Here is a 72,089-nt window from a genome sequence, read left to right on the forward strand (position 1 = left end):
TACTCTCATGGATGTTAAGTTCATATGAAATTATAGATTCCACTTCAACTATCTATAGATTATTGAGTAAGTGCATCTGCTACTTCGCTCTCATTTCCTTTGATGTACTAGATTAAAAATCAATCTCACTAATTAGGGCTCACTAACTTGCCTATCTCACATTCAACATGAGATAATCAAATAAGTACATTAGCGCTCCATGATTGAACATCAATACAAATTTCCTTCTGAGGAGATAACGCCTCCACATCCTTAGTGCGTGGACTATTGTTTCCAACTCCAAATCATAAGTGACATAATTCCTCTCATGTTCATTCAAATTTCTAGATACATACTATACCACCTGCTCTTCTTACATTAGGACTCCATCAAGCCCCTCCATGTAGGCACTTATGCACAACAAATTTTAATCCTTTTCTTTATAGCTCTATGATTGGGTGCCTAATCTTCAAGAAGTTGTGAATGAACCCCAATAATAACTAGCCAATTGTTGGAAATAATACTGAGAGGGGGGGGTGAATCAGTATTATCAGATTAATCAAACTTTTCAAATGCCCAGAAACATATACGCTACTTCAGTTAAGTGAACCAGCGTGTACACGCTACTGTGACGAAGTAAAACAGCGTATAAGCAGAAAACTCACAATTTAGTTAGCTTATTCTTCAATTAAGTGCATCAGGACATTATTCATCATATTAACAGTAAACATGTGCAGTATAACAGAACAGATAAAAAGCCACACACATGAACACCAAGATATAAGGTGGAAACCCAATGTGGGTGAAAACCACCTGCTGCAAGTTGTCTCTATCTTTCTTTAATATGAAACTTCAGTTTACAATCTTTTGTACTGGTGCAGCCTTATACCAGTACGCAGGCTACAACCTGCAGAAGGCTTCAACCTTCTCTCGTTCTCCAAACTTCCTTGGAAGGGAGCTCCAACCCCCTTTGCTCTTGTACTAGCCAAGATACTAGTACGTAGGTGCTGACCTACAATCTTCCTTCTTCCAGGTATCACTTTTCATACATTTTCAGACTTGGATATTCCTGAAGCACAACATTACAATCTGAAGACCACAATTCATTCAATTTCCACAACAGATCATTGAAGCATAAAACAACCAAACTTTGAATCACTGAACCACTGAACTCTGTCAATCACCAGTTACCAGAACACAGAGCAGACTACAGAACTCTGCAATAACAGTCAGACCCCACTGTAAACCCAAATCAAGCTTCAAAAGATATACGCTACTTTAATGAGCAGAACCCGCGTATACACGCTCTTTTACCGAAGCCAACCTGCGTACAGATCTAAAAATAAACTTTCTCAATTTGCAGCTGTACCAGACATTAGTTAGACCCAGAACGTAACATTGCGACAATATGCAGATCTAGAAATATGCATAATCAACCATATCATGATAGTGCATTTCAAACCATTAGATCCCGATCTATCCTTAGATCTAGTCTTCCATCAACCGATGTGATCTCTCCTTGGCTTAGATCAAGCAACTCAGAACCTGCATATCAGATCTCTTTCTCTCTTAGATATTCAAGCCTTGTCGAAAGATGATCTTTGCCTAATGATCTTCTTCTCCTTATATAGCCTTAGGCCTTTCTCAATACCAAGAGCCAAAACCATAGTAACACAATACCATCAACTTTAAAACTAGGGATCGACACGCCCGTCGAGACATAATGGTCCGAAATCATAGGCACAACTTCCAAGGACTAACCACCATGAACCAAAGGAACCTTTCCACATACACGCGCTTTTTCTGAATCGAACTTGCGTGTACACGCAACTTGGGCTTAACGAAACGACGTGTATGAGCTTCCTTGGCATGCTGTACTGAGATCTGTCTTCTGATTAAGTTGCCATCACCTGTACCAACCTCTGAGCACCTGTACCATCCACTGAGTGAGTTGCCATCAAGGACAACACTTGAATCATAATGCCAACAATCTCCCCCTTTGAACTTGATGGCAACCACCACACCAAGTCACTCTCCCCCTTTGACATCAAGGGCAAAGGGCTATGCTCCCCCTGAGGACATGCTGATACCTCTGCTTGGCTGTGCTGACTCGTGCTCCCCCTGACAGTAGGCCAGATCTGCAAAAGATGTTCTTCAACAAGAACCAAGACTTATACACCATAAGGGACCTTTCTATCATCAAAGGACTCAATACATACAACCATAACATATCAGAAACAACCACTTATATTACAGCATTCATCCCAGGCATAGTGGGGAAACCAACAAAGGCCATTACATGACCTTGACACCATAAAAGAGACAAGAGAGATACATGACATAGAGACAACAGATCTAGACCAAGACTTAGGAAAGACACCAGCAGCATCTGATAAACATCTTGTTAGATCAGCAACTAGAATTTCTTTCTGAGCTCCTTCTCCTGAAACCAACAACCAAAACATCTGAATGCCAACAATGCTTTATGAGACTTTTGAGCTGCTCCCCCTGAACCTGTGCCTGTTGCACTCCCTGAAACTGTGCCTGAATAATTCTGACATTCCTATTGCTGTTCAGAACTTCAGAGTTTTCCCTTGCTGTTCAGAACTTCATATACGCGTTTTATCCTGTATAAAACAGCGTATGTACGCGGATATTCTTTCTGCAACAAGCGTCCAGCATACACGCGACTTACCCAGCATAAATCTGCGTGTATACGCTCATATCCCTTCCGTAACCTGCGTATACCAACTTTTCTGTAGAACAAACAAACTTCAACAACAGGATGAAGCATCAACTACTCCCAGCTTTTGTCTGAGATATTCAAAAGTTTCCCTGGGCAGTGGTTTTGTGAGAATATCAGCAACTTGCTCCTTAGAAGGAACATACTCCAACTTGACCTTCTGCTCAAGCACTTGTTCCCGAAGAAAATGGTACTTGATTGGTATGTGCTTGGTCTTTGAGTGCATGACTGGATTCTTTGAAATGTTGATTGCACTTGTATTATCACATAAGATAGAGACAGGTGGAGTGCAAGTGATTTGAAAGTCCTGCAAGGTTTGCATCATCCAAAGAAGTTGTGTGCAACAAGATGCTGCAGCCACATATTCTGCTTCAGCTGTAGATAAGGCAATCGAACTTTGTTTCTTGCTGAACCAAGATACTAATCTGGAACCCATGAAGAAAGCACCTCCACTTGTGCTTTTCCTATCATCCACACTTCCAGCCCAATCTGCATCTGTGTAAGCATGAAGAGTGAGATCTGTATTTCTAGGATACCATAAGCCATAGTTTTGGGTCCCTTGAAGATATTTGAAGATTCTTTTGACTGCCTGAAGATGGGTTTCCTTTGGGTTGGCTTGAAATCTTCCAACCATTCCTACTGCATGTGTAATATCTGGTCGAGTACCTGCCAAATAAAGCAAACTCCCAATCATGGATCTATAAGTGGGTTGGTGAACTGCTGCTGATTCATCATTTGCACTGAGGCTGCATCCTGTAACCATGGGTGTACATACTGGTTTTGACTCTTCCATGCCATACTTCTTCAAGATCTGCTTGAGGTATTTGGTTTGAGACAAGAAGATACCTCCTTCATTTTGTTGGATTTGCAATCCAAGAAAATATGTCAATTCTCCAAGAAGTGACATTTCGAATTCTTTCTGCATAACCAAGGCAAAGTTTTGACTCATAGTCTCTTCATTGCTGCCAAAAATAATATCATCTACATAAACAACAAGAATTAGCAATTTGTTATTTTCAACTTTTATATAGAGATTGCTATCTGCTGATCCTTTTGAAAAGCCTTGTTGGTGAAGATATTTGTCCAACCGATAGTACCAAGCCCTTGGAGCTTGTTTGAGCCCATAGAGAGCCTTTTTCAATCTGCATACAAGGTTTGGATCATTCCCAAGAATGAACCCATCTGGCTGCTCAATATATACTTCTTCTTCTAAGTCTCCATTCAGGAAGGCTGATTTCACGTCCATTTGAAATACCTTGAAGTTTTGAAAGCTTGAGAGAGCAAGGAACATTCGGATGGCCTCTAGTCTTGCCACAGGAGCAAAGGTCTCTTCAAAATCTATTCCTTCTTGCTGTGCATACCCTTTACAAATAAGTCTGGCCTTGTTTCTAATTACTTCTCCATTTTCATTTAACTTATTCTTGAAGACCCATTTTGTTCCTATTACATTCTTATCTTTTGGTCTAGGAACTAATTCCCAAGTGTTGTTCCTTTCGATTTGCTCAAGTTCTTCATCCATTGCTTTGACCCAACATTCATCTTTGCATGCTTCTTTCACATTTTGTGGTTCAATGGAGGAGAGTAGAGCCAAGTAGCTTGAAGCTTCTGCAAGTGTCCTTCTTGTTTGTACTCCTGCTTCTTTCTGCCCCACAATCTGAGTTTCTGGATGATTCTTTTGGACATATCTGGATGGAGTCTTCTCTTCTATTCTTGTTTGCTCCTCTGGTTCTTCTTGAGATTCTTCTTCTTCTTGAGGTTCTTCTTCTTCATCATTTCGCCTTTGAGAGTAACCTTCATCTTCTTCATGATGAACTTGCCTAGGAATATATCCCTTCTCATCAACCACTATATCAATACTGTCAACAATTCTGCCAAGTCTTTTATTGTAGCACTTGTATGCTTTGCTATGTGGAGAATAACCAAGAAGAATGCCCTCATCTGCTCTAGGTTCAAGTTTGCCAAGTTGCTCATCAGTATTCTTAATATAACATTTGCTCCCAAAGATTTTGAAATGCTTCACGGAAGGAGTTTTACCACTCCAAAGCTCATGAGGTGTTTGAGTGCTATTTACTCGGACATTTGTTTTGTTAAGAATGATAACAGCATCATGTGCAGCTTCACCCCAGAAGGTTGCAGGAGTACCTGATTCATCGAGCATAGCACGAGCCATTTGTTGGATAGTTCTGTTCATTCTTTCCACAACCCCATTTTGCTGAGGAGTTCTAGCTGTAGAGAATTCTCTTCTTATCCCATGTTCATCGCAGAAATCAAAAAATTCATTTGATGTGAACTCCCCACCTCTGTCAGATCTGAGGAACTTGATTTTGTGTCCTGATTCATTTTCAGCCAATGCTTTGAAGGATTTGAATTTTTCGAATGCTTCATCTTTGTGCTTCATAAGCCCTAACCAAACAAACCTTGAGAAATCATCAATGAATAATATCAGATATTCTTCTCCTCGAGGTGTCCTTTTCCTAAATGGACCACATACATCTGTATGGACTAGCTCAAGAGGCAAGCTAGCTGATCCTTCCTTCTCTGGAAAGTTAGTTCTGGTTTGCTTTCCAAACTGACAAGATTTGCATATGGTGTTGTCTGGAATTTTGATATCTGGAAGATCGCGAACTGCCTGATATTTGCATGCTTTCCTTATTTGTGAGAAGCTTAGATGTCCCAACCTTCGATGCCATAACCAGTGCTCTTCATCCTTGCTAAGATAGCATTGTTGTTGTCCTTCTTCAAATATGTACAGATTATTTGGAGTTCTTTTGCCTTTGAGAACTGTTTTACCTGTATCAAGATCACGAACAAGACATCCATTCGATCTGAAAATAACCTCTGTTTTTTTATCACACATCTGGCTGACACTTAGAAGATTGTGCTTCAATCCATCAACATACAAAACATTTCCAGCCTTGACCTTTTCTTTCAAAGGAGCAATACCTTTTCCTTTTATAGTTGCAGGAGTATCATTTCCAAAAGAAACTTTCTTTCCTTTTTCTAAAGTAGAATAAGATTCAAGTTTTTCTTTATCACCTGTCATATGTTTCGAACATCCACTGTCAATGTACCATAGATTTTCCTGTCCTTCTGCATAAAATGCTATCCCACATCTTTCTGTTTGAGGTTCCTTTATTCTCCATGTTTTGGTGCTTGTGGCTTGTTCCTTTTTCTCCTGAAACCTGCTCCTGCATTCAGAGTCTTTATGACCAAAATTATTGCAAATAGAACATTCAACTTCATTTTCAAGCACCGAAAAGTTGTTATAGGTCCTTTTTGTAATCCCTGTCATACTTCTTTGTTTTTGAGCTTCCCTAGTCATGATTGTTTTATATGCAACACATTGAGCTGCTCTGTGACCAAAGTTGTGGCAAGAAAAGCATTGTCCATTGAAGAAGCTTCTGCGGTTATTGAATCTACCAGCCAACTGATTGTAATTTCTATTTTCATCTATTCTTGAGCCAAACTGAGAAGATTTTACCTGTGGTTGGTTGTAGCTTTTGTTCATCCTTAAGGAGGATTGTCCCTGATAGTTTCTGTTTGTAACTCGTCCCTGCTTTACCTGATTATCTTCATTGTTCTTCCGCTCATTTCCTCTTGCTGCATCAAGATAACTTTTTGAGGTGGATGCTTGAGAGGTTTCTCCATTATAGCCCAAACCTGTCTTGTTTAGAGGAGACCGCTGCACACTGATAATCTCATCCAAAGTTTCAGATCCTTTGACAAATTTAAGATTAATAGCTTTTGTTTTCTCAATTTCTTTTCTGAGACCAACAATTTCACCTTCTAGTTTTTCAAGATGTTTTTCCTTTTCATCAATCTGAAATTGCAAAGTATCAATGATCACATTCTTTTCTTCTATGCCTCTCTTGAGTCTAGTGATTTCATTATAGAGATTATCCACATCTATAGCATCCTCATAATCATCATCTTCAAATGCCATTAACAGCTTATATTTATTACCTTGTTCATCTTCATCACTGTTTGATAAGCCATCACTATCTTCATGGGTGTAGTAGCTTTTCTTATTTGCACTTTGTTTCTTGTTCCATCTAGCAGGTTCTTTTCCTTTATCCTTATAAGGACATTTTGCAGCATAATGACCTACTTTCCCACAAGCAAAGCATTTGAAAGGTAGCTTACCTCTGAACCTTCCAGAACCCCTTTGAAGATTTCTGACAAAATTTGATTCTTCTTCCTCTTCTTCTGGAACATGGCTTGCTTCATAGTAATCTTCTTTTCCTGATGCCTTAAAAGCAGCTTCCCTTCTATCAGATGGACCTCCTTTTCTCATTTCATAAGCGGTTAGAATTCCATGTAGCTGAGACATAGTGAGAACATGGAGATTTTCTTTTTCTTCTATTGCAGATACTTTAGATTCAAACTTGGGGGATAAAGATCTTAGAATCTTTTGAACTACTATAGTTTCTCTTATTTCTTCACCCAAATTTTTCATACAATTAACAATCTCATCTACCCGAAGAAAATAATTAGCCACACTTTCATCATTATACATCTTGAGAGTCTTATATTGAATCCTGAGTGTTTGAAGTTTAGCTTGCTTTACCTGTTCATCTCCTTCATAGCTAGTGATCATTTTGTCCCATATTTCTTTTGCTGATTTGAAGTGCATGACCTTCATGAATTCTGTTTGAGATATACTTCCTAATAGAGTACTGACTGCTTTTGCATTTGTTTCATATGCCTTTTTCTCAGCTGGATCTGTAGGAGTAGCTGAAGGAAAAGCATAGCCTGTTTCTACAATGTCCCAAACTTCTGTACCAAGAGATTGAAGATATGCAGTAACTCTTACCTTCCAATAATTGAAATTTGTTCCATCAAAAACCGGTGGCCTGATTGATGCTTCTTTCTCGTAGTTGCTCATAATGAATGATCTTCCTTCAAGTGATCAAGCTTCTCTGAAGGACCTGCTCTGATACCAATTGTTGGAAATAATACTGAGAGGGGGGGTGAATCAGTATTATCAGATTAATCAAACTTTTCAAATGCCCAGAAACATATACGCTACTTCAGTTAAGTGAACCAGCGTGTACACGCTACTGTGACGAAGTAAAACAGCGTATAAGCAGAAAACTCACAATTTAGTTAGCTTATTCTTCAATTAAGTGCATCAGGACATTATTCATCATATTAACAGTAAACATGTGCAGTATAACAGAACAGATAAAAAGCCACACACATGAACACCAAGATATAAGGTGGAAACCCAATGTGGGTGAAAACCACCTGCTGCAAGTTGTCTCTATCTTTCTTTAATATGAAACTTCAGTTTACAATCTTTTGTACTGGTGCAGCCTTATACCAGTACGCAGGCTACAACCTGCAGAAGGCTTCAACCTTCTCTCGTTCTCCAAACTTCCTTGGAAGGGAGCTCCAACCCCCTTTGCTCTTGTACTAGCCAAGATACTAGTACGTAGGTGCTGACCTACAATCTTCCTTCTTCCAGGTATCACTTTTCATACATTTTCAGACTTGGATATTCCTGAAGCACAACATTACAATCTGAAGACCATAATTCATTCAATTTCCACAACAGATCATTGAAGCATAAAACAACCAAACTTTGAATCACTGAACCACTGAACTCTGTCAATCACCAGTTACCAGAACACAGAGCAGACTACAGAACTCTGCAATAACAGTCAGACCCCACTGTAAACCCAAATCAAGCTTCAAAAGATATACGCTACTTTAATGAGCAGAACCCGCGTATACACGCTCTTTTACCGAAGCCAACCTGCGTACAGATCTAAAAATAAACTTTCTCAATTTGCAGCTGTACCAGACATTAGTTAGACCCAGAACGTAACATTGCGACAATATGCAGATCTAGAAATATGCATAATCAACCATATCATGATAGTGCATTTCAAACCATTAGATCCCGATCTATCCTTAGATCTAGTCTTCCATCAACCGATGTGATCTCTCCTTGGCTTAGATCAAGCAACTCAGAACCTGCATATCAGATCTCTTTCTCTCTTAGATATTCAAGCCTTGTCGAAAGATGATCTTTGCCTAATGATCTTCTTCTCCTTATATAGCCTTAGGCCTTTCTCAATACCAAGAGCCAAAACCATAGTAACACAATACCATCAACTTTAAAACTAGGGATCGACACGCCCGTCGAGACATAATGGTCCGAAATCATAGGCACAACTTCCAAGGACTAACCACCATGAACCAAAGGAACCTTTCCACATACACGCGCTTTTTCTGAATCGAACTTGCGTGTACACGCGACTTGGGCTTAACGAAACGGCGTGTATGAGCTTCCTTGGCATGCTGTACTGAGATCTGTCTTCTGATTAAGTTGCCATCACCTGTACCAACCTCTGAGCACCTGTACCATCCACTGAGTGAGTTGCCATCAAGGACAACACTTGAATCATAATGCCAACACCAATCTCGTGAAGGATCTTACTTTTGTCATGTTCTGAGGAGTAGGCCACTCCATAATGGGTTTAATTTTCTCTAAATCTACCACTACTCCCTCTTTGGAAACAATGTGTCCAAAATACTGAATTTGGGACTGGAAGAATTCACACATATTGAGTTTAGAGTAGAGCTTATGGTCTCTTAATAATTTTAGTACTACTACTAAATGTTTTTCATGCTCCTCTAGTCTTTGAATAAACCAAGACGTGTTTGAAAATAACCAATACAAACTTTTCCACATACAAACTTAAAAAAAAAAAAAATAGACATATAAATGTTGCTACTATGTTTGTGAGCCCAAATGGCACATGTACGAATTCATAGTGTTGGTACCTAGTTCTAAATTTCATTTTATGAATTCCTTCATCTTTGATGTGTACCTAATGTACCCAGACCTCAAAACGGTCTTTGATATGACTGAAACTCTCCTCAGTCAATCAATCAAATCATCAATCCTTTGATGAGCATATATGTCCTTAATTATAACTTATTCAATTGCCAATAATAATTACACAGCTTGAGGGTGCCTTCATTCTTCTTCATGAATAAAATAGGTACTCCCCGGAGTTATAAGTTGGGTTAGGTACACCCTTTTTCCAACATTTGTTCCTTTGCATTTGATATAAACATATTTATTTATTTATTTATTTATTTATTTCTTTCCCATGTGGTTAACGGCCCATAATGATTGATGACTATTATTTCCAGAGAACATTTTTATCGTACAAATCTAACCAAAAATATCACTTCTTGTTGGCTCAACCATGATGCTTGACTCTGAGAGCATCGAGATAGCATCGAGATAATTTCCTTTGACCTCTCAATATAAGAGGTTCTTTTAATTATGGGGACTCAATGAACTTAGTTAACCATCAGGACAAATTCATAATGATTTGGATTTAAAAAAAAATAACAAACATATAAAAAACTTAATAAATTTGATTAATAAATGTATAATTAAAAATAAATATATATTTAAATATAGAAATGTGTAATAAATAAATAAATAAATATGTATGATTTATATATTATAAAACACATCTTCTTGACTTACTAAGTGAGAAAAGTATTATTTTCGATCATAGAAAAGAAGTATGAAATAATCTCAACTATTCTATTAGTTTCTTAAAATTCAATAGAGAATAGTTTTCTTAATGGACATTAATCATGATTTAACCATATAGGTTAATAAAATGATTCTTCATAACAATTATATTTCATAATTTTGTATTTAAAATTAATTAAAAGGTACATAAAAATTTAATATTTACAATAAACACCATATATGTGTGTGTGTTTGTGTTTGTGTGTGTGAAAGAGAGAGAGAGATTAAGATTTTAATACAATTAAAAATAAGAATATTTTAAAAGTTTCATATTTATATAAATATTCCCTCGTCAGGGTGCGAGACAACTCATTTTCCATCTCGAGACTCTCGTCATGTGTGAAATGATAGTTGAAAGGGTGAGAAGGTAGCTCGACCCTCTCCCTCGCATGCGTGATGAGGTGAGTTGAGTGGAACACATGGGATGTGTTAATGGTGATGAGATGAGCCCTGAGGTTCTTAATCTCTGAGTGGGTAGGGCTCAACGTCCCATGCATGCATTTGTCTTGTGTTCGAGTTCGACTCTTGGAGGTAAGAATAGGATATTGGAAATCACTCCCTTGTATATAAGAAAGGTTAGGTGGTTCTTCTCCTAGGACACTATTATTCCTCTTTAGTTCATGAATTTTGTAGTTAGGTATGTTCTTCTCCTTTTCCGCCCCCTTCAATCGTGTCCTGCTCAATATTCTAATGTCTCTTGAAATTGTAATAGTAATGTCAGCAATTCGATTCTCATGAGAAATGGTACTCGTTGTTTGGTAAATGGGAAAGTTTTTATGGTTTTGTCATATGTAATATCTATTGTTTCTATGTTGGTCTCCATTTTCTTTGTCATTCTACTGTCTCGAATGGGCATGTATGGTATTTTTCTGGTTTGTAGTCTTTTGTTGGAGGAATACATGTTTGTCAGGGTTTGTTTTATCTTTGAATTGTTGGCCCTAATCATGGGAATGAGCTTAAATTATCTCCATATGATTTATTACATCTATCGTGTGGACCTTACTATTATTGGGCTCGAGGAGCCGACCCGTGGAGCCTTCTTCCTAAAGTGATGGATTAACCTTGGATTTTCTTTGTATATGGACTCAATTGAGCACAGGGTACTGGAACATAGTATTGCATGTCGAAGGTGGATTTCCTATTCAACCCTTAGTTTGTATAAAAGGTTCGAGCCTAAAAAAATTTTCCTCTTTCTTTTATCTCATGTTATTGTGTCAGGTTATCAAAACTTATGTAATCACCCTTCCTGCGAGCAGACAATCTTGTTCTAGACTGTGGCTCGACCTATTCAGTTAACTGTTTGTGACTCTATTATTTTTTTGATAATTCAAATAGCACATCCATCCCTTGGTGCTAGCTCGTCTGGAAATGAGGGCCAGGGTTGTAGTCGACAATTAGGGAACTATGGCAGTAGGGGTTCATCCTCAACCCTCCAACCGAGAAGAAGCGGTCGCAAGACTGATGCTCAAATCATCAGCAGGGTAGTCTAGGATTATAATACAAGCATCCCAACTCAGGTTAAACAAATGATGTCGACATGGGATGAAAAATTAAATCAACAGGTATAAGCAAAAGTTTAGATAGAAGACTGGTGTGTCCTAGTTCCTGACCCGGGACATACACGAGGCCACACTACTTTATGTAAACAAATTGTCAATCTCTAGTGGCTGATGAAAAGTATTATGCCCAGAGCTATCATGATCTCTTGCAGGTTCTAGAAAATTTGATCCAGGTTTTAAGGAAATTCAGAAAGAACTTGAACTTGTCCAATTCCAAATCCAGCAGCAGAATGTTCTTCTTGGCCGCATTGAGCAACACATTCTATGTCTTCCTCAGTCTCAACTATTAGGCTCCAGTGCTAAGGACCCAACTCGTGTGGAGTCCTCTGATGCGCAATAGTTAGTATGGGTATGGTAGCACCTAATTTTGTTTAATTTTCTTGATGTATATGTTGGCTAGTATTCTATATTATAGCTATTTAGATGATAGATGGTTTCCATAAATTCATTCATATAAGGCCTTGTTAGATAGAATTAAATTATTGATATTTTAGATGACATATAATGCGTTTCAATGGCCAATAGATCTAGTTTCCCAGTGGGCAAGTTGAGGCCACTGAATGTCTTTTTATGAATGGTATTTGCTTTTTTAAAGATGAATGAATGAAAAGATCTTGCCAAGCTTACAATTTTTATTTATTTATATAAATATATATAATATTATTAAGAACTAAAATTTCTTGACGTGCAAATATCTTTTCATATTTTCTACTCAAAATGAAATTTATATAATGAGAAATTTACATAATGAGAAATTTAATTAATGAGAAATTTACACAATGAGAAATTTAATTAATAAGAAATTTGATCTCTATCCATACTAGATAAATTTATAATTAAAATTGATTTAATATCTATCTATATATATAATTTGATTTCATAAATAAATTGATATAAATATTTACATTTAAATGGTTTTATGTGCGATTAAGGTATCTACTTGATTATAATAATGGATGTGAATGTTTACATCTAAAGTACCATAATACCCACTAAGGTATCAACTTAAAACTAGGTATTTGTGATGCATACACATAGAAGAACAAGTATTTGCTTGATGTGATACACTTCGATGGTAATTACCATTCGCAATAATTCTGCATAAGGAATCATGATTGTTGCTTTATTATCCACTAAGGTATCATCCTAAAACTAGGTATTTGCTGATGCATACTAAAAGAACACATATTTGCTGGATGTGATACAGCTTTATGGTAATTATGATTACCAATAATGAGGCAGAAGGAATCATGATTGGTGGTTTGAATGTGAATAAAAATCAAAATTCCCATGACTAAAATATATTAAACAAAGTTTAATTTAATTGTCCAAGTTGATATCAATAATTGATCTTATAATATAATAAAAGATATACCATTAAAATTTTGGGGAATACAATTGGGAATCGTTTGTATGAGACAAAACCACAAATAACTTTATGGCATAGAGTATCACTGCAACAATATGATAACATTTCAAAATGACATGATTAATCAAACATAGATTTGGACAAACTCTAATCATATATCCAATATTACAACTTTTTTTACAAGATTGAAAAGGCCCTTACAAATAAAAATATAAAAAGACTGACATATATATTATTGCAGCCACAAACTTTATTGAAACATAGCAGTATTTTGAAATATACAAAGACGAAACTATACGGATGATAATACTGTAAACTCTAAAATATAGTGATTGGCTTCAAGATACTATAAAAAAATAGGATGTAGGGCTTTCAAATTTCATTGTCAGAGGCCTCTGTTGAGCATGCTCTCCACCCTTTTCATCGATATCAATCTCTCCGCCACCAATTTCTGCTTCGTTTTCTCAATGTAATCCTCTGCCTCTTCGTCTACAGCTCCGTCCTCAAATTTCACAGAGCTCTTGACTCTCTCAGCAGCCGCTGGTTTAGACCCCTGACTAACTTTAGCTGCATCACTAACTTTGCCTGAATCTGCTGCTTGGTTTTCCCCAACTTTAGCGGCGGGCTGCATGGTGGTATGGGCTGCAGGACATTTCTTGCCAATATCCTCATGACTAACTTGAGAGCCCCACCCACCACACAGGCGTGAAAGAGATTTACATACGCCAGATCTCTTATGTCGTCGTTCTTCTCGATTGCTGTGTTGCTCAGAAGTCTCGGAGACTCTGCACACAGAAATATACAGGTTTTCTTCCACTGGCGATATGTCTCTGTACATTCATACGGCTATATATAGTGCAGAGATAGGTAGCTTAGATGATAAGCAGTTGAAATTAAATAATAATTAAATTGATTGTGCAGCCAGTTGTACATTTTCATATTCCCCTTCACGTGTGTTTGCGCTCTCTTCATTACGATCATTTTACATGCCATCATCCTAGTTTGAAGAATAAAAAAGCAAATAAAACTAGGGTGAGAGAAAATTAAGTTAAGTAAAGAATATTTGAGAAATTAACCAAAACAAAAACCAAAAGCTTGGGTGTTGAGCAAGGTATCCACATTTTCAGTGAAAAATGAGTCACATAGTTGGAAACACGTGCATGAAGTTCGAAAAACTAATTTAATTGAGAGAATCAAGTTCACTAGTGGTGTCTCTTCTTAGAGTCTTAGAGTTTTCCGAGAGTATAACTTGTATTAAATTCATGGTGGGTTTGTTTGGTTAACTCAAAACATAAATATTCAAAACAAAATGTTAGATATTTTAAATAAAATTTAATATCTTTCTTACTAACCATATTGATTTTTATATTTATCATAATATTTTAATGATAACTTTTTTTTATAAGTTATAAAGTTAAATGTTTATGATAACATTTTTATGATAATATTTTTTATAATTTATAAAGTTAAATGTTTATGATGCATCTTTTATACTTTGTTTTATAATTTCTTTTATTAAATTAATTTTTAAGCATTATTAAATTTCATCAACAATTATAAATATAAAATATATTTATATTATTTTTTTTAACATTAAATTAAATTAAGTTTAATAATAATAATAATTTTTTTTTTATTATTATTATTATTATTAGGTTTGATGGTACATTAATGAAAATATGACCTATTATGTAGTGAAATGTAAAAATATAAGTTTAGTGTTTTAAATATTCATTTTAAAATGAATTTAGATAAACTTGTATATATTTTGTGAAAATTAATATATAATAAAGAAATATATTGTTTTTAATGATATTTTTTTTTTAAATATTAATGTTATTTAATAAATAAATTTATATTGAAGTAGGTGTTTATCATTTTAAATCTAAATTTGAAAAAGTAATATTTTGAATCACTTTGTATATACTGTTATGTTCCTTATAAATAATTTTTTCTGTTTAATTAAAACTAAAAAAAAAATATCTTTTTGAAAATGTAAGATCTATTATGTGAATACATATTTTCATTTTTATTTATGGTGTAGATTTTATGTTATTGATTTTCTTCAAACACTATAATATTACTTTTAAAAGGGAAAAAAAAGATAAAAACTACAAAAATCAAATATATTTGGATAAAAAAGTCAACAAAAAATTCGATTGGCATCAAATTCACCACCCAACATGAAACAAATAATAGATTTCATCTCATCAAATTGAATTTGCAAAAACAACATAATATTCTAATATATTTTTACGTTAAAAAAATATTAAAATTTATATATAATTTTCATTTATTGTTAATTTTTTTAATTATATATATAGATAATGCATGAAGTGAATAATTTTCTTCTACTTTTCCATCTTATTTATTACCCGAGAATAACATAATATTCCACATGAAAAAAACTAAACTAATAATTTTAATATTTGCCGATGCTTTCTCATCACTGAAGATATCTACCTCATCGATTCACATTCGAGTTTTATTTGTATTTGCTTTCTTACCAATTAAGATCTCTATCTCATCGTTTCACATTCAAAATTTTATTTGTATTTCATGTCTTGCTGTATTTTATTTTTTTACATGGATCTATTGTAGAATCATGGCTGCTTGCTTTATGTCATCATCCTATTTACTCGGGACTCATGTATATTTAAATGATTAATTGTCTAGGTGAATATGTAGGCCATTGACCCTAGCCTCGTAATGATTTGAAATGGTTCACAGAATCTGGGTTCTAGCTTTGCAAAAGACATAATTCCGAGTGAACCCTTCTTTGGTCTAATGCAAAGATAAACATGTTCTCCCGCACAAAACACCTCGTTCATTCTCTATTGATCTACATAGATCTTATGTTTATCCTGAGCTATTTTCAATTGCTTCCCGATAGAAATTATTTCTTGTCCCTTTTCTTTTAGCATATTTGGGTTGATATACACTCTACTCACTGGATCATCCTAAGTGATAGGTGTATTGCACTTTTTTCCATAAGGAGCATCAAATGGAATCATTATTAATGACTTATGGTACCCATTGTAGTAGTAAAACTCTAGAAGAGGTATAAAGTGTTCCCACTTCTTTTGTTGATGCATGAGATATGTTGTCAGCATGTCTTCCAACACTTTATTCTTGTATTATGACCATATGTTTGAGGATGTGAGTCTATGTTGAAGGCCAACTCTATCATGAAGCCACCTAATAGAGTCTTCCAAAACATAGAGGTGAACTAAGCATCCCTTTTCAAGATGATATTCTTGGGTACATGCAACCTCACTCTTTAAAAATCAGAGAAATATCACTTTCCTTATCAGTGGAATTAATGACTATCAATTGATATGCCTTCCTCAACTTATATCACACCACCATTATGTCATCACACTTTGAAGATGTTATTTCTAGTCCAATAATGAATTCTATTGATATAACTTCCCACTTACACTCAAGAAGGGGGATTGGTTGAAGCAATCCCATGGGATTTATACACTCTACCTTCGCTTGATGGCATTCCAGACACTTGGAAATCTATTTTGCACATCATTCATCATAACTAGTGAATTAGTACGTCCCTTTCATGGAGGTCATCATTTTTTGGTAACCAGGGTAACCAGTATATGGTATTTTACGAAATTCATCCAAGATTAGCTACTTCAAGTCGCCCATACATGGTATATACCCTTTTCATTTAAATTTCAACAAATCATCATATATAAGTCAATAATTCCTACTCAATATTCCATTTGGGCCCTACTAAATACTCTCAAGGATGTTAACTTGATAAGAAACTATAACTTCCACCTCAACTATTTATAGCCTATTGAGTAAGTGCATCTTGATGTACAACCTCCTGAATACTCTCATGGATGTTAACTTGATAAGAAATTATAACTTCAACCTCAACTATCTATAGCCTATTGAGTAAGTGCATCTACTACTTCAGTCTCATTGCCTTTGATGTACTTGATTTAAATATCAGACTCACTAATTATGGCTAACTAACTTGCCTATCTCATATTCAACATGAGATAATCAAATAAGTACATTAGCCCTCCATGATCGAACATGAATGCAAATTTCCTTTCAAGGAGATAACACCTCCACATCCTTAGTGCATGGACTATTGTTGCCAACTCCAAATCATAAGTGACATAATTCCTCTCATGTTCATTCAACTTTCTAGATACATACTAGACCACCAGTTCTTCTTAGATTAGGACTCCATCAAGCCCCTCCATGTAGGCATTTATGCACAACAAAATTTACTTCTTTTCTTTACAACACTTTAATTGGATGCATAATAATAACTAGCCAATCCTATGAAGGATCTTACTTTTGTCGTATTTTGAGGAGTAGGCCACTCCATAATGGATTTAATTTTCTCTAGATCTACCACTACTCCCTCTTTGGAAACAATGTGCCGAAAATACAGAATTTGGGACTGGAAAAATTCACACTTATTGAGTTTAGCGTAGAGCTTATGCTCTCTTAATAATTTTAGTACTACTAATAAATTTTTTTCATGCTCCTCTAGTCTTGGAATAAACCAAGACGTGTTTGAAAAAGACCAATACAAACATAAAAGAAATCATTAGACATATAAATGTTTCTACTATGTTTGTGAGCCCAAATGGCACAAGTACAAATTTATAGTGCCTATACCGAGTTCTAAATTTTATTTTATGAATTCCTTCATCTTTGATGTGTACCTAATGTACCCAGACTTCAAATCGATCTTTGATAAGAATGAAACGCCCCTCAGCCGATCAAAAAAATCATCAATCCTTCGCTGAGTAGATATGTTCTTAATTATAAACTTATTCATTTGTCAATAATCATTACACAGCCTGAGGGTGCCTTTATTCTTCTTCCTCAATAAAATAGGTACTCCCTAGAGTTACAAGTTGCGTTATATATATCCTTTTTCCAGCATTTGTTCCATTGCATTCGATATATACATATTTACTTTGTTTACTTATTTGTTTCCCATGTGGTTAGCGGTTCATAATGATTGATGATTATTATGTCCAGAGAACATTTTTATCATACAGATCTAGCTAAAAATATAACTTCTTGTTGGCTCAACCAGGATGCCTGACTCAGAGAGCGTCGAGAGAGTTAAACCTTTGACCTCTCAATATAAGAGGTTATTTTAATGATGGGGACTCAATGAACTGAGTTAACCCTCAAGGCTAATTCATAATGATTCAAATTTAAAAAAAATATTAACAAGCATGTAAAAAACTTAATAAATTTGATTAATAAATTTATAATTAAAATTTAATATATATTTAAATATAGAAATGTGAAATAAATAAATAAACATGTCTGAGTTATAAATTATAAAACACGTATTCTTCACTTAATAAGTCAGAAAATTATTGTGATCTAGGAAAGCTACTCTCTTATTTTCGATCATAGAAAAGAAGTATGAACTGATCTCAACTAATCTATTAGTTTCTTAAAGTTCGATAGAGAATAGTTTTCGTAATGGAAATTAATCATGATTTAACCTTATAGATGAATAAAACGATTCATCATAACAATTAAATTTCATAATTTTGTATTTAAAGTTAATTAAAAGGTATATAAAATTTTAATATTTAAATAAACACCATATATATATGTGTGTGTGTGTGAGAGAGAGAGAGAGAGAGAGATCAAGATTTTAATACAATTAAAAATAAGAATATTTTAAAATTTTCATATTTATATAAATATTCCCTGATCGGGGTGCGAGACAACTCATTTTCCATCTTAGGACTCTCACCATGTGTGAAATGATAGTTGAAAGGGTCAGAGGGTAAATCAGCCCTCTCCCTCACATGCATGATTAGGTGAGTGGGGTGGCACACATGGGATGTGTTAATGGTGATGAGACGATCCCCAAGGTTCTTAATCTCCAGGTGGGTAGGGCTCAACATCCCATGGATGAATTTGCCTTGTGTTGGGGTTTGGCTCTTTGAGGTAAGCATAGGATCTTGGCAATCACTCTCTTGTCTGTAAGGAAGCTTTGGTGGTTCTTCTCCCGGGACACGACTAGTCCTCTCTAGTTCATGGCTTTTGTAGTCAGGTATGTTCTTCTCCTTCCCCCCCCCCTCAATCACATCCTACTCAATCTTCTAATGTCTCTCGAAATCGTAATAACAATCTCAGCAATCCAATTATCATGAGAAATGGTACTCATTTTCTGGAAAATGGGAAAGATTTTATGGTTTTGTCATATGTAATGTTTGTTGTTTCTATGCTAGTCTCTATTTCCTTTGGCATTCTACTATCTCGAATGGGCATCTATGGTATTTTTCTGGTTTGTAGTCTTTTGTTGGAGGAATATATGTTCGTCGGTGTTGGTTTTATCTTTGAATTGTTGGCCCTAAGCATGGGAATGAGCTTAAATTATCTCCATCTGATTTATTACGTCTATGGTGTGGACCTCACTGTTATTGGGCTCGAGGAGCCGACATATGGAGCCTTCTTCCTAAAGCGACAGCCTAACCTTGGATTCTCTCTGTCTATTGACTCAATTGAGCATAAGGTACTGGAACACAATATTGCATGTCAAAGGTGGTTGTCCTATTCAACCCTTAGTTTGTATGAAAGGCTCGAGCCTAACAAAGTTTACCTCTTGCTTTTATCTCATGTTATCGTGTCGGGTTATCAAAACTTATGAAATCATCCTTCTCGCGAGCGGACAATCTTGTTCTAGACTGTGGCTCGTCCTATTTGGTTGACAGTTTATGGCTCTATTATTTTGTTGATAATTCAAATGATGTGTCCATCACTTGGTGCTAGCTCATCTAGAAATGTGGGCCAGGGTTGTAATAGACAATTGGGGAACTATGGAAGTAGGGTTGCATCGTCAACCCTGCAAACAAGAAGAAGCGGCCATAAGACTAATGCTCAAATCATTAACAAGGTTGCCTAGGATTATAATACAGCTCAGGTTAAAAAAATGATGTTGACATGGGAAGCATAATTAAATCAACGGGCATAAGTTGAAGTTTAGATAGAATATTGGCGTGCCTTAGTTCCTCACCCATGATATACATGAGGCCACACTACTCAATATAAACAAATTGTCCATCTTTATTGGCTGATGAAAAGTATTATGGCTAGAGCTATCATGACTTCTCTTGCAGGCTCTGACAAATCTGATCCAAGTTTTCAGGAAATTCATAAAGAACTTCAACTTATCCAATTCCAAATTTAGCAACAAAATGTTCTTCTTTGTAAAAGCCCTATCCTAGGGTCTTCTAACAAATCTATTTCTGGTGAATTTAAATGCAATAAAAGACAATAGTTTACTTTCTTACAAGACTTTTAAACAAATAAAATTTTACCATTACGTTCTAATCCTTATAACTTATGTAGAACATTTCATTTTAATAAATTTACTTGAGTAATCTATAGAAGAATACCTATACCAGTGGCTGATGGAGATGCCTTTGAGCTGTTGTTCCTACTAAACACTCCTCTTGACTGACCCAACTGGATTTACCTCCCAGCCGACTAGGAAATAATTCCTAGCCCAGGAAACCTCAACAGGTTCCCTAGCCCTCTGAGCCCAAGTCCAACCAGATGTAGTGTGTGTATCCAAGATGAATAATCCAGACCAAGATGAACAATATTTCCCTCCTCTCAACAACCCAAGAAACCTCCATAGGTTCTTAAGGTCGCCAAAAATCACAACAAATCCTAAAATCACAATCAACCCCAAAATCATAAGTAAGACTCCACCAATTTTCTCCCTTCCCCCTTCCCTTTTTATACCCTCCATCTCTTCTCCATCTCAACCACCTCTCATTAATGTCATTAACTTTTCATCCATCCTTATGGTTGACTTCTCTTCTCCCAAGTAAAGCTAGGAGAACATTTGGAAATGTGACATGAATATAAAATTGGGAAATTAATGGGAGAGGACCATGTCTTCTCCCAAGTAAATCTGAAAGTAAATTTTGGAATGTGAGATGAATATATATATATATATATATATATATATATATATATATATATTGATAATTGAATGGAGAGGACTATATCTCCTCCCAAGTAAATGTGAGGGTACTTTGGGGAATGTGAGATGAAATTAAATGGAGAGGACCATGTCTTCTCCCTAGTAAATGTGAGGGCACGTTGGGGAATGTGAGATGAATATATATATTGACAATGAGTTGGAGAGGACCATGTCTTCTCCCAAGTAAATGTGAGGGTACATTGGGGAATGTGAGATGAATACATATATTATTTGAAATAATGGAAGGAGACCCTATCCTACCTAATATTCAATTTGAAAAGGTAAGTTATGAATTTGAATAATATAAATCATGAATTTTATATTGGACCAATATTTCTCAATATTTTCAAATAATGTAAACATTAATAAAATTTGCAAGATAATATTTAACTGGAGCATTATATACACCCCTCCTTCAGAGAAATTCATCCCAAAGTTAGAATGAAAAGATACAAGGACTTCGAAAGCATAACAAACTAGAGAGTTATAGCAGTAAAATTTGATAAGTTAGACAATGACATTACTTCCCATCAAGAGTCTTCAACTGATTTATATCCTCCTATCCATCCCGACCTACTTTCGTTCCCACCCTATTCGTCCTCTGCTGCTTTATCAGTGGCAATGGCCATACTAACCACTGATAAAATCGATATGGTGGAAGTGTCAAATACATCAACCTAACTTTCCCAGCAGGAAACTGGCAATCGTCATCACACATTTATGGGAGTGTGTCCACCCCTGCCCTCCCACGATTCCAGGTTTCAAAGGATACACGGTGGGAAATACCTCCACCCCTCTTTCACAACTATGGTCAATTCCCTAACACGGACCACACTACAGAGCTAGTTGGGCTTGTCATCGAATAATCCAATCAAGTAATCTTGCCACCTAGCATTTTCATTTTACTCATGTCATAAGAGTGCATATCAAGTAGATACCAAATGTAATAGAACAATGTGCATTATACCTTCCCCACGAGATGTCTCGACCTTCCCTCAATGGAAGAGTAGCTCTGGGCTATCATATAGTTCTTTCCCCCTGCGGGTTAGCTCATTCACGCCTTTATATAACAAAACGACATATAACCATCACATTATTAAGTCTAGTATCCACGTGTCAATTTTGTAGTTCATATTAGAAACAAATCATAATTTCATTATGTTACTTATTGGATAAATCATATCCACTTAAGCCATACATGAAGCAACTATAACTCTGATAAGTCATGCACTAGATAAATCATCACCAAGTACGTCATACATTAGGTCATACATCAAAAAATTTCATCATCAAAATCAAACCTAAGTAGTTTCTTGTGTCCAACCAAATGCATCAATATTACATAATGTTCATAAATAATAACATGGAACTACAAATTAAAACCTTAACATAGGCAGCTATCTACATCAAAATGGGCATCATAAATGCTCATGTGACATCCTTGTGTAACTCCTTGAATCAATTAGAGTTGAAACAGATTTAACTATCTGTCATGGAAAATAGCATTTGAACCTAGATATGCTATAAGGTGGAAGCAAAACCAAAATAATGGCAAGCAACCGATTAGTGCACTATCAATTCCACTAGAAGGTGCTAGTATAAGTTTCATGCATATAGTTTCTTTAAAGCCTTAGTGAATTTGATGGTTTTTCATCTTCCAAACCAATTAGTTAATCATGAAAGTAAAAGACTCAAAACTTCAGAATTGTTTCGAGCATTATTTTCATATTTTATTTTTTTGTAAATTGAGAGAAATGTCCCCTAAATGTCAAAGGTTAAAATTTATTATATATTTAGTCATTGTTTACTAGTACTAAAACAATTTCATGATATATAATGCAGCTCACAATATGACCAGAGAAATGATAAATAATTAAACGAATGGAATGATATGATTTCAATGACTCGGCATACTAAAAAAATAGATAATTTCAATGAAACAGATATTTTTTTAGATACCAAAGCATTAGTGACAAAATATGTGGATTTTTCTTATATATATATATATACCGTGTAAGGGTGAATATATTAAAATGACACTAATTGCAATACATATTAGCAACAAAATATATAATCAATGAGGCTCCAAATGGACTCTAGAGTCAAAAAAATCATTACACAGGCTACTCGCTTGGTATATGGTACATAATATAAATTATTGATCAACACGATACAAATAAGATTCCATTATTTTTTTATAGTGTCATAAACATCGTTATGCCAATTAAGTTGTGCCTCAAGCTCAATAGTTTGCAAATCACAAAGTAGATAACCAATTTCCAAAAAGAAGAATCCAATTCGTTTTTTTTTTTGTGGGCCTGATTGAGAATGATTATATTATATATGATAATTTATAATGATTTTATAATGAGGATGGATGGCATGGTGTCACTTCTGGTTTCGTTTAGTATACCATATTCCATGACCACAGAATGGGAAAATAAGTGTTAAGAATCTAATAGCTGTGATGGAAAAATAGGATGAAAAAGAAATGAAATCAAAACACACTCATGAACATAAGAAACAAGCAACATATCGAGTTATGGATTCTGGTTGTCCATATTTTGTCCAGCAAAAAAGGTTGTAATGGTTTTTTTTTTTTTTTGTGAGAATAAACTGTTTTTTAAGCTATGGAAAGATGAAACCCATCTTTGCTTTATTGTGGCAAAGGTGTGAAACATTGCAAGCCCAATGCCCACACAATGTTATGAACCCGAGCAATTCCACCAAACAAATCAGCTATAAATGTGTTGTGGTAAGGAATTCCTAACCGGAAATTATGAAGAAAACTGAAATTGATTTTATTTTTTTTGCTAAAAGCATAAATCTGACGTTCTAGAACCCATCTCTTTCACCTATTGAATAGATTCTTCCCCAAATTTCTCTAAACCTTCTTATTAGCATGTTTAAAAGATTCTTGTCCCTCTAAAATTAGGCAAGATAACCATAGGATGAGAGAAGAACAATTCTAACAATAGTCCTCGAAGAGATAATGTAAAATATCATTTTGGAGAAGATAAGAATGCTGATTTTGAAAAGGATAAGAACCCTAACAAATGCAGAATATTTCCGATCATGCTTCCCAATTCAAGAAAGAAAGAGATGTTTTTCCCAGTTTGACCTAATGTTGTGCCTTTTGTTGCTATCACAACAAATCTTCTATTCTTCGACATCCTCTACAATTCATGGATCTCCAGTGTATTTTTCCAGAGTGATAGTTGAATTTGATACTAAATATGAAATTGCAGCTTCTCGAAAACATAATTTAAGAGAATTTACTAAACATAACAAGCCAACAGTGTAAGAGAAACATATATAATACACAATTGATTTTATAATTTGAATAATAATCCACACACCAAGGTCAAATTAATTCACAAAAGAGTACGGATTAATGTTCATACTAGTTACGATCCATACAAAAATCTTTGTGATTGTCACTGTCAAAAACGCAACTCCAACAAAACTTTTCCTACATAAAAGGAATCTCAATCATAAGAAACCCATGGACAAATAAATGTAATCATTGTTAACACCAAACCACTTAATAAAGACAATTTATAAATGTAATTTTCCCACAGGTTTGGCATTCCTTGTAAATGTAACCCTGATCTATTTTCTAGTGCAGCTTAACAATCTATGATAGAAAACATTCTAAATACCAATATAAAGGTTTCTCTAATGGATAAAAGGTTTTATGAGGTGTAAACTATAAAATTTTATCTAGAATTTGAATAGGTATTTGAACACCAGGCCGTTTAGGCACATCAATATTTAATATTGAGAGTATCTGTGTGCATGGACAGACTAGTTCAGGTATTCAAGCACATTGGCATATAAAGTGAGACCATATACAGGAATTTATGCATGGTTATCATTAAGTAAAAATGTACATAAGTTGCATTGGTTCAGGTATTCAAGCACCTTTGGTTTCAAAAGCATCCACATACACATGTTTATGAAAGTTTTTCATGAAGGACAAATGTGATACCATTCATTGGTCACCATCAAGTCACATCAAAATAGCATAGCAAGATATATTATATTAGGAGACTCAATGTTGTTCTACGTAGAGAAGGGGCTTGATACAGACCGTTGCTTAGAAGGCCATTACCAACTTGCTGGGACTCAAAAAGTGATGAAAGGGAAAAATTGCTTCAAAGGTAACATATTTGTGCAGAACAAAATCTAATTTTTTTTGTAAGCATTTACTAAAGCAAAGTTGTTTACTAAAATCAAAGGCCAGAATCCTGGAGGAATATTTTAACACAATGATTACTCTAAAAGTAATCCAAGCATAAAATGCACCATGGAATAAAGATTCCAAAATCCCCACTTCTAGCGAATTGATTGCAAGTCACTGGGGCCTATACCACAAGCACATCTGAAACAACTCAAACACCAAAGGGCTGGCTATGTTAGCTAACCCCGCACACCAACTTACTTAATAGCCAATTGATAATCTAGGAGTGTGTACAGTTTTATAATCTTGTACTCAGTTTATCAACAGAAACTCAAGCAGCTAATTAATAATTGGTACTACACACAAAAAACAAATAGTTGAAACTCAGAAAAGCAACCATTATAGACTCTATCTAAACAATAAATGCCCGAATTCATTGCACTCAAACACCAAATACTTCAAACTCCAAATGGAAAACAAATAGCTGACCCTGATATCACATAGCATTTCCTAGACACATCAAACAGCTCACATCCCAAAAGCCTATCCACTCATGTTAGCCCGAAATGTTCACATGCATTTAGCACACATACCAAATATTAAATAACTCCAACCCCAAGAGTCTACCTACTTCAGCAAAAACCAAAATGGTAAAATGCCCAAACTCTCAAGGCCACACACCGCAAATAGATAAAACCAAGAAAATACTAGAAACATGGTCATTACACACTTGATTTTATATTTTGAATAATATTACATATCCAATTCAAAATATAAAACCAACAACAAATTAGAAACATCTATAATACACATTTTATCTTAAATTTTGAATAATCTTGTATATCCACACAAATCAATTGAGTCAAATTAATCTGCAAAAGAAATTGGATTAATATACAAAGAAGTTACTTAACATATAAAATGTTTGTGTACACTTACAAAATGTAGTTACAACAGTTGTCAAAATCTCAACTACAGTAAAACCAAGGCCTAATAAAATCATTTGTTATTAATTCCAACCCAATTTTGGAACAGATGCAGGTTTGGTGTTCGTTGTAACATAACTAACCCCTTTGAATGGTAGCTTGACATATTTAAAACCATGGACATCTAAAATACGTATGGCACTAACCAGTCAAACTATAAACCAAAATAATTCTCCAAATGGCACACATTTTTTTTAGAAGAAACATCTATTGCCACTTTACTTTGGATGACAAACTACTTGCCACTTCACTTGAATGAAAAACTACCCAAAGTGTTCCTCGGATGTATAAAACGATTTTATGGATCGCACTATAATATTTAATCTAACACGTGAACAAGGGTATTCAAGTACTATGTTGATATCAGCAAGAAACTCGAGCATGCCTATAAGTCCCTTCAGTTTGATTCCCTCTCAATATTTGCAGTCGATCCTAAACTATACTCTAAGCAGTTTCAATATTTTATTTGCAGAACCTTTCCTGAGGAATCATCAAAGTTGGGATTATTATCGATCTTGGACCATGGGATCATTAAAATGTTTGCAAATGCAAAAAAATTTACATCATTTTTTTTGAACAAATGAAGCAAGAAATACATGATGGAATATGACCCTCAATCCTTGGGCAGGTCTCTAAGGTGAAGGATTAGTTGGATTCCCTATTGAAAAGCTAAACGAAGGTGCCAATGTTTACAAGTCAAGTACTTGGATGTGCCCACTGAAGCTTATGTACCTTAATGTTTTCCTAGCACTTCCACCTTTATAGACCACCAAGGATCACAGTAGCTTCCACATCTGCATGAGACAAACAAAGACTCTTGCCATTTGATTTAAATGTATTACCAAATATTCGATTTATTGGAAATTGTCTGGCAACTTCTTTGCTTTAACTATGGCACAAGCACAATGAAAAGTGTTTAGGTGTAGGTATGTTGCAAATTGTAGTCACCTTTATAACTTGTCCTCTTCTTCTTCATGGACTATGTTATTACTTGTAGAAAAGTTTAAGTAATTCTAAAAACTTTTGGTACCAAATTTTTCTCAAGATCAGTCCTCACCCCCATAGCACAATGAAAAACAATTTCTGAGCCTCCATCTCAGAGCTTAAAAGGGCTTAAGCCCCCAAATCCTCCTGCAGATAGGTTGAATCATGTTTAGCCTATCCATATCAATTCCCCAATGTCTGTATGGGGCCCTGCCCCGAATTATCCTGACTGAATCTCTCCTATGGCTGGCATGGTAATTTTTTAGCCTTTTAATGCTTGGGCTTCTGCCCTTTGATATCATTTTTTTTATGAACAATTTTCTCTTGAATATAGATTGTGGGTGTTGTGGCCTACGCCAGTGCACACTTGGATTGTTGTCACTTTATGCTTGTAGGGACTGCTTGGGCGACCTATTTTTTGTATGAAAGCCCTCTAAATTAATAGTTAAATGAAGCTTTAATTCAAAATTTGAATTTATCTAAAGATCATCATAACCATATTCCTAACAATACCTGGAGAGAGTAAAATTAGAGGAAGAAAATCACCTTCCTTCTGTGCATTTGACCTCCTACTCTTCTGGAATAGAAGCAACTAACCACTGGGAGGTTCAAACATGACATGATTCTACATTTAGAACATCAGGCTATTCATCTACTAGCTCTAGTACATACCAAGTACCATTATGCATAGGATATTACCATGGTGTTAAGGAACTAGTAATTTATCTCGCAATCATGTGAGAAACTAGTTGACAAGAAGGGGATATAGGATTTAGTTACAAAATTAACTAACAAGTTATAGAACATGTTGGGAGTAGATGCAGTGCATAATGATGACAAATTACAGCAGAATCATTCTAAAAACAATTGTTAGTATTTCCTAATAAAATGTACAGCGAAGAAACACCCTATTCATCATTGTTTTTTTTACCATCAAAAATGTAGAATTAAAAGATCACAAATTAGAAGAATCTTATTACTGTTGTATATTAGTTGTTTCAACAATAGATTCTTGATGACACTATTTGATTAAAGAGATCTCTCCCTAATGTATCACAACCAGTTGCCACAAGTTCTCTTATAATGCATCACATTCTACATATGTAAGTGTGGAGTAAAACAACACCGCATCTCCATGGAGTCCCATAGTTTGTCTATACATATCAAACAGGTCACAGCGCCATATGCACACTTTTCTCAACAATGAGAAATGAGGTTTTCTTGTCACCTATAATGTTAATGGATTCCATTTAGCGTTGATCCTTTCATGGGAGAAATAAAACATATATTTACTTGAAAAAGAGTTTCACAATAACACAATTAGAGTTACAGCCCTCTAAAGTCATGACTACAAGGAAACTCCAGCCCTAAAAAAAAACTAGAAATACTAGCATATGAAGCACTATCTCTAGACATCGATGCCAAAACTGATGTTCTATCATGTCTATTTGCCATAATTTTGAGGTCCTGTAACGGAGAAATGTCGCATGATTCAGTGACAGATAATTTTCCTTTAGATGCTAGGCCCACCCATTTACAACGTTACTGACCTTGTACCTCTACATCCATATCTTCACGGCTCGGAATCAACATTTGAACAGATCGGCTTACTCTAAAAAAAATAGATTGAACTTTTAAAAGGCAATTTTTCTTAATTGGTTATGCCATTATTTTAATTTTCAATCCCTCTTTTTATGAAGCACAAGAATACAAACCCACTAGACACACCTCTCACAGAATTATAGTCTAAAATCTAACAAGATTCTCAAAACTAAAGGGAAAAAAGACAATAATTTTATACAGAAGATCGTTAGAGCATTTTGAAGCAAAGTTTAGACATATTCGTGATTTTAAGGACAACAAAAAACTCTATTACAGAATGTATGAATTACAGCAGAATGGAGATCATTCATTACTAAAAAGAAACTGTGTGTCTGTAGAAAATTTCATCCTCACTCTCCTCATCTTCCTCTTCTGAATCAACAACATCTCTTGGTGATTCCAATGCTCCACCCATAGAGAATAATGGACCCACGTCCTCATTCTCAATATAGTTACCTTCCAGTCTTTCTTCAAACCTTTGGTCACTGTAATTAAGCAGCCATGCTAGGCTACATCTAATACCCTTTCTTGACATTATCTGAAACCGTGATTTGATTCTGAATTCTAGGCGGTATGTAAAGTAAGATGGAAATTCTACAAGTTCCTCTAATGTCGTGTTCGTCTCAGCCTTAGAAAAATAAAAACTACGTTTCAAGAGTTCCACATTTACAACAGGTAGCTGGGGACAAGAAACTACCATCTTTGCTATGTCCTCATCTGAGAAACCACGTCCTCTGAAAAACTCCACTCGTTTTTTAATTGGAACATGAGGAAGGCATACAACTTGTGGCATCTTCTTTAAAATTCTACCAAAGTCTTCAAACTAAGCCCCAGGATCTGTGCATACAATGCTATACCAGAAGCAAGAGCTTTGCGCCGTACAACGAAACTATGAAAACTTTCCACATTGCGCTTCACTATCTCGTCCAGCTCATATCTAAGAATATATGGTCTCTTCTCGATCATTATAGCTAGAACTTGTTTGGGAAGTCCTAGATTCTCAAGGTAAGAAACAATAGGTTTAGTCACTTTACCAACCCGCATACCCAAAATCTGAGGACACTGTGTACCATCGGTCTAATGTCTCTTGGGTTCACTCCAATACTGACCAAATAAGCGACAGATGTACTCATTTTCCCTTCGAGTTTAAATTCCAGAATCTCGGGATACTTCTGTAATACTATTGGAATGTCGATTCTCTCAATGTCAAGACCTCGCAGAATTTTAATAACTGGCACAAGGTCTACAATAACACTAGCATACAACACTTGGAGATGTTTTCTAAGAAAAATTGGAAGCTCCTACTTTTGAAAACCCAATTTATTCAAATAATCAAGGATGGGAACCATATTTTTCCTCACACTAGAACCCAGCATGAGTGGAGCCTGATTTATGTCATCGATGGTGAGACCTAATCTTTGTAGGAAGTCCATCCTTTCTTCCCTAACATTCACTGTCGAAGGAAGTTCTAAGTGTTCTAGCTCGTCAAGGACTATCCCACTACCTCTCAAGTAATCACAAATGATCACTCGAGAAACAAGCTTCTGCTTTCTCCCTGCACAACACCCCAAGTCACATTTGGCATCTGGCACTCAAGAATGTTGTTCAGCTCACCAGAAGTTGCCCTACTAGGTACTCTGAAAGCAACATTCCCTCCATCTAGCATTTTCATTTTCAATGTCAAAAACAAACTTTTCCTTGAAAGAAAACAATTTCTTTCAAATGGATGTCGTCCTATATTGCATTTTATTTCACACGAGTTTCCATTGCTTCATTCAATGGAATCTTGGGGAGCGGATGTTGCTCCCACACTCGTTTGTTCCCACACATATGCTTTTCCTGGCGTGGCCCTGGAGGTCGAAATGTGATTTTCTCTATTAGGGTTTAAGTGTGCAATCCCTACAAGTAGAATTGAAAAAAAGCAAGAACGGGAACGATTTGTTGAAAATCCCCACATTGCATCATTCTAAACACTAGAATTATATGAAGATGTCTATAGCAAAAGTCCCAATGCCACTTCATTCATGCCATGGAGGACCGAACCACGACACTGATACTGGCGAGCGTGTGGTTGTTAACCACAACAAATTAACAACCAGAAGGTCAGAGGTTCAAGCCCTTCTACTATCAGAATTTGGGGTTTGGTCGGAGGTTAAAGCCCTTCTATCAGCATTTGGTGTTTAGTGGGCTTTGGGTCTAGATTTTGAACCAAAGCTCTAATACCATGTGTAAGAGGCCTTTCCTAGGGTCTTCTAACAGATCTATTTCTGATGAATTTAAATGCAATAAAAGACAATAGTTTACTTTCTTACAAGACTTTTAAACAAATAAAATTTTACAATTACGTTCTAGTCCTTATAACTTATGGAGAACATTTCATTTTAATAAATTTACCTGAGTAATCTAGAGAAGAATACTTGTACCGGTGGTTGGTGGAGATGTCTTTGAGTTGCTGCTCCTGCTGAATGCTCCTCTTGACTGACCCAATTGGATTTACCTCCCAGCCAACTAGGAAATAACTCCTAGCCCAGGAAGCCTCCACAGGTTCCCTAGCCCTCCAAGCCCAAGTCCAACCAGATGTAGTGTGTGTATCCAAGATGAATAATCCAGACCAAGATAAACAATATTTCCCTCATCTCAACAACCCAAGAAACCTCCAAAGGTTCTTAAGGTCTCCAAAAATCACAAGAAATCCTAAAATCACAATCAACCCTAAAATCATAAGCAAGACTCCACCTCCCATTTTCTCCCTTCCCCCTTCCCTTTTTATACCCTCCCTCTCTTCTCCATCTCAACCACCTCTCATTAATGTCATTAACTTCTCATCCATCCTTACAGTTGACTTCTCTTCTCCCAAGTAAAGCTGGGAGTACATTTGGAAATGTGACATGAATATAAAATTGGGAAATTAATGGGAGAGGACCATGTCTTCTCCCAAGTAAATCTGAAAGTACATTTGGGAATGTGAGATGAATATATATATATATATATATATATATATAATTGAATGGAGAGGACTATGTATTTTCCCAAGTAAATGTGAGGGTACATTGGGGAATGTGAGATGAATATATATATGATAATGAGTTGAAGAGGACCATGTATTCTCCCAAGTAAATGTGAGGGTACATTAGGGAATGTGAGATGAATACATATATAATTTGAAATAATGGAAGGAGACCTTATCCTACCTAATATTCAATTTGAGAAGGTAAGTTGTGAATTTGAATAATAGAAATCATGAATTTTATATTAGACAAATATTTCTCAATATTTTTAGATAATGTAAACACTAATAAAATTTGCAGGATAAGATTTAAGTGGGGCATTAAATTCTTGGCCGCATTGAGCAACACATTCTCTGTCTTCCTCACTCTCAACTATTAGGCTCGAGTGCTAAGGAGCCGCATTGAGCAACACATTCTTTGTCTTCCTCACTCTCAACTATTAGGCTCGAGTGCTAAGGACCTAACTCGTGCAAGTCCTCTGATGCGTAGTAGTTAGTATGGTTATGATAGCACCTAGTTTTGTTGAATTGTGTTGATGTATATTGGCTAGTAGTCTATATTATAGCTATTTAGGTGATAGATGGTTTCCATACATTCATTCATATAAGGCCTTGTTTGATAGACTTAAACTAGCATTTTCAGCTCATGTTGCAAAGGAAACGCCGTAAGGCATAGAGTGTGGAAGAATAGGGAGATGTGAATGGGCATTGTTGAAAGCAAGGGTGGATGATAAAGAGTTGCAATTGAAATTGTTAGTTATGTGTATGTTGAATATAGATATTTTATAAATAATAGAGTGTAGAAGAATAGTGACATGTGAATGGACATTGTTCAACGCAAGGGTGGAAGATATTGAGTTACACTTGAAACTATTAGTTGTGTGTTTTGAATATGGATAAGTAATACTAGTGTGTGGAAGAATAGCAACATGTGAATGGACATTCTTGAAAGCAAGGGTGGATGATAATGAGTTATAGTTAATGTCATATAGAGGTTATCCATTATTCATGTAGTAGTTGTTGTTTATGTGAACATATTTTTGTCCATTATTTTAAGTTTTTTTTTTTGTATTTGGAAGTTTTGTTTTTCCATATGTTACATATTTAAGAATGAATTGTTACTTTTAAAGAGGGCACACAAGGTTGCTAGCCATCACAAACCATCATGAGAGTAAAAATTAAATGTCCTTTTCCTACTACATGGTTCTGTCAACTAGGTGTTTCAAAAAATACAAGTGAAAGCCATCAAACTCCTTGCTAAAATCAAACTCTTGGTGAAATTTTCGTAAATACAGGGATGCACAAATTCCTTAACTTGCTAGAACTCTATTAAAATGACATTTTTCAATACTAACTTCATATGAGATGTCATGAAATTTGGTATTATTCTTCTACAATGCCAAGATTTCAAATCATGATTCATACATAGATAATCTACCATAAATTTAGAAATGAATGCATATTTAAAACATGGTAAATGCTTAGAATTTTCATTATATAGTGAATATCAGTACATTATGATATGAAATAAGGCAACATTTTTCAGCGCTGTGGTAGAAAATAAGCTCGAGGGAAGCAGCTAAGAGTCGTGGACTGTTTTATGATTTAGAATGTTGTTGTAATCAATGCTTGACTAGCTACAATAGCTGCTAAAGTGGCAGCAATGAACATTGACCAATACACAGGCTGTGTATTGCTTTGTAAAATGTAGAGCCTATGTCCCCTGGGTTTTTTAATCAAATAAGGTGGTTGTCTCATATATGTGATAAGCAGAGATGGGTAAACCAACACACAGAAAGCAAGCTGCAACAAGCAGCCCAAATTTCTCATTATGGTACTAAAACTTGAGGATGAAGCACGCAGGTATGATGAAATACTAATAATTCTATCCTTGAAATATAGCTTGGACCTGGATTGAGTTCATGTTGAAATGGCCCAAGTCTGCAAACATGGCCTCGACACCTGGATCCAGTTAGAACAAAGCACTGATGTTAGTGTTTCTATTTGTATAGCTTTAACATAAATAATTAGGATGAAGTTATGAATTTTGTTTGAGAAAATCATTGGTATGGATTTATCAATTGAGTTAGAAAAAAACTCCAAGTATACTATATGATAAAATGAGACACATATCATCATGCGAATAATCAATACCTGTTATACATAAGACTACACCTCCAAGCATCACCCATCCTTATTAGTGATATTCATGAAAGTAATAGTATATATAATATGAGTTGAATTCCTTGAATGCTCCAGGATAATATTTCACAATATTATACTGTCCTATCATGATGTACTTTTTTGAAACCAAAGAGACCTCAAAATGCTCAGTTGCATGGAAGCAACTTGGAAGGGGGGAAAGAGACTCACAGGTCAACCACAGGTGCAATTCAAACCAAAGGGTCAAAGTTTGCAGTTGCACATAACAATGCTAGAGTCGACATGCCAACACATTCCAAGTCAATCTTTTTCAAAAATCTACCGAAGTATAACATGATCTTTCAACTCCTTCACAGGAAGAGGATCAACAAATGAAAGATGTAAGCACCCAAAAGAAACTGAGAGTAGAAAATTAGCAATGTATATCAAAGAATTCCATGACCACTTGCCATTCATCTATACTCTTATGCTCCTGGGAGAGCAGTTTCCATTGTCTATTATTTCAAAAACATATCATATAATTATTTTTTACCAGGAAAAGTGCTTGAAGGAATTGGTTATCATATTAATTCATTCCATCCTCCTTCACCACAAGAAATAAGAATGGAATGATAGTTCTTAGTTTTCCCATCAGATTGAGGATGATAAGATGAGCTATGAGCTAATTGAGTACCGAGACAAGAAATTAATTCCGTCCAAAAATTTCCAGTGAAAATGGGATCTATGTCACTTACAATAATCTTTGGGTTTCCATGTAGCTTTTGAATTGTTTCCATAAATGCAGTAGAAACTGTACTGGCTTTAAATGGATGTGATAATGCACAAAAGTGTGCATACTTGGTAAGTTTGTCAACTACCACCATGATGACACTCTTTCCCTCAGACTTGGGTAAACCTGTGATCAAATCCATTGAAACCTCCTCCCAACGTTGGTTTCGAATGGATAAAGGTTGTAATAGACTCAGGGTCTTAATTGTTTCAACTTTATTTTGTTGGAAAACCAAACATTCCGCCACAAACTTTTGAATATCCGATTTAAGGCCATCCCAAAAAAATTCCTTCCTAACCCTGTGGTAAGTTTTTAAAAATCCTGAGTGCCCTCCTAAGGGAGAAATGTGCAATTCCATAAGAATCTTTTGTTTGAGTTGGGAATTCTTACAGAGGTATAAGTGATCTTTGTACCATAACGAATCATTTTGCCAGCTAAATGTATCATATGTACTAGAATCTTGTTGTAACTTTCAAATAAGTGCCCACACTTCTTCATCATTCTTCCATTCCTCCCTTGCTTCGTTTATCCAATCTGGTTGGATAATAGAAATGGCGCACAACAATGCTTCCAAATCCTCATCCTTTCTTGAGAGTGCATCTACCACCACATTTTGCTTCCCTTTTTTATAGATGATTTCAAGGTCATAACCCAACATTTTTGTGACCCACTTTTTTTGCTCTTCAGATGATAATCCTTGTTCTAAAAAGTATTTAAGGCTATCATGATCCGTTTTTACCTTGAAGTGTCTTCCCATCAAGTAGGGTCGCCATTTCTTAAGTGCATGTAGTATTGCCAACATTTCCTTCTCATAAATAGCTTTGTGTAAAAACTTTCCCTTCATTAAACGACTTTCAAAAGCAATGGGTCTTTCATCTTGCATTAAAACAGCACCGATTCTATTTCCTGAAGCATCACATTCCACAATAAAGGTTTTTGTGAAGTCCGATGTAGCTAAGACCAGTGCTTGGCATATTGCCTCTTCAAGATGTTTGAAGGCCTTTGTTGCTTTTAGAGTCCATGAAAATGCATCTTTCTTCAATAATGTTGTTCGAGGTGCTGCTATTCTCCCATAAATCTTAACAAACTTGCGATAACACCCTGTCAACCCGTGAATTCCTCACAGATGCTTTATGGATGTGGGAATTTTCCATTCCTTAATAGCTTTAATTTTGCTAGGGTCTACCTTAGCTCCTTCATGAGATACAATATGACCCAGATATTCCACCTCTTGTACTCCAAAGAAACATTTGGATCTTTTTGCATATAATTGTTTCTCCTCCAATAGTTGTAGCACCCTATCAACATTGTCAACATGATCCTTCCAAGACTTGCTATAAATTAGTATATCATCAAACAATACTAACACAAATTTTCTAAGGAATGGTTTGAAAATGGAATTCATCAAACCTTGAAATGTAGAAGATGCATTGGTAAGGCCAAAGTGCATGACCAAAAATTCATAATGGCCCTCATGAGTTCTAAATGTTGTGTTTGGAATGTCTTCAATCTTCATTCTAATTTGATGATATCCTGAACGAAGATCCAACTTGGTGAAGTAAATTGATCCATGCAATTCATCCAGTAATTCATCAATGAGAGGAATGGGAAACTTATCCTATAATCCGGACACATGCGCCATGATCCATCCTTCTTGTGCACCAATACTACTGGAGTGAAGAAAGAACTTTGACTAGGTTGAATTATACCAGCCTCTAGCATTTCTGCAACCATACGTTCAATTTCACTCTTTTGGGCATAGGGATATCTGTACGGCCTGATATTTGGAGGAACACTTCCTGGAATCAGATGAATAGCTTGATCACGATCACAAATAGATGGGAGACCTTTGGGAGCCTCAAATACATTGGAATGATTGTCCAAGACTTTTTGGATATCTGGAGAAATAGATGATTTCGATGTGGAAACATATAGTGAACATAATTGTGCAATTACACCTCTTTATTCCTTTTTTAGAAGCTTTGTCATACCGTTAGAGCTGATTATCTTTCCCGGTTTCCCTGCAATACCCCTTAATTCAACTTCCTTTCCTCTCGCGGAAAATTTCATGAAAAGTTTTTGAAAATTAAAAGCTATTGTACCCAAGGATTGTAGCCATTGGACTCCTAATACAACATCAGCACCTCCCATTGGAATGGAAAGCATTGGGCTAGTCAATACATATTCTCCCATGGATAGCTTGATATTATGGCACTTTCCAGATAAATTTATCGTTCCTCCATTTGCAATCATCACTTGACACTCTGATGCTGGATATAGGAAGCAATTCAATTCTTTTTTTGTCTTACAATGAAAAAAATTATGGGTACTTCCTGAATCAATCAACATTATTACCTTTTTCTTCTTTATTTGTCCTTCTATCTTGATGGTTTGAGGAGTGGTAATTCTAGCCAATGCATTACAAGATATGGTCGGATTAATTTCTTCTTTATCTAGGCTTTGTTCCTAGAGTATATCATCTTCTTTTGACCTTTTTTTCTCCTTTTCTTCTTCCTCTTCACAATCTATGTAGAATTATTTCTTCTCAGCACACTTATGACCTTTAGTGTATTTGCTATCACAACTATAACAAATCCATTTTGCTCTTTTTTCTTCCAATTATTGTGGTGTCAACCTTAAAGGTTGTGGAAGACTAGGGGCAACAACACTTCCATCTTTATACTTGTGAGTGGTATGCTTCCTGGTTGCCATAATTTTGGTTTCCATTTTTCTTGCAAACCTGAATGCCTTCTCTAATGAATCAGGTTCCCAAAGGCGAACATCATGTTGGATATTATCCTTTAAAGTCCCTATGAACACATCAATCCTATGCTCCTATAGAATATTTTTTACCCTTATGTTCAATTTTTGGAACTCCTCAATGTGATCTATTATTGAACCCTTTTGTTTGAGACTTATCAATTAGCTCAAAAAGGTGTTTCTTTTTGTATCCTCATAATGTGTTGTCAGTTCTTCCGTAAAAATTGCCCAAGTAATAATTTGTTTACGAGAGCAAAGCCATTAATACCATAAAAACTGATTTGGTTCCAAATATAAAGTTGCAATACGTACCCTTTGTGTGTTTTGCACATTATTGAGATCAAAAAATTGTTCCATCTATAATATCCGTGTTGCAGAATCCTTGCCATCAAACTTCCTCATATTGATTTTTGGAATATGGTGGGTATTCGATCCAATATTAGAGTCTATGAAATCATGATTAACATTTCTTTTGTTCGCATCATGAGTTTCCTTTACTACCTTTTCACCATTCGGAAATATTTCTTGTAGAAAATTTGTCAAATCTATCGTCAAATCTACCATGCATGTCTTCAAATCTATCTTCAAATCATTCATCTTAGCTTCCACGCCATTCATATTAGCTTCCACACCCTTTATCTTAGATTCCACGGAGTATGCTCCATCAATTATATGATTTAGTCTTACAAAATACACAAAATCAACAAGAGCTTGAACAATCGTTCAATAAGAGCTTGAACAATTGTTCAACAAGAAAGAATTATAAATTAGCAAAGAAAAATACTGGTAGAAATATGAAGACAAAGAAATTTGTGTTTAACATAGAAGCCTTACAAAGATATTAGATGATTGATAATAAGAAGTAGAAAAATACTTCTCAAGTTAACTTAAAAGGATTAATAAAAAAAGACCCATTTTCTTCTAAGGCTTTGACAAAAAAATAAAGTACTATGGCCAATTTGGAAGAACGAGAAAATGAAGCACGTCAGAATGACGTAGGAACAAATAGAGAAAATGACAAAAAAAATGACCAAGGAAGAAAAAAGTCTCGCAACTTCATCCTTTCACTGTTCTCCCCACTTAGATTCTCCCTGCTTTTAGTGGTGTAATGGATCCAAAGAAACATCTGGATTAGTTTCATAGTATATGCAACATTCACCTATTTGAACACATTGATGTCATGATCAGAGTCTTTCTACATACATTTATGGACCAACATATGATTGGTATCTTTCACTTCCCACCTATATAATCTCTTCTTTTGATGATATGGAGGAAGTATTCATGTCAATATTTGCTTGACCAATTACTTATCATACACTTCTTACAAAGTTTACTTAAATTCATCTTGAGAAAAATGAAAGGCTCATAATTTCAATCTCTACTTATTTTAGACCCTGCAAGAAATCCCTATGGAGCAATGAGTGGATGACTCAATGATATTTGGATGCTACCTTAATGCTATACCATCAAATGCAAAATATGCTCTAAATATTCCCATATTGTACAATAGAAAAATGCAACAAGGAAAACCACTATAATGGAGAAAGACATGATCGAAAGCAATGTTAAGCTAGAAAGCATCCTTGGGATTCTCCAGAAACAAACATCCAAATTGGCATTGCCTTCACATAAATTAGTACATATACATATACAAGATCAATACATATACAAGATCAAGTAGTAGGAAGAGGAATTTTACAAAATAGGATTTCCAAGTAGTATTTTTCAAGATCAAGGAGTTGGAATGGGAATCTTTCAAGGATAATCTCTAAATATAAGGAATGTTTTAGATGAAGTTTTGAGAACGCAACAAGAGGTAGAAATTGTGCAACTCGATTGGACTCTAAGACAAATGAAAATGATATTACTCGTCTCAAGAGAAATGATAAGCTTATCTCATGACAAATAGGAAAAACGGTGATTTTGAATTTTAGAGAACAAATTGATTAAAATTAGAAGCCCAAAGGACATGGACCAAAAGCATTTTGTGCACCAAATCCAAATGTAGTCATTTTGAAAGAAAATGGCACGTTTGAAGAACTTCATGAGTACTCAGATCCTTCAACCAATGAAAGAATTCAAGAATCAAATGTCCTAGAATGCATGCAATGTGAAGAGAGCATACAAACTTTTACCCCGTAAAACTATGATGAACATGAGAATTATGAAAAAGATCAAGAGAATTTCATTCAAACAAGAGCTCAAATAAGTAGGTTCAAGCCTAGAAATCAAGTAGGTAATGGAAAATCATTCAATAATACTCCTCATTCAACCCTTCATCAAGCTAATGAATAGCATACAAGGAACAAGCTAATGCAATGATGAAAATGACTTATAACATAATGAATGAATTCATAGAGCTACAAATCACTCATTCTTTTGTTAAAGTGATTAAAATACCTCAACAAAAGGAGAACTTGTTGAAAGCCTAGGAGAATACAAATCCATCAAGCTCAAGAATAGAAACAACTTTTATCAGTAGTTAACAAAGACCCAAGTACCTCCACCTAGAGTAAGAAGAAAGATACTCCTTTTTATCTCTCTCAAAAATCATGATTTTTATCTTACATAATTGCATGGTCCATAGTTGTATACAAATAATATAATGCCACTTTCAATTATGAAGTTTTTAGGATTGGAACACCAAATATTATGAAGCCCCAAAAAAGTATACACGCTATTGGTTCAAAATAGATTCCTTCCTATGATAAAATTAAAGATTTTTGTGCATGGATAAGCTCTGCTCCACATATAAATACAATCTTCTCTCTGATTGTAGTTGACTTTCCAATGGCTTATGGAGTTGTCGTTGGTTCTGATTAATCAAATAGCTGATCGTATCTACGGTTGTATAACTTTGTTTTACTTTTGTATGATCTATGAAATGGATTTTGAAGGGTTGTAAAGCTTTCAAATGAAATATTTGCTCCTGATCTATCCTACACAAATTTGTGACAGAAATAGCGACTAAGATGGCCATAAAGCGATCTCTTACTTCCATATTAAACGTTATTTGGGCACAAGTACCATGTGAAATTAGATAAGAGGTTCATTAAATAAAAAAATAGTTATATTCACTAGGAGCTGGTGCTGAAGAGGATTTGTTGTCTCGTGCATAAGCTTTCACATTCAAGCTTTGGCCTGATGATGTGGATTGCATGATGTGCTTTTTATTGTTCACTAATGAAATATTTGATGCATTTTAAAAAGAATTCTGAGAAATAGTTTGACAAACCATCTGATAGTTCTAACAGATCACTTGGTGAAAGCATTGCTTAAAGCATATTTAGAATAATATTTGTATTGTTGTGCAGGTAATGAAGTATGGTACAAATGAAACACTACCAGACCAAGCCTTAAATGTCCATTCAGAATAGGTGTTATTTTAGCCAATTTGGAACCCACGAGTGCTTTATCTTGATTTTGGTCTTTTATCAAAAGGTGGAAAATCACTTTTAGACAATACTTTTATTTCAAACTGGCGATCAAATGCAAAAACAAATTTGTTTCTCCACGGCTCTCTACTCTTTTTTATGAAACTCTGCTTAAATGTAGTCAACTATTTATCATGCTGGAATCATACAACTGTTTCCTTGATATATACCAAACACTAGAAGAGAATATGAAGAGGAAGAGCAAGTTGCTTTCCCAAGTTCTTGATCACATGATATTGCTTCTTCTAATGTATTTCTGTGAGACACTGAGGGATCTTCTAACACCACAAATTGTTCAACAAGAGATTTAGAGGACTGCAACACCCGCCTCTGTGTGGAAGATCTGTCAGAAACAACCAACCTCAAGAGTTAGATTCGTAGATCTATTACTAGATTAAAAGATAAAATGAAGATTAAGTGGTTACTCTAGAGTCTAAATGACAAAATAAATCTTTAATTAATGTCTAGTTTCTATCCTTGCCATCAGGAATCATGCAGGGGAACCATATTTCCTGTAGTGGAGTGTCTAAATCTTGAAACATTTCCCGGTATCTTTCTTAAACTTTTTTAGTTTTTCTTGGATAAGTTTTCTAAACATTTTCAGGTCAAGTTTAGGATGCATTTTGAAAAGAAAGGCCCAATCCTCAAATCGAACTTATACTTATTTCAATTAGATATTTGTTTGTCGAAACTTGGTAGTGAAGAGTGCTGCCCTTGAAGCAAATTTTAAGAGTTGTCTGTTCTTTTCAGCTTTTAGGTTGCTTGGGTAACCTTCCAGGTTTTTAATGCTATATATTTCTTTGTAGGAGATTATTTGCTCTTCATAGGCTGTTAAATGTGATTCGAGTCTTCTTTTTGTGTGATTCAATTCTGTTTTTTGTTTCTATATCCTTTTACTAGAGAAGACTATTTACTATTAATGGGTTGTTCAGTGCAATTTGCCTTTCTTAAGTGTACTTTTCAGCACTTTAACAAGTAATTAATTATACAAAGATAGTTTCTTTAACTTCTTTTCACATACATTACAAAATATATTTTGATTTCAACTCAAAAGTTTTAGGTTTTACATTTCTGATTACTTGTTTTGTGGTTGATGAGGTTTACAATCTGTCAATCTAACAAGGAAAGAAAAGATTCAAGTTAGGAAATATAATCGATATCTCTAATATCTAAATGATTCGTGGTGTCATGACTGTTCGTGTGAACCAAAGATTATATTAAACATCATCAAATATGAGTACGATGATATCATCTAAGCAACCTAACCAATCTCTTCCATTTTAGTTTATCTAGGAAGTAAAGACAAGAAAGGGAATAAGTTTCTCTGTATTCAACTCCAAAACATGGGCATTACTGGAAGTGTTTTGATCAGAGGGAATAGCAGGGCACCAAAAAGAGGAAGTGGTGATGTAGTACTAAGGATAAATTATGAAAGGTTCCCTAAATGCAAGTTCATAAAAAATGTAGATGCAAATACTCCCTTATTTGACAAATAAAAAATTGCAATCAATGGTGTACTTGGGAAGAGTCAGTTACTAGCTCTCATCTTGCCATATCTCTTACATGTACAAATTCATAAGAGAAATAATAAAAGTTGCACTAAATCCTATAGAATACGAATCAAAGGTAAAAGAAGAAGGTTCAGAACTTGGGAGGATTTTGGCAGAATGAGCGAGCCCATCCAATCTGGTTTTTCTCATTGTCATAAACAACAAGGTGCTCTTGCAAAGAGATATCTGCAAAATGCAACACACTTTTGTTACTTTATCTTAATACAATCACCAACATGTAGATTAAGAGCATGCCTTAACTACTCTAGATACAAGCCCACCCAAGGTCATTCATGACATGCTTGTAGAAAAATCAGACTGACAAACACACAAACAAAAAGCAGCAAAACAATATGTTGTTTCATTACCTCCAATAATATTAGTGTCCACATTACCGATTGCAGTACCATTCAAGATTCCCGAGCAGACGTAACCTTTTTCCTATGCATTGAAACTCATTCAATAGTAATCTTTTTTTATCATAGCAATCATTGAGCTTAATGAATAAATAGCTTCTTCAATAATATCTTCTTTGGCAGACTCATAATGTTGATCCTTGAATGCTATCTCATGTTACAATCTCATATAGTGGTAAAATACAGTTCTTATAGAGTATGTCAAAGCTTATGCATGCTTACACTGATGACCAAATAACCTTCTGGGAAAATTTCCATCTGTTTTGCTCTGGCACTTCTAAATTTGAGTGTTAACAACTAAAAGTATGGTGTCGCCTTTGCAACAGAGCTGATACATTTCAAAAAACTCAGGAAGCATTCAGGATACTAATATATTTCCAATGGCCATAGTTTTTATAATTTTTACTCTAAATAATGCTAAGATGAAAAGGTTGACTTTCTGGTCATAGTTTTTATAATGTGTACTCTAAATAGGCCGAAGATTTAATTGTTGAAATTGAACTCACACTTGATTTTCAAAACTTAATCAAAACCATTTACCTGAACCTATTTTTCCCTCGCCAACAGAGTGGTAGGAATGAGTCTGATGAATCTTGTTCCAACTGATTCCTAGCTAGGTTTTCTTTAACCTGGTAGCATTGCATTATTAGAAATAGACAAATTCCTTATAGTACAAGGGAAGGGTAATTTGTGATACTTACAGCTGAAAGGAAAGCACTATTAGCTTGATTTGTGAAGTATGTGTAGGAGCTACCACTATCAAATATTATTCTTCCTAGTCTTTTTCCATCTCCATATTTGTCAAGGGGTTTGTTCCCAAACATCATCTGTGCAACCCCCACATCATAGTGTTTTCTGTAAAACAAGAGAACAGTATGATAATAGAAGTTCACAGATTATTTTAAATAACAAATTAAATGAAGTAAGTTTATTTTAAAGGGATTCCAGGTTTATTCTTAAAGCAGAAGAAATTGGAGTTGTTTCTAACTAGAGGCCTATGATGCAACTTAGTGTCCCTAATACCTATGAATTATGGGCCAAGTCTAAAATGCAAGATGCTACTATAAGTAAATAGCAAAATGGCTTTAGGATGGGAAGATACTTGTCAGAGAATATCGTTAACTCGTAGGAAATTCTGGACTGCACTTCAAGAACAGATCAAAATATATTGTTAGTGATATACTTCTCCAAGGCTTAGACAGAATGGAGTTGCATGTTTTCATGTTGATGTTTCTGAAGGAAGGAATACTGTTGCAATGACGTCTCTTTACTTCATGTTTTTCTTAATAAATATGCCATAGGGTATATGATAATAATAATTTCAGGTCTTAAGCAAACACATCTCCTACAAAGTGGTTCTTAGCTGATTAACAATTATCTTGCAACGGACATAGTTTTACACCTACAAACAGATCATATAATGTGGAATGGACTAGAAAGCCTGTTGACAACATTTGTTTAGTAATTTGAGCTTAAATTGGACGTTAAGGAAGAAGTTATAGCCACCCATTCTATGAATCTATTCAAATGGAGTAATGGCTTCTTCAGCAAGGATGGAGATAGTTACAGAAAGAAGAAAGAAGTAGCCTCTATTGGAAACCATTTTTCCTACAAGTTTCCTCTTGCTAAACATGGGAGTGAGCTACAAATAAAATAAACATAACAAGTAAATATGAATGGATAACAGTTATATATTCATAGTTGGGGAATCTATCATCTTTTGAAAGGGTCTTTGCACAATGTCTATTGATTATTCCCCTCCAAAATGTAAGCATCTTGGTCACATGATTGCATTATAGTTTATAACAAATGATAAATGGTCAGATAGAAACTAAGCAAGTAAAATGCATGCATTAATTCTAAAGTGTACAGCATGGAGCTAAAACAATTAGTTATTCAACACTATACATTTGGTACCAACTTCCAAGTATAAGGCAGTAGGCTAAACATATTAAAAACATGAGCCATGGAAAAGGCTGATAATATGAAAGGAGAAAAAAACAAATTGCTTGAAAGCAGAAAGAGTTTTTCATATATTTAACATTATGTATATTATAGAAGTAAAAGATGAATCTTTTATCATATTGTTCAAGTTCCTTTGGAGACGATGGTGAAAATGTTATCAGGTTGTTATTCACAGTTGTAATAACCTAAGATGATCCTCGTCTTATCTGGTAATCTAACTCAAAATAGTTGGTATCCCTCTCTAAGATAGCTGAGGCAAATGACATGTAAAAGGCCGCAAAGAAGAAGAAACCTTGATGAAGATCAAGCCTGCTAAGTTGCATGTGAAAAAATAATTGTTTAAGATCTTAAGCTAGAACTAATGTACAGACACTTGAGTGACAACTAGAAACATGGAATCTAGCTCAATATCCTTCTCTAGGATAGAATGAGGCAAAGGAATGTTTCAAGACATCTGGAAGTTGGAACCTTAGATTTTTATATCAGAAAGGTCACAAAGAAAAGGAAGAACCTTGATGAATATTAAACCTGCTAAGTTGTATATGAGAAAAACATCTGATTAAGATCTTAAAATGGAACTATTGCACTTGGGTGATAACTAAAAACATGGAATCTAGCCTTTGACAATTTTAAATTAGTCGTTATCAAAAAAAGATGAAAGAATGTAGTAAATGATATTTATAGACAATATCCACACTAAAGAATAGTTAGGCAGAAAATGAGATGCTAATATATATGTCACATAAAATGTGTAACAAAAATGAAGGTGGCATTGTTTATTTTGGGAAATGCTAATCTATTTACAAGTGTTTCATGTATTTTTGTTCCAGGGTATGGAAGTAACCTTTAAGGAAAATCAAAGAGAAAGATGTAAAGATGGGATTATACATTGTGATACAAACCAAGTCATCTGTAGATAAATTGTAGAAGAGGAAGATCTATGGTTTATATGTTAAGCTAAATGTGTAACTCTGAGTAGAAGCTATGGGTTCATACTATCACCTCAATGTACTATTATGGGTATTATTCTTCTCTTGAAATTGATGTAACTATTTTATCTCTATTTAATAATCCTCGTTGTTGTTCAGCTATGGAAATCTCTTTTTAAAAAGGGTTCAATAAGATGCTAGTGTTGATCATGGGGCAACTCGGACTATCAGAACTTAGACCTATGACAGCATGGAGAGGAAGAAATACTCAGAGAAAATGTAGGGTTAGATAGCCTAAAAAATCTCTTCCTATACGGAATCCAGATTGCTGTGGAGGCTTGAGGAAGGAATGGAATAACATCAAGAGAAAACTATCAAGATTCAAAACTAGTTTAGATAGACGAAGAAGGACAATAGTTTTGGTGTTGTATCTCAGGGTACAGAAACCAGAATTACAGGAATTAACAGTAGATGTGTCTGAGCAAGTTGAAAACTCTAGGAGATCGTTTGTCTGTAAGACATAACACAAAATGAAGATGAAGAACAACATTGTGAATATTCTGAATCCTAAAATGACCATGGGGTGGATCTGGAGGAATTTCGTCCCATCCATATAATCAAGACTGTAGATGAATAACCTTATCCAAACTCTCCATAGTTCTTGTACTGAAGCATGTTAAAGGACAGAAAACGGGAGCTCATACAATTTACACAAATTTTGGGTCAATTAAATAATCAGCACAAATGAATTGAAAACAAGAGGGCTCTACTGATTCAGAGAATTCAAGATTAGCAGCTCAGTGAGACTAAGAAGTGAATTTATACTATGTTCCTTGAGGCTGAAATTAAACGTGAATTCTGTTATGTGATGAACTAGGATTTGGTGCCTATTACATTGATGAAATTTTTATGTGTTGAGGGTTACTTTTAGGAAATATGTCGAGAAATATTCTTCTTGATTATCCTTAACTTTAAAATGAAAAGACGGAGAACAGAGAGTGGATTTAATTTGATCTTACGTGGATGGCTTGCCAAGCATGGGAACCCAAGTCATGGCTGAGGTGGATACAAGATCATCACCAAAGAACATGTATCCCCCTCCCTGTCCTCCTCCAGAAATACAGTGACCTATCACATTCTTGATGAGGCCTTGCTTTGCCCATTGAGATGGAAGACTTGTCATACCACTTCCAAGACCCAAAACACCATCCATGTGTGTCACTGCAAAAGATCCCTGCTAGTTATATCCACACCTGTCACAAAAAACATCTATGAACATGGGTGATCACCTCGATTTATTTTTATGCCCATCACAACCACTATGGTGTTCACCTAAAACACTTTTTCCATTTTCTTTTTCTACATACTCCACACCAGGACGGTCTATCAAGCCTTATTAAAATATGTAGTGACATTTTCTGGATAATCAAGATTATCAGATTCCATAATTCAGTAATTTTTCAACATCCTCCACACCAAGACGGTCTATCAGGCCTTATTATGTAGTGACATTTTCTAGATAATCAAGATTATCAGATTCCATAATTCAGTAATTTTCATAGTTTTAGAAGCTGTTTGAAAGAAATGAATTCCATCTGAAACAAACAAACTAACTAAAAGAAGCGACACATACCCAAAAACAGAATTTGCTCGCACCCAACCTCCATTGGTGAGATTGGTGAGAAAGGCCCAAACAGTGTCTCTAACAAGGAATCCCAAAGAATAGCTATGATCGGCATAATCAATATCATAATCGCACTGTTGAGACATTCGTTTGTGGTTGTGATTATGACCACTTCCTGCCTGCACAGCGGCACACAGAGGATCGGTGCTTGGCACCAGGGAGCCTTTATTTAGCTTGTACAACGGATGTGATCTCCACACAGAAGACATAACCCTTTCATGTTGTCTCAAACTACTGAAACCAAGATAGAATGAATTCAAGAAATAATAAGTGTCCACTGATGACCCAAAAGCTGAGAGTGTAGTCAAATGCATCCATTACAGTAAATCAAGGAAGTGCAAAAGACATATCCAATAGAGGAATGCAGAAAGACAACTAACAGAACATACAACAAATGCAACCCATGATGCAGATGCTAACAAGTAGAAAATAATTTTCATATGCATCAATTGGGTCCTGCCAAGCACCATGAATATCTAGAAATCCAGCATGCTCAATGCCAGATTGGAATGCATGCTTAAACAAAAAGAAAGCAATGCATGGGCTACTGACCCAAAATGCAGAGGCTAATAACTTGGCTTATAAACCCATGATAACAACATAAATCCCACTGCCCAAAACAATATTCACATGCAAATAAAGCCACTCCATTCATAGAAAGAACCTCAAAAGCGATGAACCCCAGGACCCTGAAATTACCCCAAAAAGCCCATAAGATCGGTTAAAAAACTATATAACCATCCAAAATTCACTGTCCAACACTATTAAAACCCTTTAGTCTCATAGATCATTAAACCACATTAATGGCACCACTTAGTCATCAAAAACTGTGAGGATTTATTCTCATACCTTAACGCCTCCTGAAGAATGAAGAAAAGGGTTTCAAAAACATTTCTTATGAATCACATCAAAATTTTTGAAATTCAACCCTACGTAATATTTAATTCCAGCATGTTAAAAAACATTTCTTATGAATCTCCAGGGATTTCTGTTCTGCAATCCTGAAGTGTCTCAACTGTCACAAAACCTTAAAGAAAATTTTGAAATCTAATGTCCACGAAACCTAAAACATAGACCATTTTATGCTCAACAGGTAGAAAGCTTGGAACATTTAATCTGCCCCGTCATCTTGAGCTTTGACAAAGGCTTCTTCCTCAACTTTGCGACCAACAACACTTTCTGTCTCACCATAGACTGGTAAATGGGCTTCAGAATCATCTTTTCTTTTTCCAAGAACATTGTCTTTGCCAGTCTCTGATGTCTCCTGCTCCTTTGTCTTTGCCATTCCTAACATGCATATTGAATTTATATTTTTCTTAAATTCTCAAGACAAGAAAGGCCTGAGCAGAAGGTTGGAAAAAATAAAAAAATCAAAAAAATCAAAAACCTTTAGCCTTGAGTGATTTAAAAAGTATCAGAAGGAAAAAATTGAAAAAATAAAAAACTTCTTTAACAAGATCAAAATAATCTGGTTTCTCTGTGAAATCCTTTCAGAATTCAAGTCTGGAATTTAACTATACATAAACTACGACCAGTATAGTAAACTATGACCAATACAAACACGATTTTCTGCAATTCCTTGAAGCAAGCTCTGAAGCAGTGCATTATCGTTTAAAATCTATAAAATATTGCCCTGTTTTTTTTAGTAGCGTGAAAACACACAGAATAAAACCCTAACCTTACTCGAACTGTCTTCGATCACTTCAGAAAATAGCTCAAATTGGAAGGCTGAAACAACAAACAAGCTGTTAAAACAACCATGTCATACCCTGCCATGGCCTAGACACGTCCTAGACTCTGTTTCCATAATTAGTGCGACGGACCGCTTCTTTGTTCAATTCTTCTCAATGACAGCGTTGAGGAATCAAGGGGTCGACCTGACTGAACAAACCCTTGGCCCTAAAAGTTTGACAGATGAAAGAAATGCTCACTGTGGAGAGCTAATGATCCTCTGTTCCATTAGTTTCACCTGTGAAAGCTTCTTGGATCTTGTGATCGTTGTCCCAGAAAGGAAGAAATACAAGCATGGAAGGGCAATCGCTGTGCGGGTAAAAGGGGCATTCGATAACAGTGAAAGAGTCCCATTTATCAACACATACATACAACTGATGTAGTTGATGCTCTCTCTCCTCGCTTCTGTTGCATTTGATTCTTGGCAGTTGTCCAGTGATTTCTCTAATGGCTTCTTTGATATTCCCCAAACTGTATTCTCTTCCGTCAGGTTTAATACCTGCAAAAAAACTACCAATTACTATTACAAATCTAAATACTGATTTTGTATGAAAGAATTAATTTGGCAGCGGTCTCGTGGTATCTGATCACCTGCTTCTTTAAGCGCCCCGAGAATGTCCATATTTTCTCTCAAGGAAAGAGTCGACTCAAAGTAGGAATGCTCATCAAGATTGAGAGAGCAAGTGTCGTGCTTCTCCCATTCGTGCCCCCAGAATTTGTGTCCATCGCTGTTAGGACACCTTAAAGAATCCCAATATTTGTTCAGTTCTTCCTTCAGATCTGAAATCTCTAAATTCTCTCACAATACATAAAATCCGACCATGATCATATAAGTCAAACATTATATTTTATTACCACGCGTGGAAAAGTATAGATTGAGCAGCACCTTTGCGTAATCAAATTCTATTGAAGAATCACACAACTGTGGATATTTCTCGTCGCTATAATTGGGCGAGAGACCATGAATGGAAAAGTCGGAAGCAGGCTTTCCTGTGCAAGGGTAACAACACCCTCTACACGTATTACAGTATGAACCAGGCCACTGCATTTACAAGCAATTGATTTCCATTAACATACACTACGAGAAAGAATACTGAAGCAGAAAAGGAATTTGATGTTCAGAATGAATATATACCTGTTGCACGAAATAATAGAAATCCAAGGATCTCGCAATAACACCAGTGAAATAGCACTCAAATATGATGAGCACCAAAATTATACTTCAGAGGAAAACCAGGTCGGGCATTTGAAATCCCCCTTCAGATCTTCTAATACATCACTATCAGATTTGCATCTGGAAAGGCAGGTAGCCCGCCAGGAGCACGAACTCTGCAGGGCCAGATGTTGGCCTTGCCTGCGTCGTATCCAGAGGGTAATCACCTGCGGTGAAACGTATGACAGCGCACCACACGCTGTGTGGAGAAGGTCCTCGGGTATGAACTGTTCTCACAGCACACTGAGGCATATCGCCATTTTCGTCTACTGGTTCTCCGACTTCCGGTGACATGAACCCATTTTCATCTACTGGTTCTCCGACTTCCGGTGACATGTGATCCTTCCGGTGACATGTGATCCAACGGTTCAACCTTTCTCAATCGTATAACATATAATCTAACGGTATTTAAGGGTCAATGATAAACAACAAAGGGAGTTCATTTTAGAGGGAACCCCTTACGGCGTAATTATTGATATTTCAAATGACATATAATGTGGTTCAATGGCCAATAGACCTGGTTTCCCAATGGGCATGTTGAGGCCACTGAATGTCTTTTTATGAATAGTACTTGCTTTGTTTAAAATGAATGAATGAAAATGTCCTACCAAGCTTACCATTTTTATTTATTTATATAAATATATATAATATTATTAGGAACTAAAATTTCTTGAGGGGCAAATATCTTTTCATATTTTCTACTCAAAATGATATTTACATAATAAGAAATTTGATCAATATTAGATGTATTGATAAATTTATAATTAAAAATGATTTACAATATATATAGATATATATATATAATTCCTTATGTATAATTTGATATCATAAATAAATTGATATAAATATTTACATTTAAATGGTTTTATGTGCGATTAAGCTATCAACTTGATTATAATAAAGGATGTGAATGTTTACATCTAAAGTACCATAATACCCTCTCAGGTATCAACTTAAACCTAGATATTTGTGATGCATACACATAGAAGAACAAGTATTTTCTTGATGTGATACAGTTCGATGGTAATTACCATTCCCATTAATTTTGCATAAGGAATCATGATTGTTGCTTTATTACCCACTAAGGTATCATCCTAAAGCTAGGTCTTTGCTGATACATACAAAAATAACGCATATTTGCTGGATGTGATACAGCTTTATGGTAATTATGATTACCAATGATGAGGCAGAAGGAATCATGATTGGTGGTTTGAATGTGAATAAAAATCAAAATTCCCATGACTAAAATATATTTAAAAAGTTTAATTTAATTGTCCTAGTTGATATCAATAATTGATCTTATAATATAATAAAAGATATACCATTCAAATATTGGGGAATACAATGGGAATCGTTTGTATGAGATAAAACCACAAATAACTTTATGGCATAAAGTATCACTGCAACAATATTATAACATTTCAGAATGACATGATTAATCAAAACATAGATTTGCACAAACTCTAATCATATATCCAATATTACAACTTTTTTTACAAGAGTGAAAAGGCCCTTAAATATAAAAATATGAAAAGACTGACATATATATTATTGCAGCCACAAACTTTATTGAAACATAACAGTATTTTGAAATATACAAAGACGAAACTATACGGATGATAATACTGTAAACTCTAAAATATAGTGATTGGCTTCAAGATACTATAAAAAATACGATGTAGGGCTTTCAAATTTCATTGTCAGAGGCCTCTGTTGAGCATGCTCTCCACCCTTTTCATCGATATCAATCTCTCCGCCGCCAATTTCTGCTTCGTTTTCTCAATGTAATCCTCTGCCTCTTTGTCTACAGCTCCGTCCTCAAATTTCACAGAGCTCTTGACTTTCTCAGCAGCCGCCGGTTTGGACCCCTGACTAACTTTAGCTGCATCACTAACTTTGCCTGAATCTGCTGCTTGGTTTTCCCCAACTTTACCGGCGGGCTGCATGGTGGTATGGGCTGCAGGAGATTTCTCGCTAATATCCTCATGACTAACTTGAGAGCCCCACCCAGCACACAGGCGTGAAAGAAATTTACATACGCCAGATTTCTTATGTCGTCGTTCTTCTCGATTGCTGTGTTGCTCAGAAGTCTCGGAGACTCGAACCCCGGGTCTTGCTGCCATTACTGCACACAGAAATATAAAGATTTTCTTCCACTGGCGATATGTTTCTGTACATTCATACGGCTATATATAGTGCAGAGATAGGTAGCTTAGATGATAAGCAGTTGAAATTAAATAATAATTAAATTGATTGTGCAGCCAGTTGTACATTTTCATATTCCCCTTAACAGAACTTATTCTCCATTTAAGATCACGTGTGTTTGCGCTGTCTTCATGACGATCATTTTACATGCCATCATCCTAGTTTGAAGGATAAAAAAGCAAATAAAACTAGGCTGAGAGAAAATTAAGTTACGTAAAGAATATTTGAGAAATTAACCAAAAGGTTGGGTGTTGAGTCACATAGTTGGAAACACGTGCATGGAGTTGGAAAAACTAATTTAATTGAGAGAATCAAGTTCACTAATGGTGTCTCTTCTTAGAGTATTCCGAGAGTATAACTTGTATTAAATTCAGGGTGGGTTTGTCTGGTTAACTCAAAACATAAATATTCAAAACAAAATGTTAGATATTTTAAATAAAATTTAATATCTTTCTTACTAACAATATTGATTTTTATATTTATCATAATATTTTAATGATAACATTTTTTATAATTTATAAAGTTAAATGTTTATGATAATATTTTTTATAATTTATAATGTTAAAGGTTTATGATGGTATTTGTTTTATAATTTCTTTTATTAAATTAATTTTTAAACATTATTAAATCTGATGAACAATTATAAATATAAAATATATTTATATTAATTTTTTTAACATTAAATTAAATTAAGTTCAATAATATAATTTTATTATTATTATTATTATTATTATTATTATTATTATTATTATTATTATTATTATTATTATTATTATTAGGTTTGATGGTACATTAATGAAAATATGATATACTATGTATTGAAATGTAAAAATATAAGCTTAATGTTTTATATATTCATTTTAAAATGAATTTAGATAAACTTGTATATACTTTGTGAAAATTAATATATAATAAAGAAATATATTGCAATGATATTTTTTTTGAAAAATATTAATGTAATTTAATAAATAAATTTATATTTTAGATGTTTATCATTTTAAATCTAATTTTGAAAAAGTAATATTTTGAATCACTTTGTATATATTGTTACATTCTTTGTAAATAATTTTTTATGTTTAATCAAAACTAAAAAAAAGAAATATCTTTTTGAAAAAGTAAGATCTACTATGAGCATACATATTTTCATTTTTATTTATGGTGTAGATTTTATGTTATTGATTTTCTTCAAATATTATAAAAATTGTGAAAAGAATGTAATATTACTTTTAAAAGGGAAAAAAAAAGATAAAAACTACAAAAATCAAATATATTTGGATAAAAAAATCAACAAAAAATCCATTGGCATCAAATTCACCACCCAACATGAAACAAATAATAGATTTCATCTCATCAAATTGAATTTGCAAAAACAGCATAATATTCTAATATATTTTTACGTTGAAAAAAATATTAAAATTTATATATAATTTTCGTTTATCGTTAATTTTTTTTAATTATATATATATATATATATAATGCATGAAGTAAATAATTTTCTTCTACTTTTCCATCTTATTTATTAAACGAGAATAACATAATATTCCACATGGAAAAAAACTAAACTAATAATTTTAATATTTGCCGATGCTTTCTCATTACTTAAGATATCTATCTCATCGTTTCACATTCGAAATTTTATTTTTATTTGCTTTCTTACCAATTAAGATCTCTATCTCATCGTTTCAAAATTTTATGTGTATTTCATGTCTTGATGTATTTTATTTTTGTACATGGATCTATTGTAGAATCATGGCTGCTTGCTTTATGTCATCATCCTATTTACTCGGGATTCATGTATATTTAAATGATTAATTGTCTAGGTGAATATGTAGGCCATTGACCCTAGCCTCTTAATGATTTGAAATGGTTCACAGAATCTGGGTTCTAGCTTTACGAAAGACATAATTCTGAGTGAACCCTTCCTTGGTCTAATGCAAAGATAAACATGTTCTCCCGCAAAAAACTCCTCGTTCATTCTCTATTGATCTACATAGATCTTATGTTTATCCTGAGCTATTTTCAATTGCTTCCTGATAGAAATTATTTCTTGTCCCTTTTCTTTTAGCATATTTGGGTTGATATACACTCTACTCACTGGATCATCCTAACTGATAGGTGTACTGCACTTTTTTCCATAAGGAGCATCAAATGGACTCATTATTAATGACTTATGGTACCCATTGTAGTAGTAAAACTCTAGAAGAGGTATAAAGTTTTCCCACTTCTTTTGTTGATGCATGAGATACGTTGTCAACATGTCTTCCAACACTTTATTCTTGTATTATGACCATATGTTTGAGGATGTGAGTCTATGTTGAAGGCCAACTCTATCCTGAAGCCACCTAATAGAGTCTTCAAAAACATAGAGGTGAACTAAGCATCCCCATTCGAGATGATCTTTTTAGGTACATGCAACCTCACTCTTTCTTTTATAAAAATCAAAGAAATATCACTTTCCTTATTAGTGGAATTAATGACTATCAATTGATATGCCTTCCTTAACTTATATCACACCACCATTATGTCATCACACTTTCGAGATGTTATTTCTAGTCCAGTAATGAGTTCCATTGATATAACTTCCCACTTACACTCAAGAATGGGGATTGGTTGAAGCAATCCCATGGGATGTATACACTCTACCTTCACTTGATGGCATTCCAGACACTTGGAAATCTATTATGCACATCATTCATCTTAACTAGCGAATTAGTACGTCCCTTTCATGGAGGTCATCATTTTTTGGTAACCAGGGTAACCAATATATGGTATTTTATGAAATTCATCCAAGATTAGCTACTTCAAGTCGGCCATACATGGTATATACCCTTTTCATTTAACTTTCAACAAATAATCATATATAAGTCAATAATTCCTACTCAATATTCCATTTGGGCCCTACTGCAAGAATTCTATTATTTGATGGTAGTGTTCATCTTGATGTACAACCTCCTGAATACTCTCATGGATGTTAACTTGATAAGAAAGTATAACTTCCACCTCAACTATCTATAGCCTATTGAGTAAGTGCATCTGCTATTTCAATCTCATTGCCTTTGATGTACTTGATTTAAATATCAGACTCGCTAATTAGGGCTAACTAACTTGCCTATCTCATATTCAACATGAGATAATCAAATAAGTACATTAGCCCTCCATGATCAAACATGAATGAAAATTTCCTTTCAAGGAGATAACACCTCCACATCCTTAGTGCATGGACTATTGTTGCCAACTCCAAATCATAAGTGACATAATTCCTCTCATGTTCATTCAACTTTCTAGATACATACTAGACCACCAGTTATTCTTACATTAGGACTCCATCAAGCCCCTCCATGTAGGCATTTATGCACAACAAAATTTACTTCTTTTCTTTACAACTCTATAATTGGATGCCTAATAATAACTAGCCAATCCTATGAAGGATCTTACTTTTGTCATATTTTGAGGAGTAGGCCACTCCATAATGGATTTAATTTTGTCTAGATCTACCACTACTCCCTCTTTGGAAACAATGTGCCCAAAATACTGAATTTGGGACTGGAAAAATTCACACTTATTGAGTTTAGCGTAGAGCTTATGCTCTATTAATAATTTTAGTACTACTAATAAATGTTTTTCATGCTCCTCTAGTCTTTGAATAAACCAAGATGTGTTTGACAAAGACCAATACAAACTTAAAAGAAATCATTAGACATATAAATGTTTCTACTATGTTTGTGAGCCCAAATGGCACAAGTCCAAATTTATAGTGCCTATACCGAGTTCTAAATTTCATTTTATGAATTCCTTCATCTTTGATGTGTACCTAATGTACCCAGACTTCAAATCGGTCTTTGATAAGACTGAAACTCCCCTCATCCGATCAAAAGAATCATCAATCCTTGGCTGAGTAGATATGTTCTTAATTATAAACTTATTCATTTGTCAGTAATCATTACATAGCCTGAGGATGCCTTTATTCTTCTTCATGAATAAAATAGGTACTCCCTAGAGTTACAAGTTGGGTTTGATATATCCTTTTTCCAACATTTGTTCCATTGCATTCGATATATACATATTTACTTATTTTACTTATTTTTTTCCCATGTGGTTAGCGGTTCATAATGATTGATGATTATTATGTCCAGAGAACATTTTTATCATACAGATCCAGCTAAAAATATAACTTCTTGTTGGCTAAACCAGGATGCGTGACTCAGAGAGCCTTGAGAGAGTTAAACCTTTGACCTCTCAATATAAGAGGTTATTTTAATGATGGGGACTCAATGAACTGAGTTAACCCTCAAGGCTAATTCATAATGATTCAAATTTAAAAAAAATATTAACAAACATATAAAAACTTAATAAATTTGATTAATAAATGTATAATTAAAATTAAATATATATTTAAATATAGAAATGTGGAATAAATAAATAAATATGTCTGAGTTATAAATTATAAAACACATCTTCTTGACTTAATAAGTCAGAAAATTATTGTGATCTAGGAAAGCTACTCTCTCATATTTTCGATCATAGAAAAGAAGTATGAAATGATCTCAACTAATCTATTAGTTTCTTAAAGTTCGATAGAGAATAGTTTTCTTAATGGAAATTAATCATGATTTAACCATATAGATGAATAAAACGATTCATCATAACAATTATATTTCATAATTTTGTATTTAAAGTTAATTTAAAGGTATATAAAATTTTAATATTTACAATAAACACCATATATATATGTGTGTGTGTGAGAGAGAGAGAGAGAGAGTAAGATTTTAATACAATTAAAAATAAGAATATTTTAAAATTTTCATATTTATATAAATATTCCCTGATCGAGGTGCGAGACTGCTCATTTTTGCATCTTAGGACTCTCACCATGTGTGAAATGATAGTTGAAAGGGTCAGAGGGTAAATCAGCGCTCTCCCTCACATGTGTGATGAGGTGAGTGGGATGGCACACATGGGATGTGTTAATGGTGATGAGATGATCCCCAAGGTTCTTAATCTCCAGGTGGGTAGGGCTCAACATCCCATGGATGAATTTGCCTTGTGCTGGGGTTTGGCTCTTGGAGGTAAGCATAGGATCTTGGCAATCACTCTTCTGTCTCTAAGGAAGCTTTGGTGGTTCTTCTCCCGAGACACGACTAGTCCTCTCTAGTTCATGGCTTTTGTAGTCAGGTATGTTCTTCTCCTTCTCCCCCTTCAATTGCATCCTACTCAATCTTTTAATGTCTCTCGAAATCGTAATAATAATCTCAGCATTCCAATTATCATGAGAAATGGTACTCATTGTCTGGAAAATGGGAAAGTTTTTATGGTTTTGTCATATGTAATGTTTGTTGTTTCTATGCTATTCTCTATTTTCTTTGGCATTCTACTGTCTCGAATGGGCATCTATGGTATTTTTCTGGTTTGTAGTCTTTTGTTGGAGGAATATATGTTCGTAGGTGTTGGTTTTATCTTTGAATTGTTGGCCCTGAGCATGGGAATGAGCTTAAATTATCTCCATCTGATTTATTACGTCTATGGTGTGGACCTCACTGTTATTGGGCTCGAGGAGCCAACCTATGGATCCTTCTTCCTAAAGCGATAGACTAACCTTGGATTCTCTCTGTCTATTGACTCAATTGAGCATAAGGTACTGGAACAGAATATTGCATGTCAAAGGTGGTTGTCCTATTCAGCCCTTAGTTTGTATGAAGGGCTCGAGCCTAACAAAGTTTTCCTCTTGCTTTTATCTCATGTTATCATGTCAGGTTATCAAAACTTATGAAATCATCCTTCTCGTGAGCAAACGGTCTTGTTCTAGACTGTGGCTCGTCCTATTTGGTTGACAGTTTATGGCTCTATTATTTTGTTGATAATTCAAATGATGTGTCCATCCGTTGGTTCTAGCTCATCCAGAAATGTCGGCCAGGGTTGTAATAGACAATTGGGGAACTATGGAAGTAGGGTTGCATCACCAACCCTGCAAATAAGAAGAAGCGGCCATAAGACTAATGATCAAATCATTAACAAGGTTGCCAAGGATTATAATACAACTCAGGTTAAACAAATGATGTTGACATGGGAAGCATAATTAATTCAGTGGGCCTAAGTTGAAGTTTGGATAGAAGATTGGCATGCCTTAGTTCCTCACCTAGGATATACATGAGGCCACACTACTCAATATAAACAAATTGTCCATCTCTATTGGCTAATGAAAAGTATCATGGCCAGAGCTATCATGACTTCTCTTGCAGGCTCTCAAAAATCTGATCCAGGTTTTCAAGAAATTCATAAAGAACTTCAACTTATCCAATTCCAAATTTAGCAACAAAATGTTCTTCTTTGTAAAAGCCCTATCCTAGGGTCTTCTAACAAATCTATTTCTAATTAATTTAAATGAAATAAAAGGCAATAGTTTACATTCTTACAAGACTTTTAAAAAAATAAAATTTTACCATTACCTTCTAATCCTTATAACTTATGGAGAACATTTCATTTTAATAAATTTACCTGAGTAATCTATAGAAGAATACTTATACCAATGGCTGATGGAGATGCCTTTGAGCTATTGTTCCTGCCGAACACTCCTCTTGACTGGCTTACCTCCCAGCCAACTAGGAAATAATTCCTAGCCCAGGAAACCTCAACAGGTTCCCTAGCCCTCTGTGCCCAAGTCCAACTAAATGTACTGTGTGTATCCAAGATGAATAATCCAGACCAAGATGAACAATATTTCCCTCCTCTCAACAACCCAAGAAACCTCCACAGGTTCTTAAGGTCTCCAAAAATCACAACAAATCCTAAAATCACAATCAACCCCAAAATCATAAGCAAGACTCCACCTCCCATTTTCTCCCTTCCCCCTTCCCTTTTTATACCCTCCCTCTCTTCTCCATCTCAACCACCTCTCATTAATGTCATTAACTTCTCATCCATCCTTACAGTTGACTTCTCTTCTCCCAAGTAAAGTTGGGAGTACATTTGGAAATGTGACATGAATATAAAATTGGGAAATTAATGGGAGAGGACCATGTCTTCTCCCATGTACATCTGAAAGTAAATTTGGAAATGTGAGATGAATATATATATATATATATATATATATATATATATAATCAAATGGAGAGGATTATGTCTCCTCCCAAGTAAATGTGACGGTACATTGGGGAATGTCAGATGTAATTAAATGGAGAGGACCATGTCTTCTCCCTATTAAAGGTGAGGGTACATTGGGGAATGTCAGATGAATACATATATTATTTGAAATAATGGAAGGAGACCCTATCCTACCTAATAGTCAATTTGAGAAGGTAAGTTGTGAATTTGAATAATAGAAATCATGAATTTTATATTAGACCAATATTTCTCAATATTTTCAGATAATGTAAACATTAATAAAATTTGCAAGATAAGATTTAAGTGGAGCATTACATACACCCCTCCTTTAGAGAACTTCGTCCCGAAGTTAGAATGAAAAGATAGAAGGACTTCGAAAGCATAACAAAACAGAGAGTTATAGCAGTAAAACTTGATAAGTCAGACAATGACATTACTTCCCATTAAGAGTCTTCAATTGATCTATATCCTCCTATCCATCCTGACCTACTTCCATTCCCACCCTATCCATCCTCTACTGCTTTATTAGTGGCAATGGCCATACTAACCACTGATAAAACCGATATGGTGGAAGCGTCAAATACATCAACCTAACTTTCCCAGCAGGCAACTAGCAATCGTCATCACACATCTAGGGGAGTGTGTCCACCACTACCCTCCCACGATTCTAGGTTTCAGAGGATACACGGTGGGAAATACCTCCACCCCTCCTTCACAACTACGGTCAATGCCCTAACACGGACCACACTACAGAGCTAGTTGGGCTTGTCAGCGAATAATCTAGTCAAGTAGTCTTGCCACCTACCATTTGCATTTTACTCATGTCATAAGAGTGCATATCAAGTAGGTACCAAATGTAATAGAACAATGTGCATTATACCTTCCCCACGAGATGTCTCGACCTTCTCTCAATGGAAGATTAGCTCTGGGCTATCATATAGTTCTTTCCCCCTGCGGGTTAGCTCTCATTCACGCCTTTATATAACAACAAGACATATAACCATCACATTATTAAGTCTAGTATCCACGTGTCAATTTTGTAATTCATATTGGAAACAAATCATAATTTCATTACGTTACTTATTAGATAAATCATATCCACTTAAGCCATACATGAAGCAACTATAACTCTAATAAGTCATGCACTAGATAAATAATCACCAAGTATGTCATACATTAGGTCATACATCAAACATTTTCATCATCAAAATCAAACCTAAGTAGTTTCACGTGTCCAACGAAATGCATCAATATTACATAATGTTCATAAATAATAACATGGAACTATAAATTAAAACCTTAACATAGGCAGCTATCTACATGAAAATGGGCATCATAAATGCTCTTGTGACATCCTTGTGGAAATCCGCAAATCAATTAGAATTGAAACATATTTAACTGTCTGTCATGGAAAATAGCATTTGAACCTAGATATGCTATAAGGTGGAAGCAAAACCAAAATAATGGAAAGCAACGGATTAGTGCACTATCAATTCCACTAGAAGGTGCTAGTATAAGTTTCATGCATATAGTTTCTTTAAATCCTTAGTGAATATAAAAGTCCCACTCTACCAATTTGATGATTTTTCATCTTCCAAACCAATTAGTTAATCTTGAAAGTAAAAGAATCAAAACTTCAGAAGTGTTTCGAACATGATTTTCATATTTTATTTTTTGTAAATTGAGAGAAATGTCCCCTAAATGTCAAAGGTTAAAATTTATTATATATTTAGTCATTGTTTACTAGTACTAAAACAATTTCATGATATATAATGCAACTCACAATATGACCAGAGAAATGATAAATAATTAAACGAATGGAATGATATGATTTCAATGACTCGGCATACTAAAAAAATAGATAATTTTAATGAAAACATATATTTTTTTAGATACCAAAGCATTAGTGACAAAGTATGTGGATTCTGCTTATATGTATATACCGTGTAAGGGTGAATATATGCAAATGACACTGATTGCAATACATATTAGCAACAAAATAGATAATCAATGAGGCTTCAAATGGACTCTAGAGTCAAAAATTCATTACACAAGCTACTGGCTTGGTATATGGTACATAATATAAATTATTGATCAACACGATACAAATAGGATTCCATTATTTTTTTTATAGTTTCATAAACATCGTTATGCCAATTAAGTTGTGCCTCAAGCTCAATAGTTTGCAAATCACAAAGTAGATAACCAATTTCGCCAAAGAAGAATCCAATTCGGATTTTTTTGGGGGGGGCCTGATTGAGAATGATTATATTAAATATGAAAATTTATAATGATTTTATAATGAGGATGGATGGCATGGTGTCACTTCTGGTTTCATTTAGTATACCATATTCCATGACCACAGAATGGGAAAATAAGTGTTAAGAATCTAATAGTTGTGATGGAAAAATAGGATGAAAAAAAAATGAAATCAAAACACACTCCTGAACATAAGAAACAAGCAACATATTGAGTTATGGATTCTGGTTGTCCACATTTTTTCAAGCAAAAAAGGTTGTACTGGTTTTATTTTATTTTTTCTTGTGAGAATAAATTGTTTTCTAATCTATGTAAAGATGAAACCCATCTCTGCTTTATTGTGGCAAAGCTGTGAAACATTGCAAGCCCAGTGCCCACACAATGTTATGAACCTGAACAGTTACAGCAAACAAATCAACTATAAATGTGTTGTGATAAGAAACTGCCAATCGAAAATTATGAAGAAAACTGAAAATTGATTTTTTTTTTTTTTTTTGCTAAAAGCATAAATATGATATTCTAGAACCCATCTCTTTCACCTATTGAACAGATTCTTCCCCAAAATTGCTCTAAACCTTCTTATTAGCATGTTTAAAAGATTTTTGTCCCTCTAAAATTAGGCAAGATAACCATAGGATGAGATAAGAACAATTCTAACAATAGTCCTCGAAGAGATAATGTAAAATATCATTTTGGAGAAGATAAGAATGTTGATTTTGAAAAGGTAGAGAACCCTAACGAATGTAGAATACTTCCGATCATGCTTCCAAATTCAAGAAAGAAAGAAATTTTTTCCCAGTTGACCTAATGTTGTGCCTTCTGTTGCTATCACAACAAATCTTCTATTCTTCGGCATCCTATACAATTCATGGATCTCCACTGTATTTTTCCAGAGTGATAGTTGAATCTGATACTAAATATGAAATTGCAGCTTATCGAAAACACAATTTAAGAGAATTTACTAAAGATAACAAGCCAACAGTGTAAGAGAAACATATATAATACACATTTGATTTTATATTTTGAATAATAATCCACACACCAAGGTCAAATTAATTCACAAAAGAATACGGATTAATGTTCAAACTAGTTACGATCCATGCAAAAATCTTTGTGATTATCACTGTCAAAAACACAACTCCAACAAAACTTTTCTTACATAAAATGAATCTCAATCATAAGAAACCCATGGCCAAATAAATGTAATCATTGTTAACACCAAAGCACTTAAGAAAGACAATTTATAAATGTAATTTTCCTGCAGGTTTGGCATTCCTTGTAAATGTAACCCTGATCTATTTTCTAGTGCAGCTTGACAATCTATGATAGAAAACATTCTAAACACCAATAGAATGGTTTCTCTAATGGATAGAAGGTTTTATGAGGTGTAAACTATAAAATTTTATCTAGCATTTGAATAGGTATTCGAACACCAGGCCATTTAGCCACATTAATATTTAATATTGAGAGTATCTGTGTGCATGGACAGTCTGGTTCAGGTATTCAAGCACATTGGCTTATAAAGTGAGACCATATACAAGCGTTTCTACATGGTTATCATTAAGTAAAAATGTACATAAGTCGCATTGGTTCAGGTATTCAAGCACCTTTGGCTTCAAAAGCATCCACATACAAATGTTTATGAAAGGTTTTCATGAAGGACAAATGTGGTACCATTCATTGGTCACCATCAAGTCACATAAAAACAACATAGAAAGATATATTATATTAGGAGACTCAGTGTTGTTCTACGTAGAGAAGGGGCTTGATACAGACTGTTGCTTAGAAGGCCATTACCAACTTGCTGGGACTCAAAAAGTGATGAAAGGGAAAAATTGCTTCAAAGGTAACATAATTGTGCAGAAAAAAATCTAATTTTGTCTAAGCATTTACTAGAGCAAAGTTGTTTACTAAAATCAAAGCCTAGAATCCTCGAGGAATCTTTTAACACAATGATTACTCTAAAAGTAATCCAAGCATAAAATGCACCATGGAATAAAGATTCCAAAATCCCCATTTCTAGCCAATTGATTGCAAGTCACTGGGGCCTATACCACAAGCACATCTAAAACAGCTCAAACACCAAAGGGCTGGCTATGTTAGCTAACCCCGCACACCAGCTTACTTAATAGCCAATTGATAATCTGGGAGTGTGTACAGTTTCATAATCTTGTACTGAGTTTATCAATAGAAACTCAAGCAGCTAATTAATAATCTATACTGCACACAAACAACAAATAGTTGAAACTCAAAAAAGCAACCATTATAGACTCTATCTAAACAACAAATGCTCGAATGCATTGCACTCAAACACCAAATACTTCAAACTCCAAATGGAAAACAAATAGCTGACCTTGATATCACATAGCATTTCCTAGACACATCAAACAGCTCACATCCCAAAAGCCTATCCACTCATGTTAGCCGAAATGTTCACAGGCATTTAACACACATACCAAATATTAAATAACTCCAACCCCAAGAGTCTACCGACTTCAGCAAAAACCAAAATGGTAAAATGCCTGAAATCTCAAGGCCACACACCACAAATAGATAAAACCAACAAAATACTAGAAACATGTACATTACACACTTGATTTTATATTTTGAATAATATTACATTTCCAATTCAAAAGATAAAACCAACAGCAAATTAGAAACATCTATAATACACATTTTATCTTAAATTTTGAATAATCTTGTATATCCACACAAATCAACTGTGTCAAATTAGTCTACAAAAGAAATTGGATTAATATACAAAGCAGTTACTGAACATAGAAAATGTTTGTGTACACTTACAAAATGTAGTTACAACAGTTGCCAAAATCTCAACTACAGTAAAACCAAGGCCTAATAAAAGAAGTTGTTATTAATTCCAACCCAATTTTGGAACAGATGCAGGTTTGGTGTTCCTTGTAACATAGCTAACCCCTCTGAATGGTAGCTTGACATATCTAAAACCACGGACATCTAAAATACGTGTGGCACTAACCAGTCAAACTATAAACCAAAATAATTCTCCAAATGGCACACATGTTTTTTAGAAGAAACATCTATTGCCACTTTACTTTGGATGACAAACTACTTGCCACTTCACTTGAATGACAAACTACCCGAAGTGTTCCTGGGATGTATAAAATGATTTTATGGATCGCACTATAATATTTAATATAACACGTGAACAAGGGTATTCAAGTACTCTGTTGATATCAGCAAGAAACTCGAGGATGCCTACAAGTCCCTTCAGTTTGATTCGCTCTCAATATTTGCAATCGATCCTAAACTATACTCTAAGCGGTTTCAAGATTTTATTTGCAGAATCTTTCCTGAGGAATCATAAAAGTTGGGATTATTATCGATCTTGGACCATGGGATCATTAAAATGTTTGCAAATGAAAAAATTTGTAGATCAATTTTTTTGAACAAATGAAGCCAGAAATACCTAATGGAATATGACCCTCAATCGTTGGATGGGTCTCTAAGGTGAAGGATTAGTTGGATTCCCTATTGCAAGGCTAAACGAAGGTGCCAATGTTTACAAGTCAAGTACTTCGATGTGCCCACTGAAGCTTATGTACCTTAATGTTTTCCTAGCACTTCCACCTTTATAGACCACCAAGGATTGCAGTAGCTTCCACATCTGCATGAGACAAATAAAGAATCCTGCCATTTGATTTAAATTTATTACCAAATATTTGATTTATTGGAAATTTTTTGGCAACTTCTTTGCTTTAACTATGGCACAAGCACAATGAAAAGTGTTTAGGTGCAGGTATGTTGCAAATTGTAGCCACCTTTATAACTTGTCCTCTTCTTCTTCACGGACTATGTTATTCCTTGTAGAAAATTTTAAGTAATTCTACCAACTTTTGGTACCAAATTGATCTCAAGATCAGTCCTCAACCCCATAGCACAATGAAAAACAATGTTTGAGCCTCCATCTCAGAGCTTAAAAGGGCTTAAGCCCCCAAAGCCTCCTACAGATAGGTTGAATCATGTTTAGCCTATCCATATCAATTCCCCAATGTCTGTATGGGGCCCTGCCCCGAATTATCCTGACCGGCTCTCTCCTATGGCTAGCATGGTCATTTTTTAGCATTTTAATGCTTGGGCTTCTGCCCTTTGATATGATTTTTTTTATGAACAATTTTCTCTTGAATCTAGATTGTGGGTGTGGTGGCCTAAGCCAGTGCACACTTGGATTGTTGTTGATTTATGCTTGTGGGGATTGCTTGGGCGACCTGTTTTTTGTATGAAAGCCCTCTAAATTAATAGTTAAATGAAGCTTTAATTCAAAATTTGAATTTATCTAAAGATCATCATAACCATATTCCTAACAATACCTGGAGAGAGTAAAATTAGAGGAAGAAAATCACCTTCCTTCTGTGCATCTGACCTCCTACTCTTGTGGAATAGAAGCAACTGACCACTGGGAAGTTCAAACAGGACATGATTCTACATTTAGAACATCAAGTTGTTCATCTACTAGCTCTGGTATATGCTAGGTACCATTATGCATAGGATATTACCATGGTGTTAAGGAACTAGTAATTTATCTCGCAATCATGTGAGAAACTAGTTGACTAGAAGGGGATACACGATTTAGTTACAAAATTAATTAACAAGTTATAGAACATTTTGGGAGTAGATGAAGTGCATAATGATGACAAATTATAGCAGAATCATTCTAAAAAAATTGTTAGTATTTCCCAATAAAATGTACACGGAAGAAACACCCTATTCATCATTATTTTTTTTACCATAAAAAATGTAGAATTAAAAGATGACAAATTAGAAGAATCTTATTATTGTTGTATACTAGTTGTTTCAACAATAGATTCTGGATGACACTGTTTGATGAAAGAGATCTCTCCCTAATGTATCACAACCAGTTTCCACAGGTTCTTTTATAATGCATCATATTCTACATATGTAAGTGTGGAGTAAAACAACACCCCATCTCCATGGAGTCCCATAGTTTGTCTATACATACAAACATGTCACAATGCCATATGCACACTTTTCTCAACAACGAGAAATGAGGTCTTCTTGTCACCTATAACATTATCATGGATTCCATCGAGCGTTTATCCTTTCGTGGGAGAAATAAAACATATATTTACTTGAAAAAGAGTTTCACAATAACACAATTAGAGTTACAGCCCTCTAAAGTCATGACTACAAGGAAACTCCAGCCCTAAAAAGAAACTAGAAATACTAGCATATGAAGCACTGTCTCTAGACATTGATGCCGAAACTGATGTTCTATAATGTCTATTTTCCATAAGTTTGAGGTACTGTAATGGAGAAATGTCGCATGATTCAATGAAAGATAATTTCCCTTTAAGATGCTAGGCCCACCCATTTACAACGTTACTGACCTTGTACCTCTACATCCATATCTTCACGGCTGGAAATCAACATTTGGACAGATCGGCTTACTCTAAAAAAAATAGATTGAACTTTTAAAAGGAAATTTTTCTTAATTGGTTCTGCCATTGTTTTAATTTTCAATCCCTCTTTTTATGAAACACAAGAATACAAACCCACTAGACAAACCTCTCATAGAATTATAGTCTAAAACCTAACAAGATTCTCAAAATTAAAGCGAAAAAAAAAACAATAATTTTATACAGAAGACCGTGAGAGAATTTTGAAGCAAAGTTCAGACATATTCGTGATTTTAAGGACAACAGAAAACTATTTTACAGAATGTATGAATTATAGTAGAATGCAGATCATTAATTACTAAACAGAAACTGTGCATCTGTAGAAAATTTCATCCTCATTCTCCTCATCTTCCTCTTCTGAATCAACAACATCTCTTGGTGATTCCAATGCTCCACCCATAGAGAATAATGGACCCATGTCCTCATTCTCAATATAGTTACCTTCCAGTCTTTCTTCAAACCTTTGGTCACTGCAATTAAGCAGCCATGCTAGGCTACATCTAATACCCTTTCTTGACATTCTTTGGAACCGAGATTTGATTCTGAATTCTAGGTGGTATGTAAAGTGAGATGGAAATTCTACAAGTTCCTCTAATGGCTTGTTCATCTCAGCCTTAAAAAAATAAAAACTACGTTTCATGAGTTCCACATTTACAAAAAGTAGTTGGGGACAAGAAACTACCATCTTTGCTATGTCCTCATCTGAGAAACCATGTCCTCTAAAAAACTCCACTCGTTTTTTAATTGGAACATGAGGAAGGCTTACAACTTGTGGCATCTTCTCTAAAATTATACCAAAGTCTTAAAACTAAGCCCCAGGCTCTGTGCATACAATGCTATAACAAAAGCAAGAGCTTTGCGCCGTACAACAAAACTATGAAAACTTTCCACATTGCGCTTCATTATCTCGTCCAGCTCATATCTAAGAACATACGGTCTCTTCTCGATCATTCTAGCTAGAACTTGTTTGGGAAGTCCTAGATTCTCAAGGTAAGAAACAATAGGTTTAATCACTTTACCAACCCACATAACCAAAATCTGATGACACTGTGTCACCATCGGTCTAATGTCTCTTGGGTTCACTCCAATACTGACCAAATAAGCGACAGATGTACTCATTTTCCCTTCAAGTTTAAATTCCAGAATCTCGGGATACTTCTGTAATACTACTGGAATGTCGATTCTCTCAATGTCAAGACCTCACAGAATTTTAATAACCGGCACAAGGTCTGTAATAACGCTAGCATACAACACTTGGGGATGTTTTCTAAGAAAAATTAGAAGCTCCTACTTTTTAAACAATTTATTCAAATAATCAAGGATGGGAACCATATTTTTCCTCACACTACAACCGAGCATGAGTGGATCCTGATTTATGTCATCAATGGTGAGACCTAATCTCTGTAGGAAGTCCATCCTTTCTTTCCTAACATACACTGTCAAAGGAAGTTCGAAGTGTTCCAGCTCGTCAAGGACTATCCCGATACCTCTCAAGTAATCACAAATGATCACTCGAGAAACAAGCTTCTCCTTTCTCCCTGCACAACACCCCAAGTCACAATTGGCATCTGGCACTCAGGAATGTTGTTCAGCTCGCCGGAAGTTGCCGTACTAGGTACTCTGAAAGCAACATTCCCTCCATCTAGCATTTGCATTTTCAATGTCAAAAACAATCTTTTCCTTGAAAGAAATCAATTTCTTTCAAATGGATGTCATCCTATATTGCAGTTTATTTAACACGAGTTTCCATTGCTTCTTTCGATGGAAACTTGGGGAGCGGATGTTGCTCCCACACTCGATTGATCCCACACATATGCTTTTCCTGGCGTGGCCCCGGAGGTCGAAATGTGATTTTCTCTATTAAGGTTTAAGTGTGCAATCCCTGCATGTAGAATTGAAAGAAAGCAAGAACGAGAATGATTTGTTGAAAATCCCCACATTGCATCATTCTAAACACTGGAATTATATGAAGATGTCTGCAGCAAAAGTCCCAATGCCACCTCATTCATGCCATGGAGGACCGAACCACGACAATGATACTGGCAAGTGTGTGGTTGTTAACCACAACATATTAACAACCACAAGGTCAGAGGTTCAAACCCTTCTACTATTAGTATTTGGGGTTTGGTCGGAGGTTAAAACCCTTCTATCAGTGTTTGGGGTTTAGTGGGCTTTGGGTCAAGATTTTGAACCAAAGCTCTAATACCATGTGTAAGAGCCCTTTCCTAGGGTCTTCTAAAAAATCTATTTCTAATGAATTTAAATGCAATAAAAGACAATAGTTTACTTTCTTACAAGACTTTTAAACAAATAAAATTTTACAATTACGTTCTAATCCTTATAACTTATGGAGAACATTTCATTTTAATAAATTTACCTGAGTAATCTATAGAAGAATACCTGTACCGGTGGCTGGTGGAGATGCCTTTGAGCTGCTGCTCCTGCTGAACGCTCCTCTTGACTGACCCAACTGGATTTACCTCCTAGCCAACTAGGAAATAATTCCTAGCCCAGGAAACCTCCACAGGTTCCCTAGCCCTCTGAGCCCAAGTCCAACCAGATGTAGTGTGTGTGTCCAAGATGAATAATCCAGACCAAGATAAACAATATTTCCCTCATCTCAACAACCCAAGAAACCTCCAAAGGTTCCTAAGGTCTCCAAAAATCACAATAAATCATGAAATCACAATCAACCCTAAAATCATAAGCAAGACTCCACCTCCCATTTTCTCCCTTCCCCCTTCCCTTTTTATACCCTCTTTCTCTTCTCCATCTCAACCACCTCTCATTAATGTCATTAAGCTCTCATCCATCCTTACAGTTGACTTCTCTTCTCTGATGTAAAGCTTGGAGTACATTTGGAAATGTGACATGAATATAAAATTGGGAAATTAATGGGAGATGACCATGTCTTCTCCCAAGTAAATCTGAAAGTACATTTGGGAATGTGAGATGAATATATATATATATATATATATATATATATATATATATATATATATATATAATTGAATGGAGAGGACTATATATTTTCCCAAGTAAATGTGAGGGTACATTGGGAAATGTGAGATGTAATTAAATGGATAGGACCATGTCTTCTCCCTAGTAAATGTGAGGATACATTGGGGAATGTGAGATGAATATATATATGATAATGAGTTGAAGAGGACCATGTCTTCTCCCAAGTAAATGTGAGGGTACATTAGGGAATGTGAGATGAAGACATATATAATTTGAAATAACGGAAGGAGACCTTATCCTACCTAATATTAAATTTGAGAAGGTAAGTTGTGAATTTGAATAATAGAAATCATGAATTTTATATTAGACCAATATTTCTCAATATTTTCAGATAATGTAAACATTAATAAAATTTGCAGGATAAGATTTAAGTGGGGCATTACATTCTTGGCCGCATTGAGCAACACATTCTGTGTCTTCCTCACTCTCAACTATTAGGCTCGAGTGCTAAGGACCCAACTCGTGCAAGTCCTCTGATGCATAATAGTTAGTATGGCTATGATAGCACCTAGTTTTGTTGAATTGTCTTGATGTATATGCTGGCTAGTAGTCTATATTATAGTTGTTTAGGTGATAGATGGTTTCCATACATTTATTCATATAGGGCCTTGTTTGATTGACTTAAATTATTGATATTTTAAATGACATATAATGTGGTTCAATGGCCAATAGACCTAGTTTCCCAATGGGCAAGTTGAGGCCACTAAATGTCTTTTTATAAATGGTACTTGCTTTGTTTAAAATGAATGATTGAAAATGTCCTACCAAACTTACCATTTTTATTTATTTATATAAAAATATATAATATTATTAGGAACTAAAATTTCTTGAGATGCAAATATCTTTTCATATTTTCTACTCAAAATGAAATTTACATAATGAGAAATTTGATCTCTATCAATACTAAATAAATTTATAATTAGAAATGATTTATAATATATATATATATATATATATATATATATATATATATATATAATTCCTTATATATAATTTGATTTCATAAATAAATTGATATAAATATTTACATTTAAATGGTTTTATGTGCGATTAAGGTATCAACTTGATTATAATAAAGGATGTGAATGTTTACATCTAAAGTACCATAATACCCAGTATCAGCTTAAACCTAGGTATTTGTGACGCATACACATAGAAGAAAAAGTATTTTCTTGATGTGATACAGTTCGATGGTAATTACCATTCCCAATAATTTTGCATAAGGAATCATGATTGTTGCTTTATTACCCACTAAGGTATCATCCTAAAGCTAGGTATTTGCTGATACATACAAAAAGAACGCATTTTTGCTGGATGTGATAGAGCTTTATGGTAATTATGATTACCAATAATGGGGCAGAAGGAATCATGATTGGTGGTTTGAATGTGAATAAAAATCAAAACTCCCATGACTAAAATATGTTAAAAAAAGTTTAATTTAATTGTCCT

The 72,089-nt window shown here is 34.8% G+C and overlaps 2 protein-coding genes and 3 pseudogenes across 2 annotated transcripts; all 5 read right to left on the reverse strand.

Annotated features, from left to right (window-relative positions):
- Window positions 1-13,346: 13,346 nt before the first annotated feature.
- Window positions 13,347-14,052, reverse strand: LOC149213672 (uncharacterized). The gene has a single exon (XM_089389105.1). The coding sequence runs from the start codon at window positions 14,050-14,052 to the stop codon at window positions 13,600-13,602; it is 453 nt and encodes a 150-aa protein (XP_089245231.1). The 3' UTR covers window positions 13,347-13,599.
- A 15,241-nt stretch (window positions 14,053-29,293) lies between these two features.
- LOC149213673 (transcription termination factor MTERF4, chloroplastic-like) lies at window positions 29,294-30,945 on the reverse strand (annotated as a pseudogene).
- An 11,812-nt stretch (window positions 30,946-42,757) lies between these two features.
- Window positions 42,758-47,869, reverse strand: LOC149213674 (aspartyl protease APCB1-like; annotated as a pseudogene).
- Window positions 47,870-49,301: 1,432 nt separating this feature from the next.
- On the reverse strand, window positions 49,302-50,810 carry LOC149213675 (ribonuclease 1-like). The gene is made up of 2 exons (XM_089390787.1): window positions 49,983-50,810; window positions 49,302-49,890 (listed from the first exon to the last, which is right to left on the reverse strand). Exons 1-2 carry the CDS (start codon window positions 50,011-50,013, stop codon window positions 49,601-49,603), a joined length of 321 nt encoding a protein of 106 aa, XP_089246913.1. The 5' UTR covers window positions 50,014-50,810; the 3' UTR covers window positions 49,302-49,600.
- Window positions 50,811-67,917: 17,107 nt separating this feature from the next.
- On the reverse strand, window positions 67,918-69,432 carry LOC149213676 (uncharacterized; annotated as a pseudogene).
- Window positions 69,433-72,089: the final 2,657 nt, after the last annotated feature.

This window comes from Pinus tabuliformis, chromosome 1_1, assembly GCF_031772625.1.
Source record: "Pinus tabuliformis cultivar Carrire ecotype Pingquan chromosome 1_1, CPIR1, whole genome shotgun sequence".
In the NCBI taxonomy this organism is placed as follows: domain Eukaryota; kingdom Viridiplantae; phylum Streptophyta; class Pinopsida; order Pinales; family Pinaceae; genus Pinus; species Pinus tabuliformis.

Excerpts from the sequence above, each read along its gene's own strand:
- LOC149213672 (XM_089389105.1), bottom strand. The coding sequence starts at position 14,052 with ATGTACAGAGACATATCGCCAGTGGAAGAAAACCTGTATATTTCTGTG.
- LOC149213675 (XM_089390787.1), bottom strand. The coding sequence starts at position 50,013 with ATGGACATTCTCGGGGCGCTTAAAGAAGCAG. Across the intron at positions 49,891-49,982 it reads CGGGGCGCTTAAAGAAGCAG|GTATTAAACCTGACGGAAGA; the intron begins GTGATCAGATAC and ends GTTTTTTTGCAG.